Source organism: Tachypleus tridentatus, chromosome 8 (genome assembly GCF_004210375.1).
Source record: "Tachypleus tridentatus isolate NWPU-2018 chromosome 8, ASM421037v1, whole genome shotgun sequence".
Lineage (NCBI taxonomy): Eukaryota > Metazoa > Arthropoda > Merostomata > Xiphosura > Limulidae > Tachypleus > Tachypleus tridentatus.
In genome coordinates this window covers 134513352-134585440 of record NC_134832.1, presented here as the reverse complement: position 1 = coordinate 134585440, position 72089 = coordinate 134513352, and the positions used below count along the sequence as shown (strand labels likewise).

Here is a 72089-nt window from a genome sequence, read left to right as displayed (position 1 = left end):
AAAGTGACAGAAACAAAACGGTCTAACGCAAAGTCGACTCTTAAAGCGTGCTGAAACGTCTGTGCGTTCTGCTTCCAACAAACACAAAGATGGAGCTCCTAAATTTGGGGTCGTAAAGTAAGGTATACGCTAAAAATACTAGACTGAAAGCTCCTTATAATAGAACAACATACATCTTCTAACCCTTTTACGTGTTTATTTGTGGAGGTAAGAGCGTCATTCTTCACTCCGGATTTGTCTGGTACACAGAGATTATTGTTTAAAAAAAATACTTTTTTTTTCTTCTCAAGACAGATAATGCACGCGCCATTTAGATGCAACGATGTATAACATCGAAAACGTAACATGATATCTAAGTTCTGCTATCGATAGTGTATGTTTACAAGAGATCGATATTACAGCAAACAGATCCTGACCTGTTTATCTTTTATTTTCCTTGGCACAAAAGCAGACGGCTTCTGTTAACCATAAATAGAATTATAATGATGACAATGCATGTATACAAGGCCACCTGAAACATGAAACATTATCTCGTGCTGACGATAAGCCCGCTTGAAATAAATATGTATCTCAGGACTGCTGGTATGAATATGTATCTCAGGACTGCTGGTATGAATATGTATCTCAGGACTGCTGGTATGGGCTTTAAAACTTTTATTAAAATAAAGTAGAGAAGAACGTTTCTACTTTCTTAGGTCATCGTCAGGTTAACAAAGAGAATTTGTAACTGAATAAAAATCAGAAATGATAAATACAGTTTCTTAATTTATCTGAAATAAAATATCCCATTACAGGCTGACTAAAACCTGCTAAAGTATGGGAGGTACATTTTGACAAGCAGTATCCTGTCAAGCACTTTCACTCTGATAGCAGTGTTCTTAGAGTAAATAGTGGTCCTGTTAAACACTAATTCTGACTGAAGTACTCTTACAGTACAGATACTTGTCATGCCAAGCACTTTAATTCGTATAACATCGTTTCTAATGTAGATAGGTGTCCTGTCAAACGTTTTCATTCTGATAAGAATTCTTGTAGTAGCTCTGTCAGACACTATTATTCTGATGTCAGTGTTCCTACTGTGGTTAATAGTCACGTGAATCACTATTGTTCTGGTTACAGTTCTTCAGACAATACTCTGCAGTCTTATCGATGACTTCTGATACGTTAGCAATCTTTCATATTGTACATAAAGAAAAGCATACTAGCTTCTCATTAGCCAGAGAAAGATTTCTTTGAAATATTTCTTATGTTGTATTCCATGAGTCAGTATGTATAAAATATTAAAAGAAACATATGGAACATGAGTCAAAGTTCATTGTTTAAATTTTGGGAAGGTTAACCCTTGAACTTATTTGCATTGCTTTCAACCTTTATTTTTACCATTATTCTTGCGGTATAGAGTTAAATAACGATATTTTTTTTGCTATTTCTAGCTTTATCTTACCACATTATGGTATATATATATTTTTTTTAGACAAACAATCCGCTGATTAAAGTCAACGGTACCTCAGAAGTCCTTTTATAAGCCTCGTTACAGCATCCTCTGTCAACAGTGTGTTTGGTTTCAGCTCTAACATAACACTAGTTAATTTGCAAGTTCAGCACAAGAAGACACGTGCCACTGGTATATCCGAAAAAAAAGTTTTAAAGTGTTTTATCCCAAAATACTCACTTCGTGTTTTATGTGTACCATTTCACACCAGTCGAACGAAGAAGTTGAAGCAGGGCTGCACAGTTTCTTTCTAAAAATAGTTCTGTTGGTTCGTAGTACCTAATTACTGGAGAACGAATATTTCGAAGTATTAACGGAGCTGGATTTTCAGTTGAAGCTAACTTGTCTAATGTCTTGACTCGATACGACTCTAAAATTCTGGTTTTATCTCACAGATTCAGTAACTTATGATAATTCGTACAGTGTATTCCCTCTAGTATGCCTCTGTAATTGGGAAGATAAACGTTTTCGCCAGATTTAATTGATAAATCTGCTCTTTCATTGGATTGTTGTTTATTGGCATTTGTGTTTGGTTGTTTGTTTGAAATTAAGTACGAAGCTACGCAATGGCTATCTGTGCCTTGCTCACCACGAGTATCGAAACCTGGTTTCTGACACTGTAAGTCGGGAGACATGCCTCTGTGCCACTGGAGACAACACTTTTGTATAACATTCAAATAATAAATAACACCCAATATTAAAATAGAAACAATTAAACACATTTTAATTAAACTATGAACGCTAAAGAGTTGAGTCTACATGTTATGACGTCATCATTAGAAGTGGTTCCAAGACATACTTGTGCCTTATTTATACTTTTGTTTTCTGTTAAACAGGTTTACAGAACTCGCGAGAACTTTAAACGTAAGGTCACATGCTGGGTGACCTTCTCTAAAACGTTAGCGTGGGAATTGTAAACCTCTAGATTGGTCAAATGACCTATATATCAACAACAACAAAAGAGGTATAAATAAGGGACGACTATGTCTTGGAACTCACTTCTAAAGATGATGTTGCAAAGTCGTAATATGTAGAGTCAACTCTTTTGTGGCCATAGACTGGCCCTTATTAAAATGGTTTAATTGTACCTATTTTTACGTTGTATGTTGTTTATTATTTTATTCCATCTAATGTATGTCTGCCTTGGACAATATTTGATGTTTCAACTAGTGTACTGTTGTACTAAGAATGTCGCCGTTTCATCTGCTGACAGAATTGGGTGATGTACACATATAGTGTAGAGTATTTACTATTCCATCCGGTTTAACCGTTGTTACACAGCTTCAAATGACAGTATCTACAGTGTTATTGTTGACGCTACTCTATCATACAAAATCTTTTTTTGAAACAGCATGGTAAAACACCATCTCTAAGCTACGTCATAACACATAATTTCCGAAACATCATGATAAGTCATCATCCATAAAACATCATGATAAAACACCTCTCCTGAATCAACATGTTTAACTTCTCATTCTAAAATTTTAAAAATTTCAAGCAAGTCACTTGTTGGAACTGATGAATATAAATTACATTAATATTTTCATTTAGAACGAATTTTGTCTCTGATTCAGATCATCAACAGGAGCCCCCAAGTTATTATGTTATGTACTAATATTTCAAACAGCCAGTTTATTTGTTTGTAATTAAGCACAAAGCTACACAAAGGGCTATCTGTGCTCTGCTCACCACGAGTATCGAAACCCTGTTTTTAGCAGTGTGAGTTCGCAGACATACCGTTATACCACTGGGGGGGGGCTCAGATACCCAGAAATTTTTAATTTAGAAGCTCATTGAATGTTGGCATGTATCAAAGTTATGATGTGTGTGTGTGTTTTCTTATAGCAAACCCACATAGGGCTATCTGCTGAGTCCACCGAGGGGAATCGAACCCCTGATTTTAGCGTTGTAAATCCGTAGACTTACCGCTGTATTAGCGGGGGGCCAAATTTATGACATTTTCCAAGATTAATACACAGTTTTTTCTTAATATAAATATATTTTAATATACAAACAACATTACAACCTATAATAATGGTTATTACAAATAAGGATTTATATACCTAAGTCTTACCAACTTATATACAATATTAAGTTCTTTTATCCGATTTGGAATTGAACACTTTATCGACGGTCCACGAGACGCAAATTACTTTTATGTTGATACACAGACACACTTCATTTGACGGGAATGCTAACTAGCTCTATTCTTCACACGTGAGTTTTTTACCGCTAGTACTTTCATAAAACATATATTGTTAATTCTTACATTCGAGAGTCTTCTACAAATTTAGAGAACAGGCAGGACTTGTGCAATAAAAATTTAATAATATACGTTACATGCATTAAGCTGAAACATACGTATATATTAAAATAAATGTATAACAGCAAATCCCTTACATAATACACCACTATTCCGGAATCTGCATGATAAAGTACCATCATTGGAGTAACATGATAGCACACATGGATCATCATGTTAAAGCACATCATCCACGAAACAACATCGATACGAAGAATATCTTTCCAAATGATGAAACAACACGACGTGCTCTTATATTCATTCTTTTTATCAGTGGAGTGAGATAAGAACAAACATTTATCTTTGTTTCTTGTTTTTTATTAATTGTTTATGCTTAAAAAACAAAAATACGTAGCAAGTCTTCCAGCCACATCACTTGAATGACACCTTGCAGCTGTGTTGTACGCCAATTCTCTTCTGTTTTTTAATTCTTCGAAGAAAATTATGGCTGAGGAACTTAGTGTAGAAGAAACTTATGTTGGAACTTAATGTGGCAGAAAAGTTTGTTTGCTTGTTTTATTGAATTTCGCGCAATGCTACACAGGATAGCCGCCCTCTAATTTAAAAATGATAGACTAGAAGGAAGCCAGATTGCGAAATGAGTGCCCCACAAGACCATACCTAGGCTAACGGCATGGGTATAAAAGGAAGCAGAAATTCAATCCGCTGGAACTCAGAACTGTTCCTCAACTGACTGCTTGTTCTGTTTCATCTTTCTGATATGCTGCACCTGTTCCCCAACGCCAGTCCTATCACTTCTCTCCAAACTGAAGCGCAGACAACCTGATATAGCTGAGGAGTTTTTAAACAGCACACATATAAAACCATATAGTCGTGATAATGATAGCATACTAAAGAGATGAGTAGTTTTTGTTTTTCTCTCTTTGGGTATGTGCACGTGCACACTATAACACGTTCTGTTAACCTACTCATTAAATATTTTTATTTAAATTGTTTAACGAAATACTTATTTTTCAAAAGTCACAGAATAACTGAATAAAAATAACTGAATATTTTAACTTTTCACAATACAAAGAGCTGATTTGTCTTATGTTTTCTTAACTGTGCCCAAAAGTCCTAAAGTACCCAAGAAAGCATTCTGCTCTTTTAATTTCTATCCTACACATTAGATACCTACGTTATGCATTAACCTTTCATAAACTAGTTTCCCCCGTACTGTCGCTTTTCCGCATTAGTTTTCGTTATTCCAGTTCATGAGGTTATTTTTATTGTTTCATAATTAGTACAGGTATGTTTTTACAATTACGTTTTAAATGTTTTCGTTGTTGTTTTTCTAGTTATAAAACTCTAAAGATCTAATGTACGTCTTATTTTTAATTAGATCATTCCATTTCACAGATTATAAACGATATACAAAACAATATAATGAAAACAATTTATTTCTTAATATACAATTAGATGGATAACAATTACAGTTCTTTGTCTCATGGTTAGAACTTACTTAATCTATAACAAATATTACTTAACGTTTGTAGCACCGTCATGAACAAACACTGACACTACATAAACTATAACGAACATTATTTAATATTTGTAGCACTCACTTGTGAGCACGCCAGCAGGCACTAAATAATGAATAACAAATGTTACTCAACATTTACAGCACACTTACATATAAACATATTCACAAGCAAACGCTGATAACAAGTAGTTTGGTTTTTTTTAATAATGGATTTTCTATTTATTCATCTACGCATATTTTGAGAATAAAATTCATTATTTCTATCACGTAAGGATTTTTTAAAATCGGGAAGAAAGAAAAGAACTCTTCCCTAGATCAGATTATTATTTTATTTACCACAGTGAACATTTTTTATTATGTTTTGGTTCTAGAACGACCGATTAGGCTCTCACATCGCGATTGGTCTATAAAAATATATATACAGTGGTTGTCAACATTTTAAGCACCACAAAATGTAACCCTATGAAATTTATTCACTAATGTAAAAGTATGCGTGATGTTTTATGAAAACTCTATACATGACGGGAAGCAATGGATTTATTGTATACGAATTCCCGTAGAACATGTGAAAATTTCCAAACTAAAACTATCGCAGGCCTGTGATAATCCATAACAGACATTATTTAACGTTTATAGTATGCTTATTTTGTAGCATTCCCGAACAAATACTGACAGCACATAATCTATAACAAATGTTATCTGAAATCTAGAACCTCAAAAGACGAAACAATAAGGAACTATGCATGTTTTTCCTTAGCATATTTAATTGAATTACAATATTTCTATCAACGTTTCACGTGACAAAAATACTACCTTTGAAACAATTGCCTTTTAAATTTTGCTCCAATTACAAGTGTCGATATACAGTTCATTTTCCTTCTCCCTAGGACCTGTCCTATAAGGACAAACATTGGCACGAAGCATGCTTTCTGTGTAACAAGTGCAGAGTGTCACTTGTGGACAAACCCTTCGGTTCGAAAGCAGAGAAAGTCTACTGTTCAAGCTGCTACGATGCTGCCTTCGCTACAAGATGCGACGGGTGTGGCGATGTCTTCCGGGCAGGTAAATAAAGAAAGTCATCCATTACTTCTATCAACTTACATGTCAATCAACTCGTTTAAAACGTTTGAGCATGATTTTTCTGTTCCTCAACTATTGGTGACTAAAGTGATAGAGAAAAATATAACACTAAAGAGAGATTTCAATCTTTCAAACAGTTATCTCTTCACATATGAGGAATGAGCCTATAATTGTACTAATAGTGAAGGATAGACTTGCGAACAGAATATAGTTCTAATTACAAAAATATTAAAGTATAAGTTTGCATCGCTAGGCCTACACAGTATGAACCCATAACTATAGATATGCTGATGTATAAATTTACGAACAGAAAATTCTTCGTTGGTTCTTAGTTAAGTATAAAACTACACGATGGGCTATCTGTGCTGTGTCCACTACGAATATAGAAACCCGATTTACAGCGTTATAAGTTTGTAGACACGTGGCTGTGACAATGGGAAGCTCGCAGAATATACTTCTAACTATGAAAATTAATAAACAAACCTACATTGGTAGAAGTACACAATATAAACGTCTGATTATCGAAGTAGTGATGAATAAACGTAACTCTAACTGTGTAAACATTCAGTTATAAACCTCTAGTTCTAGAAATATAATAATTATATCTTTAGCTGTTAAAATACTGGAATATTCGATTACATTTCCAACAACACACGATATAAATCTATAACTGTGATAATACTTCAGCATGATTTATAGCTCTTTATACAGTGTTACTAATTGCGTGGGATTATCTGTTTGACAGGAACGAAAAAAATGGAATACAAGGGGCGTCAGTGGCACGAGAAGTGTTTCTGTTGTTTGATGTGTCAAAATCCCATTGGAACCAAAAGTTTCATTCCTCGGGACAACGATATTTACTGCACTATTTGCTATGAGGAGAAGTATGCCACTCGTTGTATCAAGTGTGATCAGGTATGTCTTAGATGTGGATAAAATAAAAACCTCTGGAGTGTTTATCTATTGTAAAATGTGATGAAGAAAAAGAATGTCGTATCAACCTGTGGTTATCCATGATAACATATGGGATTTATCTCTGGTTATCCATGATAAAATATGCTATAAAATGTGAGATTTATCTCTGGTTATCCATGATCAAATGTATTATCAAATATGGGATTTATCTATGGTTATCTATGACAAAATGTATTATCAAATATGGGATTTATCTATGGTTATCTATGATAAAATATATTATCAAATATGGGATTTATCTATGGTTATCTATGATGAAATATATTATAACATGTGGGATTTATCTATGGTTATAAATAATAAAACGTATTATAAAATGTGTGATTTGTGTATGATTATCCAAAGCGAAGTAAATTGTAGAAATAATATCTATCTATAATTATCCATGTTTAAATGTGGTATAGAATATTTCTTAGTTATCTACATTGAAGTAGTGTAGAATTTCACATGTATCTTTGATCATCCACAGTGAACTATATTGCAGAATATCGTATCGTAATCAGCTCCCATTCGTAGAGTTATAAATTATCTACCATTTATTACTCAATGTTTAGTGTAATACCGAATGTACACTTAATTTGCATATTTTAAACATCATTGGATATCTACTCTTAAAGTATACCGTATAGAATAATACCATTTGTCGGTTCCTCTCGGTAAATATACGCGGTACAGCACCTGTCGTCTATATTAAATACGTTGTAATACGCTACATACAACCACCTACATCTGATCAGTAGCTGTTGTACAGTACTTGTCTTTAACAGTAAAATACGTTGTACCTCACCAGTTACAAACAACTCCGTGATTTTCTGCCTGCTACCCTAATAAATACACAAAAAAATACATTGACCTTAAAGTTGAAAGTAAAATGTTCGTTATATGTTATCCAGCGTAAGATACATTGTTTAAGAATCCGTGATGAACGTTTCGGTGAGTGTAAAATATTATGTAGGGTAAAATATACTGCTGTGGATACACTATTTAACACCTGTAATCCGTGATGAATTTACACTGGTTGTAAAACATTATATAGGGTAAAATATACTGTTGAATGAACCATTTAACATCGGTAACCCATGTCGAGGAAGCTTTAAGTATAACATGTTGCATAGAATAAAATGCTCAGTTGAATATTCTATTTATCACCAGTTATCCACGGTGAAGACACATTGAGCAGAATTCAATACAGAGGCTGAGGACCGAAGTTATATGATCATCAGCTAATTTCCACTGGTCAATGGAAGTTTCAGCCCTTTAACACTCCTTCGGACTGCAGGTCAGTAGGTTGCTCTTGCCATCTCCCGATGGGGGGTTTGCTATATTTCCAGAGGACATGTTCTTCTCTTCATCAGTGGTCTACCTACCCTTCTGAACATACATTATCCATGATAAGTTCGATTCAGCTACATCCTTTCACCACACTATTCCTGAATCCAAATTTTCGCAACCACTCATGAAGCAAAATTGCAACGAAACCTCTGCGGCCAACTTTAAACGGATAGCATGTTCCTTTTCTCTCTCCTCTCTCTGTCCTTACAAATAGAACTCATTTTAACATATTTGGTGAACTTCCGTTCATGAGTTTCCTGCGCGTTATCCTCCAATGACACATCAAATCACTTAATGTCGAATAGCAGACCAGAAAATATCCAGCCTAAGGTTTGTGACTGCAATTTCAGGTGAAAACTTTTCATCCCCCTCAAGATCTTCTATCATCTTCCACCCATTTGCACAGGAGTGTCTTCTGCTTCTTAAACTGTTGCTGGCACTACCTGACCCAAGACCCAAGATGGCAAAGATGATATACTGTCTGGAGCCAGTTGCTATCTCTTCTTTATTAGCCTTCTGCATTCTCTCTTTGACTACTTTATCTACAACCATTCGGAGTACATTTTAATGACATCAAGTGCATATGCCACCAGATAGGTTTGATGAACATACGCTCAAAGATATGCTGTACGTTTCCTCCTATCATGAGCATTACGCAAACTTGACTTATAATTATACCAAACACTTAATTTGGAGAATGTGTGAGCGTATCAAATGCAGAACGCCAGAGGAATGAAATCCTAAGAGGCTCCATCCTCCATAGCACATTCCCTGATAAAGTTTGCTGGTAAACATATTCCCTTGTTTAGTCTGATGTGGTTATGTAAATGCACTTATCAGTGGGAGTTCTGCTTCTGGACCAGACTTTCTTTCTTCCTCAGTTTCTTGAAGCTTCTGAGAATCTAACTTAAGTCGCTCCTGGTTATCAGAAAGTGACCAACATTTTTGACTTGATCATCCCTGACCATGGCACCGTACATGAATAACTTCAACCATATTCTTGTAATCGAATCTGGACCCTGCCTTATTAACACCTTTCTGCCGGATCTGACATCAGTTTGGATGTCTTTGACTACAAGATCTTTCGAGGCTCTTAGAGTCATAAATGATCTTATTTTGGATACTCTAAACTCCTCTACAAGAGTCTTCACTGGCAACAACAGCTTTATACAGCAGTTGTGAAACACAACATCGTTGAAATAACCAGGAAGCCCCAACCACATTTTTATATATACATTCATCTGTTGCTCTATCCCTTCTATATGGCTAATGACAACTTCTTATAGAGAGAATGGTCATATAATCTTTGGGATAAAGCCGTACTGCAGACAACAAAGATTTCACTTTCCTGATAGACCATACTTATCAACTACTTTCAAACTGTCAACCATCTGCTCTTAAGCTCTTCTGATGTCTTTCAATTCCTAAGTATACCACTGTCTAAGGTTTTTGCCACTTGCTTTTGGGCTGATGAAATTTTCTCGCTGCACATCAACAAATGGATGTTAATCAGCTTCCTTTTAACCAAACTGTGTGACTTCTTGATTTTAAACTTTATCCTTCCCCAGTCCATAAGATTTTAAAGGGTAGACAAAATTATTGTTGCTGCTTGAGTTCAGTATGGTCAAGTCATACATAAATACGTGTATTAGTGGAAGCTCTCCTCTTGAACCAGCATCCTCAGCAGCTCTGACGATGACTTTCACTGCAGAGACAAACAGGATAAAAGATACCGTACATCTTCTTGGGATACCCACTTCAAGTTTCACCCAGCTGGTCGTATATTCTCAGGTTAAAACATCACATCTCTAATATCCCATAATGGAATTATTCACTTTGCCACGAATCGATAAGACGTTTACAGCATATTCAATGAATACATGGAGACAGATCCATATACATTGGTAAGATCAAGCCATACCACATTCGGATGTGTTCCCTGCTTTTTTGCTTCCTGAATAATATACCATATTATACTTGTATCTTCCAAAAACTTATGAAAGCCTGGCATCCCTTCCTTCTGAACAGAAATGTTAATTAAGCCATTCTCCAGAAGAAATGGAGTCATTCTTTTTGCTATTATCCCAAACATGATCTTGCCTTCACATTTATCAGTGATATTGGTCGAGATTGCTCAATGTTGCTTCTTTCTTAGGAATGTACACTCCTTCAGCTTTATTCCTCCAAACAACTTTCAGCAGTCTCCAGAGAAATTTTAAAACTCCAGTATACCACTTATACTTTTTATATGGTACACAATCTGGGCCTGAAGCAAAAGATGTTCTTGCTCTGATAATGAATATCTTAACTTCCACCAGTTTTGGTTCAGCTATATCAAATTTTATGCCAGATATTGTATGATTCACCAGTCTAGTTATCTCAAGCATCGGTGTCTTCTGATTAATATCAGAGTAAGTGTATTTGAAGGGTTCCTCCAACTGTTCTTGGAATACATCGAGTGTACCACTTTTACTCAGACTTCTTCATGAGCTTCTTTAACCTCTGCTTGCCTTTAATTCCTTTCTGCTTCCTAGTTGGTGTACGCTCGGTCTACTGCTTCTGACATTCTAAAATGATTAATCTCATTCTGCTAAAGTCATAGATCATGCCACTCATTACTTCCAATTTTATTCTGAAAATTCTTTTCAAGGTATTCTTAAGCCCCATGGTGATGTCCCTGTTAAGTTCACAAAATGTCTATCCCGCATTCATTGCAGGTCATTTCACCTATGTCTTCCTCTCAACCACCTCTTCGCTACACCTTTGTGCTGATTTTACCTGAGAACTGTGCTGAAATACCTGATCTAAGCTATCTTTAGTCTTGCCTGGAGGCTGATGGTTTCCTACAGAGCAATGTGATTTGGCTGGCTAATGAGTACCTGATGATGGTGGCTGGTTATTTTTTATTGTGAATATTGCATAGCATTTCAGTCTCGTGAATTGAAATACCGTTGATACTGCTGAACATCTTGTCGCACCAGATACTCAATGGTGATAATACTTTGTCGTGAACGTCATCTATTATTCATGGTAGTTTACCTGATGAATGGTTTGTATAATATCAATTGTCCACGGCAGATACAGAATATTTATTGCATGTTATACAGACTAAAATACACTGTTGAACACTGTGTATAGTGATGATTCTACAAGGTAAACAGAGAATATGTACTATATATATATTACACAGAATGCACTGTAGAACGTGCTACTTATCAAATTAATTAAGCCCTGAATCCCATTGTACTTTACATAATGTGAAATCCAATCGATTATTAAAACTTAATAGGACTTTTTATATATATTGTTGTGCTGTAACTTGTTTTGCGTGCTTTAAGGCAACAGTGTAGTTTAATAGCAGGTCTGTTTTTGTTAGATAATCACCAGCGGTGGAGTGACCTATAGGAATGATCCGTGGCACAGGGAGTGCTTCTGCTGTACAAACTGCAACTTATGCTTGGCCGGACAACGGTTCACCTCGCGTGACGATAAACCCTATTGCGCTGATTGTTTCGGAGAGTTGTTTGCTAAGAGATGTATCTCTTGCAACAAACCTATTACAGGTAAGACGAGAAAACTGGTTTTTTTTTTCTTATCAAGGTTTCTCAGAAATGTCAAATTTCTATGAATCAAATGTATCAGGTAATTAAAATATTTTGATAAAAGAGCAAAACTCAGGGATATATATATAGTTAAACAATTTTATTTTTAAATTATATGTATTGTGTCGCTTAGCTTAAGGAAAGAAAATGTTTTAAAAACTCTAAATGAACTCCATTTTACACGATCTTTCATATTACCTGTTTCATTCTTGTGGACGTTTTGCATAATTACACATTCATGTATGCTATGTCTAAGGTTTATACATATACAATACTATGTCTAAGGTTTATACATATACAATACTATGTCTAAGGTTTATAGATATACAATACTATGTCTAAGGTTTATACATATACAATACTATGTCTAAGGTTTATACATATACAATACTATGTCTAAGGTTTATACATATACAATACTATGCAAAAGTGTTGGAACAAAGTAAACTTATATTTCAGGTTACTTTCAAAGAACATTTGAAGGTAAATCACAGATAAAACAACAACATTTTACTAATCTTCATATTTAGTACAACAGAAACTCAGTGGAAGTGTTTGAGCTCAGCAAACAGTTAATGTATTTTGAGTTCCCCTTTTGCTTTAATAACTACAGACAGTCTTTTAGGCAATGTGGCAACATATCTAATCAAAGTAACCTTGGGTATTTTTCTCAGTATGTGTCTAACACACTTCCATAAAGCTTCTTTTGAAGTAACGTTTCATTTGTCAAGTTCTTTATCTATCAAATCCCAGATCTGCTCAATTGGGTTGATATTGGGGCTCTGTGGGGGTCATTGTATCGTTTGAATGACTCCAGCAGCTTCTTTTGTAGCTAAGTAATTTCTGCATAAGTTGGATGAGTGTTTGTGATCATTATATTCTTGAAAGCAGAACCCTTTGCCAGTAGTAAGCAAACCATAGGATATACCAAGACGGATCAATATCTGATGGTTCTTGTGGTGGTCCATTATTGCATCTACTTTACAAATATCTCCTGTTTCCTCAGCAGAAAAAATACCCCCAATCCATCACACTGTTTCTCTCATGCTTCATGGTAAGTGCTATGCATTGAGTTAAGTTATCTTTTAACTTTCTTTCGCATGACGTACAACTTACGTCACAAAATATATATTTCAAACTTTAACTGATCAGTCCATAACATCCTTTTCAGATCATCAACAATCCAGTTTTTGTACTTTTTATTACGACATTTTCGTCTCTTTGAAATATTCGGAGATCAAGGTAAAGTTTCATCTTTCTGATACACAACCAAATATTCCATTCTAGTTAAGTCTTCTTGATACTGTAGATCTGGACACTTTTCTGTCATTTGGTACATGGTTGTTTATCTCATGCTTGAAGTCAGTGTCAGTCTTTCTTCTGTCATGAAGGCTGCACAAACGAAGATACTTAACATCAGTATCATTGAGTTCAGGTGTTCTGTCTCTTCTTTTCCTATTTTCAAATATACATGTCTTGATCATACGATCTAGGGTGTGCTTGACATTGTTTGGAGAGCATTTCATGTCTGCAGTAATTTGTCAGAGCATCCAACCAGCATCACATGAAGCTTTTATGTAAACTCTCTGCTGTACAGGGGATTCTCTACGCTTTTTGGACCCTGGCATGACAACAACATTTAATATATAATGTTAAACACTATTTTTTATCAAAGTTTATTTGTGGAGCGCAATAAATTGATTTCTTTTAGCAAAAACCAGCGCTGTATGGTAGCTCCTTGCAAGTTTCTTTATTCATAGTTCAGACACTGCATGAGGTTACATTGACAATTATTTCAAACTATAAATTTGATAGGTATGTTCATTCAAACAAAACCCTTATGGCGTGTCCTTAGTGAAAGCATGTGAGAATTCTAATCCCGCCCCAGTCGGTTGTCAACACAGATAATGAAGATATACCGCAGTATTGAAATATAGATTCTGTAACGGCATGGAAGAATTATCTCCATAAAATGGAAAGAACAATAAATCAGACTCCTGGTGCATGTATTCAGATTATAATAATGATATATCTGACTAATAATATACATGTTCAGATTATTATCACGATAGATCTTACTTATAATATACGTGTTCAGGTTATTATAACAATAGATCTGACTAATAATATACGTGTTCAGATTATTATAACAATAGATCTTACTTGTGATATACGTGTTCAGGTTATTATAACGATAGATCTGGCTTGTGGTATACGTGTTCAGATTATTACAAAGATAGATATGGCCAATGGTACACATGTTCATATGAGTAGAACAATAGATGATACCCATGGTACATCTTCCATGTGATTACAACAATAGATCATACTCATGGTACACATCTTCATACAATTACAACAATAGATCTTGAGCTGAATTTGATTTACGTTTGTAAAATGTTTTACATTTTTTATCTATAGGTATTGGTGGAACCCGATTTATTTCTTTTGAAGATCGCAACTGGCACAATGAGTGTTTCATCTGCGCCATGTGTAACTCTTCCATGGTAGGCAAAGGTTTCATCACTGACGGTCCAGATATATTGTGCCCAGAATGTGCTAAGCAGAAATTGATGTGAGTAGAGACATCTAGCGATGAAACGACAAACGATGCATCAGTTTTTTTTTAGGAATGTAGAAAACAACGCTTAACTCTTGTCGTTATACAAACAACCACAACCAATCTCAATTCGCAAGGCTCTAAACAGCTGTTTATCACCCTGCCACCTACACAATAATCCATAGCTTTCACGTTTTTTTTCACTAATTTCTTTCTGTTTTATTATAAAACGTTCAGTACAGAGCGTCAAAGCGTTAATCCTAAACTTTTAAATTCAAAGAAAATTATTGTTCGATGACTTCCTATATTTTTGAGTGAAAGGAAAACATTTTGTGGATGGGTTTTCTGCTTATTTCTAAATAGTGAACATTAATCCACTCGTTATTAAGTATAAATGTTACCCTTCGTGGCAGTTCTTAGATAAATTCATTGGAGTTAATCAAACTATAATTACAATGCTTTATAGACCATATTCTATGAGCTTTTATAGGAATTTACCCACCACCCAGCATTCCATAGTCTCGAATTAGAGTATTTTCGTATGGCGTGCTGGGTGGTGAAGAATGTCCTTTGATATTGTGTAATTATTTTATTCAGGCTGTTACGTCCGGGCTTCTATACTTTGTGTGTTATTTGTGTTGAAGAAATACTAAAGTGCTGAATCTTTTAGGTTTTTTTTTATTTTAACAAACAAATTCTGTTGCTTGCTTTTAAATATTGAAGTTACGACACCTGTTCCACTTGAAACAGTGTTGAATAAAACAAGGTGTCTATGTTATGTCATTGGTTCGTTTTCTGTTTTCATATACTACTACTTGAAGGTAAAAAAAAAAATATTATACACGTAACTGATTCTTGTTATATGAGGTTCTGATATCAAACACAGTCACTTCATCAGTGGGGAAAAGATGAATAGAGCAATCTTTTGATGGCTTGAAGTCCACATTCTGACCAGTTATTTTGATAGTTCTACAAATATGCACATTTATGTGTATTATGCTTACGTGTACTTTATTGTTAATTCAACTGCCGATGTAAAATTTCACTTTTTAATTACAAAGTTTTTGTACAGAATTACTGACGAAAAGCATGACTAATCATTAACTAACAGCTGTACAGATAGCGTTAATTAACATATTACTGTGGTCTAAATTTTTAACTTTTACCTGTATAAATATTTATTGTGTGTGTTTTTCATTGCTAATTAGGATTTTTGTTCCGTTTTATTGATATGGTAACGACTCCAGTAGTGTAACTTAGAGTTAATCACACTTTGCAAGATGGTAGAAGGCTCATAAAGAAAAATAATGGATGTTTTGAAAGTGCTTGTCCATGGAAAACTGAATTTCAGGGGCATATTGTGGGTAACATGTTGTTTTTTCAGAAGAGCTTGGACACGGTACATAATTGCCACAGAAGATGTTAAATATGTTTCCCATCATTCTTAGCGAACGTGTCAAGCCTCTCCCTAAATAAAACTAATACAAGCATCGTCTGTTCTTCGAAGTATTAAACTGACCATGGTAGCTTTCTGTCCATTGATACGTCATGAATTTTGTGTTGCTATTCAAGTCACGAATTTTGTGTTGTTTAAAGATGGAAAAAGAAGAGAAACAAAAACAACAGCAGTTTGCAATTGGAGATATTTAGAGATGAAAAAATATATGATTTTAAATGCTCTGTACATGACTCAGTTGTCCTGAATATTACTCGTGATTTTCAAACTGCTACCGGTGAAATTTTGTTCTCTTAGAAAAAACGATCTTAGAATATACACTTATTTTGAACAAGTTTTTTCATTACCCTTTACTTATTGCATCATCGACCATATTTAATCTGGTAATAGTAACTACCTATTATTGCTCGATACACACATTTAAGAAAGTTAAAGTAAATTGGAGCTACATCATGGGACTTTACGAGTATGTAATCAGAATGATTACTGTAAGCCTAGTTTATTTGTTTATGATTGTTGTTTTTTGTCATCGTTTCTTAAGCACAGCAGCTGTTTATTTCAAGGTGTAGCTGGAAGCTTGTGAGCATTCATCTACTTCAAACCAATGTTTATTATCATGTTAACGGAGATGTGGCCAGGTTCACTGGAATGATTGTTAGAGTATAATTACTCCCTTCCTTCTGCAACTATATTCTTCTCTTTGCGGACAAGATCGCTGTTCCAGGTTGTCGTGGGATGAGGTTTCGGATCATGTTTGCTCTGTTGCTAGAGTTTTACTTTTACTGCATCTGTGCAAGACATTGGTGTCATCTTTTTTCGAAATGTTGTTTCCTTCGGCTTTTCATAATTTAATCATCTCGTCGCTTGAGTACACCTCTTCAGAAAATGAAGTCACGTAGTCCTCTAACCACCAGTGAATCCTGGTGGAAATTCATTGTGGAATGATCGAAAATTCGAAATGAAACAAATACATATATTTACTGAACTCGTCTTGCATCTAAGGTGACGTGTTATTTCATTAAAATATGCAAATGATTCTTATAAAGCACAATTAAATTCGTACAGGAGTAAGAGCAGTTATAGTCACGGTCGAATCTCCTGATACGTGTCTTTTGCTCCTATTAGTTAAATATAAAGTAGTTAATGTATATTATTACAGTAAGTAATACATTCGTCACATTTGACAGTAATGTTTAGAACTACTGAAAAGAACTCTTTGTGGAGATAAAAGGCTAAAAGATCTAGTGAAAGTAACAGATATGAACAGTCTTCCTAAACCTGCTGAGCATTGTACGTTTTTGTTGTTCTGTGTAGATATCACTTATTGAACTGTGACTTTCATTGAATATTTGTACAAGATTCACAAGATAGGGTCATTTCTTACTGATAGTAATTTATATGTTTGGCCCTGGCGGTCATATTATCGTTTACAGAGTTACTTTTTTTCTTTGAAGTTTGCTATTTTGCTTACAAATATATGTTGAAGTTTGTTTAAATAAAATGTTACATAACTATAAGACAAGAATGTGGTCCGTTGTTGTACTAACACTGTAAACATGGATTGCATGTGCTAAAAGGTACTTTTTTTTTTTGCATTTGAAACTGTTCAGTTATTTTTAGCAAAAGAAAGCAAACACCACCTGGAATCTCAAACCAAAGTTTAACAACAATTTAAATATGTATTTAAGGTTTATGACTAACTGCTAATTTCTAACAAAACTAAACAATATTTTTTTGTCATTAAAAGCTCTTACTAATTAGTTATTGAATACGTATGTAGGATTCCTTTAAATAAATATCTCCATGCTTAAACGATAAGCTCGAAAGCTTAGAACTGTAAACATTGGGATTCGATACCCGCTGTGCACATAGCGAAGATAGTCCATTGAGTGGCTTTACTCTTAAATACAACTAAGCAAATTCTAAATAAACAAGATAGATGTGTGACGGATGGCAGAACAATTTGCGGTTGAAAATACAATACTAAAAAAATAGTCTAAAGGCGATGAAACTCCAGCTAAAAGCGTCTCTAATTAGAAAACTTGAATTAAATTAATAAATTAATTTTCTAACTCAACAAAACAACTTTTTTAACAGAAGAAAAAATGTTTATTTTTAAATGCTAGAATAAAATTAGAATATTTTTATAAATAACGCATCACTTCGATGCTCAAGTTGAATATTATCTAAAAAATACAAAGAAATGAAATATAATACTAAATTATTGTTAAACAAGAGCTCTTATCCTATTGGCCTTAACTTTATCAAAGAGAAGTAAGCCTAATCAAACAATATATTTCTCAAATTTTGAAGAGAAACATAACCGTGCTACATCGAGAATTTTCTTTAACAGAATTTAATGTTTTTATTTACGTTTATAAATTATTCATTTAAAGAGAAAGAAAAAAAGAATAATATTTATATTTATTTAGAATCTTTCATTGTTCTCTCCTGAGACAAGATCTGGCAAGATCATACAGTGAAATATTATTTTTTGCCCACAAGATCTCGCGAAATAAGGATATTTACCTTTTTTTTAATATAACCGAAAAATTGAATATAAATAAACATCCAAAAGACATGGGTGAAAAAAAAGAAATGAAATCATGATAATTTACTGATCAATCAAGTGGTACAAATGATTGACGTTTTTGCATCTGAAAAAAAAAAAAAAGAGAAGCTCGATAGATAGCGCCACATGTGGTTATATCGAAAAATATGCAAATAAACTTCAAATATCCCAAAACTTAACATTTAAACACATTGAGATAATAAAGTTTCAACACGATAATTTTTACCGTTTTAAAGCCACTAGTACATTCTTTCAAAACATTCTACCGAGACTTGGAATGTTCGGATTTTACCAAAGTGACAGGTTTGTTTCTTTGTTTTGAATTTCGCGCAAAGTTACACGAGGGCTATCTGTGCTAGCCGTCCCTAATATAGGAGGGTAAAGTGCTTGATTTTTACCATAATATTCAATGGTTTGATTATTTTAAAGACATGACTGTTAGACAGACAAATAAATTAAAAAATTACATAAGTGTAATAAAGGAAAAGCAGCTAATCATCATCATCCACCGCCAACTCTTGGGCTACTTTTTTACTAACAAATAGTGGTATTGACCGTCATATTATAACGCACCCACGACTGAAAGGGCGAGCATGTTTAGTGTGACGGGGATTTGAACCCGCGACTCTCGGATTACAAGTCGTGTGCTTTAACCACCTGGCCATGCCAGGCCGGGAAACAGGACTTTCAAATATATGCATTTCTTAATTGGCCCTGCATGGGGTTTCGGGCTCGAATCCTCGCCAAACCAACCTTACCCTTTCAGCTGAGGGGGTCACATTATAACGCCCAATTGCACTATTCATTGGTTAAAAACAGTAGTTCAAGAGTTGGCGGTGGGTGGTGATGACTATCTGCCTTCCCCCTAGTCTTACACTGCTAAATTAGAGACGGCTAATGTAGCTTTGTACGGAATTACAAACATTTATTAATTTAATTTATTAATTAATTATTTACTTTGAGTACAAAGCGACACATTAGGGTATTGAAATACAGTTTCTGAAGTTGTAAGTTCGAAGACATAACGTTGTGCAACTGGGTGTAAATAGGTGTAACGATGAATATTTAAAGTTCATTTTGTATTAAATTAATGAATCTGAGGAATGACATCCAATGGAACAAGACTTACAAAATTGAAAAAAACACGCACTAAACGTTTTCAGTGTTTTTTTTATATTGAAATATTTTCTATGATGGACTTCTATACAAAACATTAATTAAATATTTGGTTTTTTTCTTATAATTATATAGAATATTAATATTTGATGTTTCACACTGAAATGTCATGGCACGTGTTCTTCGTTTATAATTTTCGTCTAACTTACGAATAAACATTGAACAGCTTTTCGTACGGTCATTATAACTGGCACTAATTCATGTGTACAAATATATTCATAAAAAGACCTTAAGAAACAACCTCAGAAACACTTAAAAGTAAATTATCTATCGTTTCAAACTTTATCAACAGAATGTTGTTGAACTAGCAACAAATACCGACATACGGCGAAAAGCAAAACACAATATTATTTCATTTCATATTGTCTGTGTTCTAAAGATATAGTTGCACCAATACCTGGGCTGGTGCCCACTGTTTAAAACGCGATACCTCAGAAAACACTTCATATTTTACATTTGGGAGCATTGTAAATGGAACGGTTAGTTTACAGATTCAAAAGCACAGCCTCCACAGACGTACAAGTATACAGAAAAGAAAAAGACAGTAATATACAATAGTCTATCTGCGTTCTGTCCACGACTCGGAATCGAACTACGGATTTTAACAATGCAACTTCTTAGACTGTTCACTGATTCACTGGAGACATACAAGAGACACCATGTGTTTGAAAAGATGAAATAAGACATGGGATGGAAACAGAAGAGCAGTAAACAGTAAAACATAACAAAGAAACACGTAATTTACAATATCGTTTGCTCCCTAGTGACACGTGTCTGCGAACTCACAATGATAGAAACCGTGTTTTGATACCCGTTGTGGGCAGAGCACAATAAACTTGTGCAGCCTTGTACTTAACCGCAAACGAACAATATTATTAATTCCAAATGAATAATTGTTTAAAATCAAGGTTAATTATATATTTTTCAAACTAATCACACATAAATTACTTTGCACACAGATGAAAGTTGCAAAAGTAAACAAGTAAAATTAGAAACCAAACTCACTTGAAATTATTTAAATTTTCGTCATATGTGAAAATTAATCTGCTTTCTTTGAGCTGAAAATATAAAAGAAGTTGGTTTTAAATATATAAACGCGGCAGTTTGTCATAAGTCATAAACTTAGTTGATTTAACAATTCTTAAAATGTTGTTTTTGACTGGTCATCAAATGAGTTTCACTCAGTTCCACCTCATGCCTTTTATATTAAGACGTATTTTCTTACAACAAGAAATTAGCATAACGAAAAGCCTACCAGTTTAATATAAGTTTACTATCTTAACGAACCCAAAGAGAGTATGCTTTCTTTCTAAATAGACCAGGTGTCACAAACTGGTTGGCATACTGGATCGTAACTTCAAGATTATAGCGTTCGTGTCCCTCTGTCATAAAAAAACATTTTGGGACAATGAGTGCAGTAAATATTGACGGGAAAATTCCATTATTTGATCAGAATATCTTAAGAATCTGGAGACTTTTGATTAGTTAATTCACTCTTCTAGTCTGCCAGTTACAAAATTAGGGATGGATGAAGTAGAAAACTCTTATTTATCTTAATGGAAAAACCTGAAAAAAAGTAACAAATCCTTCAAGAGTTGACCTCTGACCAAAGATCAACATTAGGGTATTGAAATCCGGTTTCTAGAATTGTAAGTTCGTAGACATAACGTTGTGTCACTGGGTATAAATAGATATTTGAAAATCTAAAATGGGAATCCGCCTGTTAAACTAAGCGTGATTGGCTTGCTCATGAAATTGTGATAAATTAATAATAAATGTTTATACTTATACGTGTATGTCTTCCGACTTTCCATGTATTATTTGCAATTTTGAAAGGCCCAGAAAAGAGGTAAAGTCACATTACTGGTACATTACTTGTTAACTTTTAATAACCTTTTTTTGTCAACTGGATGGATTCAAAGATGACATTGATATTTCGACTAAGTTAATGAGGTTAAATAAAAAACTGAGTATGATATTTATATAAACATGAAAAATATCATAGCGCTTCCGTAGATCAGTAGTTACAGAAAACACTTAAGCCTTATTCATTGATGTTATGCTTGCAATGTCTGATAAATTTTAAAGCTTTAAAATCTATCCCTGTTAAAACAAACAATTTGTAAGTTTCAAAGAATCAGAAGACTTAAGATTGTAATTTTTATGCCTCTAAAAAATGGTTTTTGTTAGTTTGTTACTAAACACAAAACTACTCTCTAGAAAGGTGATATACACATAAATATTTACGTTTTGTGGTATATAATCCTTCGTGTTAGAGAAATGTGGTAGTTGTATGAATAAACAACATCTGCACAGGCTGCTTGAAGACGTCTACAGTGCGATAAAGAAATCTAATTAAAGAATATGATTTATGGGTGTCAGAAAATCAATATCCTAACCGACAAATACGGTTATGAATCTGAAACTTTAATTGTTGACATCTTTTGATTTATCGATCATCTTCGCAACAATATTTTCTGTGACAAAGACACAACACGGACATATCCGATATTATACTCCAAACTGATTGTTCAACGCTGACATAATTAATAAGTCACTAGGAACATTCTAATGTTAAAGATTCGCTATACCATATTATAATGAATGGAGTCCTATAGCTTCTATGGTATTTTCAAACTGATCCTCCAGGTAGCATGACCGTAGACATCAGGAGTGTCATGACAACTAACCTGAAGTGAGACAGCTATGACCACAGAAATAGATTGGATATTAATAATCAGGTTAAATGATCCAGAGAAAATCATACAATGATGATACTTTTGCTTATATGATACTAGAAAAACTTTTTATTTCGTGATGTGCAAACATCCAACTTCACGAAATTTGTATCCTGTGTGTAGGTAGACTTGCAATAGAGTCACGATTTTCCCGTTTAGCTTCCGTTTCTCGTTGCGGAGAGCTTTATTTTTTCCATTGGAATGTACAGCCAAAAAGTCGGGCAGCTGAATTTGTTGCACGTAGTGAAGCAAATCGAAAGTGAAGAGATAACGCACAGTTTCAATATTTACGGAGTTATAAAGCGATGAATGGCGTCAAAAACAGTTATGTATATCAGTTTTTCAAGTATCTACCGAGTATCCAAACGAAAAACTATCAATTGTTGCCAGAAATTGAGAAAACTTGAAAGAATGTTCATGAAGCGATGCTATTTGTATACAAACACGTAGAGTGCAAATGTGACGTTATTCACATGTCACACGCGGATCTAAATGTTTTTCACGAATTACAGAGCTACAAAGCGATGAATAACGTCAGAAACAGTTTTGTATTATCAGTTTTTAAGTATCAACCCATTTTTCACGAGAAAAATTGTCATTTCTGATATTCTTTATTTATTTATTGAGTTTATATTGTTTTTATTTTTATATTGTTTATTATACCTTTGCAACTTATATCCTTTATTTAAAAATCGTATTTTTAAAAATAGTGTTTCTCAATACTTCAAAAAAGAAAACAAAAAATGAACAGTACCAAATGATTGGTGTATGACAATGTGAGGAGTAAGCTCTTGAGGTTCAAGGTACGTATTACCATTAATTAGCACGTTGCCTATGTACGTTGCTCATCAATAGCTGAGTAAATGTCTTTTGTCTTTAGCATGTTTTTTTTATGGTTGGACAAGAAAAAAAAAGACTTCAACAGAGATTACTATGCAAGGCTGCAAGTCGTTCATAGACATAGTGCACTGTCACACCTACCAGTTGCTGGCATCCCAACTAAGCACTGGCGCTACTAGTAGTCCACTAGTTATATTAATATTGTAATAAGAATTATAGTATTCGATTTGCTACCAAGTTTATGTTACTTATGAAAAAACGATCATCTTAGTACACGCTAATAAACGTTACCACTATGGATGATTCAATTACATCATTGAGGTAGTTATCGCGGTTAGTAGCCTATACTACCACCATGATCTAATTACTAATCAGCAGCTTATGTATGTAGGTATATATATAGTTGTCCTAATTTTAAATTTATAGATAACTTTTGGAATATTCTTGTCTGACCGAAGAGTGGAATTAAGACTCTATCACAACTACAAAATGTGAAGCGCTATTTCATTTTCCAGTCACAGGACGCAACAATTGGAACTTAAACCAATTGTTCGACATCCTTATCGCGTGTCATACAAATGGTACCTTAGGCCTAATTCTAAATGTACCATACTTTACAAAAATGTACACTCAATAAAGGTTCATTAACGAATTGATGTCAGTTATAGAGTACCAATGAAATTTAATTTTGATCAAGAATTCATTTTTACGTGAGCGGTGTTTGCTGAAATACATAATTTTTGAAACAAGTAAATTATGACAAGAGACATTAGTCGTTTTTCATAAGGCACTGTATGATAGTACAGCCATTCAAGTTTGCGTGAGTCAGTCAAGCTTATATTACTTACTCATTATAAAACTGTTGGGAAGCACCAACACCACCTATGTTTGATAAAAAACAGAAGACAGCACTGAACTTCTTGAACACTTCATCTGAGGAAGATCGATTTAGAGAAGCTTCACAGTTAATACCCTTCACCTAAATAATAATGCCATTGAGATGTTTTATCGAATTTACTTAACATTTTAGAGTCCAGCATAACCAGATGGTTAAGGTAATCCGAGTGTCACGGGATCGAATCCCCGTCACATCAAACATGTTCGCCCTTTCAGCCGTGGAGGCGTTATAATGTGACGGTTAATCCCACTATTTGTTGATAAAAGATTAGCCCAAGAGTTGGCGGTGGGTGGTGATGACTAGCTGCCTTCCCTCTAGTCTTATACTGCTAAATTAGGGACGGCTAGTGCAGATAGCCCTCTTGTAGCTTTGCACGAAATAAAAAAAAATTAAATAATTATCTACCGATTTAAACGCATAAAATTAAGTGTTTTTTCCATTTACAAAAAACTAAATTAAATTAAGTTTTACTCTAAAAAATTAGAAAGTATTCATTTCAAATGCTTTCACTCTTTAAAACAAAATTTTTATGATGTGGTTTCATTATGAACTTAAGTTGTTTAAACACAAATTGTCGATAACAAACATTCACTTATGTCCAAAATTATAAATTAAACACATCTATTAATGTTGATTCCTTGAGCAAAAATCAAGATACTAACCAAAAATTAACATTTATATTACATAAGTATTTAAGCTATATTCCAATTGGAGAAAAAATATGTTCGGATAAGATGTGATTATAAAGGCTTAAAGTGGATTACAATTTGTAGAAATACAATGGAAAATATTGTAAACTGCTTATGATATTTTATATCATTACTTCATTAAGGCGTCATAATTCTGAAGATGGTAACTACTAATCCGATGTTCAGTATTATTTTAAACAGAGTTTTATCTTATGTGGTAATTAATTATTCGTAAAATATTATAGATAATCTTATATATTTCTTAACAACTCCTATATATGTCAATTCATGTAATGATCTGTCATTATAGTGGTTACGTTTTCATATACGACAAAATGTGCAGGCGGATTTATCTGTGTTTCCTGTGAAATGCATGACATCAGATCGAAACAAACCCTATTTTCTTGTAATCTGCTATGAACTTCAATCAAGCTACTATTACATCGTCATTTATTACACTGACATCCAGTCCTAACTAGTTGGCATCAAGAGTATGCTATACATAGTGTTGAAAGGGCAGAAGCATTTGTAATATTCTGAAGTAACTGGAAGAATAAGTGTCAGAATTGAACTCTGCTTTGGAAGTGACCAAATTGATAGAGACTAAAACCACTACAAAATAGAGTGAAAAGCAAGTTTTATGTATCTTATGATAAGAATGCATAATTCGAAGGGGTCGAATTCACATAGACAACGGGTGGGCTTATCTAAGGTTAACAGAAGACTTATACCAGATTTTAAACTGAGAGAACTAACCTGTAAATACTTATAAACAAATAGGGTCAACTCTCCTATTCTGCGTGTATTATCGATGTTACTTGTTCATAACACTAGTAAATATGGAAGACATGTCACTGTCAAATTTCTAAATCTGTACACAACCGATACAACTTAACAACACAAGATTAGTAAAGTTTGTTAATTTAAAAAGTTGATTTTAAAACCTGATAAACATCGTCAAAAAAGTACAGAAACTGGTTAAATCCAAATACAAACATTATATTTTCAAGCCGACAACTAGGAACTTCAAAAAGTAAACAAACAAACCTGAAAATGCTGTCTACGTTATATTCTCAAGCTATAAATCCACATTTTAACTCCATGTCTACCTAACTTACTAATTTAATTGGTTGTGGCTTGAGAAAATAAAATAGACACCATTTCCAACTTTATCTGTTTAACGTTTATAGAGTCTCTATTTGTTGGCTCGAAAATATAATCTTTCTATCTTGATTCAACATATATATATTTTTCTTATGATTCCTATTCCCTCTTTACAAGTTAAAAGATTTTACTAATTTTGTTTATTAAGTTTTATGTGCATTTATGGAGACTAAAGTTCAATCCACATACGCGTCTGTGCGTTCAGTTGAATGTCACGTTTCTCAACAATTTACTGCTGTATTGGTTTCTTTCTTCATCCAACCACAAAACTGAACTTATTCATAGTAAATTCCAAATGTACAACAAAGAATAAATACATGTACCGATATGAAATTACAACAAACAAAATCTGAAGTTATTCCTAAAGGATCATCTTGAAGACAAAAGTTGTATTATCACTAATCTAACGACACTTTCTTCAATATCACAGTATAATGTCACAAAAGAAGAACAGAAACAAAGTAATTTCTTGAGAACAGTGCTATTGTTTGTTTGTTCTTGAATTTCTCGCAATGCTATACAAGAACTACCTGCGATAGCCGTTCCTAATATAACAATGTAAGACTAGAGAGAAGACGGCTAGTCATCACCCACCACCAACTCTTGGGCTACTCTTTTATCAACGAATAGTGAGAATGACCATCACATTTTAACGCCCCCACGGCTGAAAAGGCGAGCATGTTTGGTGTGGCGGGGATGCGAATCCGCGACCCTTAGAGTACGAGTCAAGCCCTAATCCCCTGATCATGCCGGACCGAAAGGTGTAATATATATTCTGAGATATACAACACGGGTTAATGTAATCTAAATAGCCGCAGTAACACTCTTACCTTGTTAGATCGACATGCCATATATCTATGGTCGTAAACAGTCTGATGTGTACAACTGTTTGATAGAATTAAGTGACACAAATATGCGTGAAAAATATACCACAACAAAGGACTTTACTCAAGCCACCAGTTATCAACAACAGTTACAACCACTCCCTTAACCTGTTGAGTGCCAAGTATTTCAGCTGCTACGGCATCTCCTAACCAAGTTCAAAATACAACTCTAATGCTTCTTCATTTTGCAACTTTTTGTGACGCCATTTTGGATCGAAAGTGAAACAACTTGTAAGTAGGTCAAATGCATGTATGGTGCTGCCATCTAGCGTTGACGTTAGGTATTATTGAGGGCGTATTAACTCGTCCGTGGCACTGTGTTATCGATCGGCTTAGACGAGTTATTTCGTCTACGGCACTGAACAGGTTAAACCAACTATTTAAAACTAGCACGATCTGTACGAAATAATGACGTATGCAGTGGTAATAAATACTGAATGGACGCTCATGATTCCATCTGAATATAAGAAACTGTAAAAAAAAAATCACTACCACTGTTTGAGTAGAAGACTCTGCTATGATACTTTTCCAGTGTTAAAAACAAGCTTAACAACATGGTTGCAGAAATCCATGAGTAACAATGAATAATAGCGACTCGAGTAACGCTATATAACAGGATATTCGGTAGCCTTTCATATAGTAATTTCGAATTAATGCACTAGAAAATGCACGAGTTGTAGTTCCAACCAACATACAGTTGGTTTTAACGGGATTTTTTAACGACGGAAAGTGAAGGACTTAAAAATTTCGAAGTGTTACGAAATTAAAGAAAGTCGAATTGAGCTTTAAGCTACTTGTTCAATTTTCTAAAGGCCCGGCATGGCCAGGTGGTTAAGGCACTCGATTCGTAACCTGAGGGTCGTGGATTCGAATCCCTGTCACACCAAACATGCTCGCCCTTTCAGCCTGGGGGCGTTATAATGTAACAGTCAATCTCACTATTCGTTGGAAAAAAAGTAGCCCAAGAGTTGATGGTGAGTGATGATGACTAGTTGACTTCTCTCTAGTCTTACACTGCAAAATCAGGGACGGCTAGCGCAGATAGCTCTCATGTAGCTTTGCGCGAAATTCAAAATAAACCAAACCACTTTTCTTGTGCCTCCTCAGTGGCATAGCACTATGTTTACGGACTTACAACACTATAAATCAGGTTTCGATACCCGTGGTGGGCAAAACACAAACAGTCCTTTGTGAAGCTTTGTTCATAATTTTAAAACAAACAAACAAAATAGTTTCTTGCAAAATTCCTGTGCGATCCCACACTATAATATATACATCACTTGCAATAATTTTATAATGGAGTGATAACATGGATTTGCAGTTGGAGCAAACGGTCAGTAGTAGATCTTCAGCCTTGTTTGTTTACTGTTTTTGCAATTCCTATTTGTAGATTTCAAATTTTCGAAGGGCAAATATATGCAAACTCCAAACTAAGCGCGTATAAAATTTTACCAATAAAAGGCAGCTTTTTTAAATAAAACAAATGCGTCTGAAATATCACTTGAAATAGAGCTTCTTTTATTTTAAAGTAGTTATTTACGGAGTCAGGTGGAGTGGTGCCTGAGGTTTCAGGTAAACACGAATCCAGTACATAAGCAGCTGCTCAGAACCAGGAAGTTGTTGAACACTGGAGATTAGTAATCGAATAATACTCCCAATACATATATTTATGAATACGAAATAGAATACAAGAAAAGTGCTTGGTATCCGAATGCAAATACAAGTGTACAAGAATGTATTCACGAATACTTTGTCAAGTAATATGAAATAATGATAAAACAGCAGACGATAAGATTTCAATACTTTTATTTTATGAAACAATTTCTTGAAAAACTGAAAGAAACAAAATTTGAACGAATGATAAATTTTCCTTATTTTTATTTTTTAAAATGTTTTAACAAAGTTTTGGAACTAAAATGTATTTTTAAGGGAGACTTATAGATATCATAACTGACTTATATCATATATATCATAAGTATATATTATTGTAGATATTATAAATATCATAACTGTCTCATATTATAACCATTATTCTTTATGAACATCAGACTCTCAATTATCTTGTCAGTGAGGCGACAACAATCAGGTACAAGGTTTTTTGTCTCTGATGCTAAACAAGTGTTAATTGAGACAGAGGAACACTTGTGTAGCATTTCGCTAATAAAGAAAGAGCAAGAAGTGTGATTTTTTCATAGATCTTCCAATAATCTAAGGGGCTAAATTTTTTAGAAATACAAGGGTCATCTATATTTGGGTTGATCTCTGTATCGTCTGAAGATGGGGAGGCTAGTTTCTTGGAGGCAGCAAAAAACTAAAGAGCTTGCTTGTTTGGAGAGGAGAAGATTTACAGTGCTTGTTTAGTTCCATCATTATTCGATTGTTTATTGATCGAACTTTCTTAACTTTTAGCTACAGGAAAATTTGATAGAATTAGTAGGGCATTGGTCAAGTGAAACAACAGTTTAGATTAAATCTGGGATCTAATACCACAGCCAGGCAAAAGACATTTTATTGTTCAACTGAGTCAACCGGGCATGAACAGATTTCTTCAGTAAAGACAAAAGATTGAAATTATATCTGGACAATATGCTGTCGGTCTCAGTCATCATCCAACAAATATAACACTGCGTAACTGGATGTAACAATGTTCTAACCCTGGATGAAATAAAGTATCAGTGTTATTATGGAATCTGCAAACACAGTTTAATCACGAAAAATAAACTTCGACGTACCAGTATAAAAAAATAACCAACTTTTCCTGGAAAATCTTCAATAAAAACTTTTTCATCTTAATTTCTGAGTTTCATTGTGTTGGTGTTGTCAACTGAACTTTGACCTCTACCTCAAGTGGATCAGCTGCTTGTGTTGATTTTTGAATGTAGGACACGATGGTTGATGTTTTGGAAATTATTTTCAGCAGTGGTCTACCTTCTTTCATGCAATCCTTTACTGTAAGATGCAGCATGTGGGAAAAGCAGGATTCATGTTCAAGAAGAAATTTGAATAAACTGTCTACTGGTTGAATTCACCTACCAGTTCATCTTCTGAGTCACTACCTGTAGACAAATTGTCATCATCTCTCACCCTAGGTGGAGTTTGCGATTCAAACCCAAGCAGTCAGAAAGTCTTAATCACGTTGGATGCGTTATCCAATGTCAAATATGACACATTGCTGTTGATGTTTAATAGATTTATTATTTTACCATATTGAATTGTAATATTATCAAATCAAATATGTAACGTCTCTTTAAATGCTGACATATTAACAAAACTATTTTCATTTTCGATTCAACTATAAAATGACCAGTGACTCCAAGAAAGCTGCGCATTTGTTTGCTACTTCAAATATCTACACTAACACTGATGTTGGGTACAAGTTCAGTTGAAAGATAACTTTTTTCCTGAACTTTATCAAATCTGTTCTCCATCAACATCATATTAAATAAAACAAAATGATAAAAAATATGGTTTAATGCGCATGAGAAATTTAAGTTTCCTATATTATATTGTATAACTAGATGGAATACCCGTCCTCTGGAGAAAATATATACAAAATCATGATGAATGAAAGGTTATCTCACAACACCAAAAGTTGCTTCCCTTATATGCAATTGTAAAAGGCAATCAACAAGCTCATAAATATTGCAAAACGCAAAATGCAAAATCGCCAATTTACTTGCATCCCCATATGGACCCAACAAATCTTCAGACCAAATTTAGTAAAAATCCATCAAGAGTGAAGTAGTAATAAATAATGCAAAAATACCCATAAAAAAGTAGTTACATGAAAATACAACAGACATCGGACAGTTCCACTATATTTATGTAGATTTACATAAAATATAGCTAATGCTAACAAATATAATAAAAAGTCTTACCTTCAAATATGTCAGCAGACTAGAAGTTTGTTTATCAGGAATTAGAAATAGTAAGGACAAAATCTATCAGTATAAAGTAAGAAACGTTCATGTACCACCAAAGGCAGTTTAGCAGCAATCTCAATTTCTTTATTGGATTAATTTCCATGTAATACAATAACTTTTACTATAGTTGGAAAGTATTGACCAAACTTAATGTGCTGTGGATGTAATAATGAAAGTCTAAAAATTGGATGAGTACAAAAACTAACATTTACTCTTGTAATATTGAGTGTTCACTAAATAATTAATCAAATACGAATACTATATCATTATATTCTAATGCGAATACTTTAATTTTCTCTGTCAAAGTACTCGAATGCAAGCACGAATACTTCCAAAGTTATATTCAAAGACATTTGAATCGAATACCCATGTCTGCTTAAACCAACATTATGTATTTATAATCATGTAAATAAACTTTTAATGAAGGAAAAATATTTTTTTAAATGGATCGTGGAAATTCGCAGCCCTTCATTTAGTATATTTGTCCTAGTTTTTGTGTAAAATATCCAGTAAAATTTGCTACTGTGACCCGGCATGGCTAGGTGGGTTAAGGGGTTCGACTCGTAATTCGAGGGTCGTGGGATCGAATCCCCGCTGCATCAAACATACTCGCCCTTTCAGCCGTGGTGGCGTTACAATGTGACGGTCAATCACACTATTCGTTGGTAAAAGAGTAGTCCAAGAGTCAAAACGTGTATACAAATATACATTATTTTACTTATTTCTATACTAAAGGTCATTCGAAGCACCAATCCTTTGCTTTCTCTTTATCCCATCTAGAGACTGAAATTTCGCTAATATTAGTTCAGTAGTTTTCCTTAAAAAAACGATGATTTGAAAATTTAATAACAGAAATCGCAATTTTCTAATAAAATTAATTTGTATGATGGGATACAATTTGATTATGATACTGTTTCACGATGGCGTTGGTATTGCAATGAGTCATGTGCTGTTGTGAAAGTTACATTTGACGTTGTTGATTCAGCGTTATATCTGCGCAATAGAGATATAATATTAATAAAAATTGTCACAGGAACAAAGTAAAGGTATTAATGTTGGTTCATTTCGGGCGAACTAAGCAATTGTTAACTCTACGGAAGTGGCATTTAATGGTTTAAATTTTATTAGAGGTGTTAATCTGTTATAATGTTTTCAACAGGCCCAAATTACTCAAAATTGAAAACAAATCTACGTCTTGCAATAAATCGTTTAAAGTTACTTGAGAAGAAGAAGACGGAACTAGCTCAAAAAGCACGAAAAGAGATTGCTGACTATATAACTAGTGGAAAGTATGAAAGGGCAAAAATTCGTGTCGAACATATTATTCGAGAAGACTATCTAGTTGAAGCCATGGAAGTGGTAGAAATGTATTGCGACTTGCTTTTGGCTAGATTTGGACTAATACAACAGATGAAGTAAGATAATCTCATAAAGTATTGGTATTAGAAGTATTGTAATACTAATAGTACTTAAGTAATGCTTAGATGTTACGTTTGAAAACGATGAAATAAAACAATGTTTAATTTAATTAAGTCTAATAATATTTTTATTAACAGATATTAAGTTACCTTTGTAAGTTTACCCTCCTGTTTTCTGTAAAACATTGCCAAACTACCGTGATATAAATTGCTTATCAAATATATATGACGTTTATTATTAGTTTATAATAGTACCACTTCTGGTATTTGTTGTTAACCTAGGTCTTAAAATGACAATTATTTTACTTAAATAGTGTCTAAACATAACTACCAAATTTGTCAACTTTATTTTTTTGTGGAGGCTTTTATTTACTTTTCATTCATAGTATTATTACTAATTGCTAACTTCCTAACAAAATCAAAGCAAACTGCATGATATACCTACTTTTATCAAAACTAAAACCCAACCTGGTATTAGTAATGAATGGTTAATTAAACATACTATTCTTACGTTATTTCCTGTAAGTTAAAATTTAGAATGCATTAGGCCTGATATTCCTAATAGAAACCTCATAACCTGATGATGTTATTGTTGTTTATTTTAATTTGCATTTTAAGCTCAAAGTTAGAGGTATGTAAAAGTGCATTTCAGACTTATGCAAAAGGGTTTTTGTTCAATACCAGAAGTTATAATGTAGGTCAAGAAAACCATTCACTGAGTTGCTAATTTTTCATTTCAATTTTACATATATACTATATATTTTCAAGTATTATGTTTACATTTTACATTTAGGACTATTGGTTTATTAATGCTTCACCAGCTTTCAGCATTTAAACTGCAATTTTTGAAATGACCACTGGTGGGACAGTGGTAAGTCTTTGGGTTTACAGTGCTAAGATCAAGTATGATTTCTCTCAGTGGACACAGGTGCTTGCCCTATGTTTCTTTGCTATAAAAAACACACGTACAGTTTTTAAACTGCATTGTTTCTTCAGTTGTTGACTCTCTGTTTGGATTATCTTTTTGGCTGTAATTTCAACATCTCTTGAACTTCAGCCAGCTTAGTATATACAGTTTAATCTTAAACTGTTATATTAAGATAACAATGCAGTATAATAATAGGTAGGCAAACAACAATTTATAAGCATAAGGAAGAATGTTATTGGTGGTGGAAATACAAGTATTACATGTTTTAACAGAACATTGGTCTGATTGTTTTTTGTTTTCAGTTATGATCAGTACTAAGAAATACAAGGTTTATATACTATTACAAAGACAAAAGATGCAGAAACTAAAGCTGATAGAAATGGTGTCAGCAAGTGAAAGGATATATGCAAAGGTGAAGTGTATTCCAGCATATGAATAATGAATATACCTTGTCTTATATGCCTGATGCTTCTTGGGCTATCATTTCTCACTAAAATGCAATAATGACCCCAGTAACATCAGCCATATTTGGTAAGTTCTATTCACTGTTCATACCAGACTTGACCTTTACCTGTATCCTGTCACCTCTAATTCCTGCTTCATTTGCTCTTACAACAATGTATAACCCTTGTATTACTTAGTTCTGGTCATACCTGAAGCAGACAGACCAATGTTGTGTTGAAACGTATAATGTTCCACTATCAATAACATTCTTCATTATGCTTATAAATCATTGTTTGTTTATCTGTTGTTATATTGGCATAATGTGCTTTCTTACTCAAGAAAAAATTCAGTATAATTCCTACAATGAAAACACAATAAGTTAATTACAATGAAAACATTAAATATTCTAACCAATACTCGTAATAAATAAAACATTAAAGAAAGAGTGGTTACAAGTTTGATATATATTCTGAAATTAATATTAACATCCAACCTTATTTATCATGCTTCTTAGCAAGGTTTTAAAATAAGCACTTGCTAGCATGTAGAGCACAGATGTGACCAAACACTATAGGAAGTATATAAAACTAACATAGTTAGCACTAAATGTCATTAATTATTTTAAGTAATACAATCCTTACATTAAGCACAGATGATAGTGTAATAAAATACAATTCATGCTTTCTTACAGTACTTTCCAGAAAAGTGAATTCCACCAAGATCAGTACATGTGGGCTGTGTAAAGATCCCATTTGTTATTATTTACTGAATGTCTTCCCACTTTTTTCTTTAATCCTTGTAATGATAGATCTAATGCTATCATCCTAAACCTGATATTCTAAACTTCTCCCAGGACCTCTTAGTCACCAATGTCATGTAAAATATTTTCGTGGCTTCAGTTTGTCTCAATCCACATTATCATTGTTGATTTTAACATGCTCAACATCCATCTGTAACTATGATAATTTAAATGTGTTGCACAAGGAATTCTTCATCATATTTTGTGATGATATTTGAGAAAATCCTATATGCTACACAAAGAAAATTCCAGGAAAACGTTTACCTTCATTCTCTGTGATATATGTCACTAGGCATACATGCTTCCTTGATCAGTTCATATATGTACTTAATCAGTGTTGACAGTTTCTTATGCATTAAATAATATGTGGGAACACCATACTTGAGGGTAAAGCTAGATGAAACCACAATTAACCACCTTGAAGAACCCTTATCAGGGTGTTGTTGCTACTAGTATAACAAAAGGGATTTGAAGTTGTATCTACAGAAATGTTGAATATAAACTGTAATTTTCTTATATAGGTAACTGTTTAGGCCTCAGTTACAGTGTTGTATTCAGTGTTGACTCCTTACCTTGAGAAGGATACTGAATTATTGGAACTAGCTCAAAGGAGGGCTCCTGTAGTGTTACTTGGGATGGAATGTGAGGAAAGTTCTTTTTTTTTTCCCCTGAAGGAACAGGAATAAGAGAGGATCTGATTGAAATGTTTAAGATTGTTAAAGGAACTTGTACTGTATTTTTGTATTTAATGGTGAGAAAGATAGGACTGTGAAACACAAATTTATTAGTCATTGTCAACTAGAAAAAATCTTTGGTTTTGTAACAAGATGGTTGCCTTCATAAATGGTAGTTGAGAAATATATTAAATGGTAAGGTTAGACTTGAGTTTTATTTTTAGTTTTAAGTGTAATGGATGAAACAGTCTGTGGATCAACAGGGCCTTTGTTGTTCATTAATATGATTATCTCGCTCACTACCACATTTATAGATAAACTACTTTTCAGTTCAAGTGCCAGGTTTATTTGTAGAATTGTGCATGTGCGTGCTTGTGCACACACACACACACACACACGCATGCACACACAGTCATTTTTATTATTTCATTACTTATTTAAAACTTTTAATTGGTAAACGTAAGGAAGTTTGAAGTGAAAATACTCTTCCTTTATAACGGTACAATTTCAAACTTGCATGATTAATATCACATTTTGAGAGACTGAAACAATGATTATATATTGTAAATGTGTCCCGTACATGTGCTCTTAGCAGTGATCTAGAGGTAGATATATGCCCATTACAGTGAAACAGTTGAAAAATAGTGTGATGGTAGTAGTGCTATAAATCTTCAATGATGAATTAATAATTAATTGAACATGGTAGTTAAGGTTAAGGTGTGATTAATATAATTGTGATTTTTATTTAAACCTTGTTTCACGTCCTGGTTGACCTTTTTCTTATTTTTGATTCAGAACAATAATATATTGCTCTTGTTATGGCTTATAATTATAATAGATTGTATTTGTAACAGAAGATAAGAGTTACAGATTTTGATTATGCATACATAGCATATGTATTGCAGTAGTGGTTAAGGCAATGTCTACTTTGTTCCTGAATATTATAGGTCACTTGATGAAGGATTGGCTGAGGCAATCTCTAGCCTTCTGTGGGTGACACCTCGACTCCAAACTGATGTAGCTGAGTTGAAGGTTATCTCAGACCAGTTGACATCAAAATATGGAAAACCTTATACTCAGGCTGCATGTGAAAATTCATTAAACTCGGTGAATGAGAAACTTGTCCACAAACTCAGCGTTCAAGCCCCTTCCAGATTACTTGTGGAAAAGTATTTAATAGGTTTGTTACAAATTCATGTGACCTATAACAAAAACAACTGTGTATCCACTGCATTAACTTCCTTATGGATCTAGGGCCATGGATTATGTGGCTTCAGAGAAGAAAATACAAACTTACATAGTTACATGGCCTCATAAAACATTGATCAATGTTAGTTGTTACTGTTGAAGTCCTCTACGTATTTTATATAAAAATTAGAAATTTTAAATTTTAATTATTAAGATTGAGTAATGTCATAATAGGCAAAAAGCAGTAATAAAGTATTTAGTGTAGTACAATGTGTCCCCCATTGTCAGTAGGAACTAACTTGGTAAACTGTATGGAAATTACATAGTAATTTGAGAGAGTAATTGTGTGTACTTTATATTTTGTTATATATGAATGGTGTAGTATAAATACTGTGTATCATCATCATATATGGCTTGTAAGTGAGAATACAAATAATATTTATTAAGGATTGAGGGAAATTTTTCTGTTTATATTAATTGAACTTGTATACAGTTTATGTACAGTGCACTTCTGTTATTAGAAGAATCTGATATATTTCACTCTATAAACAACTGTACATTAAGTGAGAACACAGTTTAATATATACATAATTAATTTAATATTTTATAACAGACTAATATTGGAAAAGTTACTTCAGTGTTTTGGATGCCAATGAGATTGAACACAGTTTCAGTTACACTGTTTGTAACTGTGTGTGGGTATGTCTATTAAGCTTTGTTTTAGATCTTTAGTCTGTTTAAAGACAGGAACAGGTGTGGAAACCACATTCACTGCTGGTGTGACATGAGTAAACAGTCTTTGAGTGAATTCAGAATGGATTGCAACTGCTAAAACCTGAAGTACAAAAAGCAGCAACAGTGGAACATTGGTATGTATGTGGTCAATACACTGAAGATGATGATCTAGAATCAAACTATTGATGACCTCAGAAATTGCACATTTCTACATACTGTGGCTCAGTGACAGCAAATTTATGACTAATAAAATGGCAGATGATGTGGCAATCAAAGTTTGTTTTTTCAGTGAATGAATGTGTACATGTGTCTGGAGTTAGCAGGGAAAGTGTATAACAAACATGCTCAGCCCCAACTGAAAAGAATGTAGGCAGTTCTATTTTTGATGAGAGTAGCTGTATTTCATTATTTGAGACTTGATCTAGTCATTCAGTTAAATACAGTATAAAAGGTGATGACTTAAAGAGTTAGGAGAGCAGCTTTACCCTACATTTGTGACATAGAGCTCACTGGAAAATTAAATAACACTTCTGTTGAAACCTTTCAGCCCTTTACTGTTTCCACTATATGTACAGTGGCACTAAATTAACCCTATTATGACCTCAAACAAATTTTTACATGTCCAGAATAAGTTGACCCCATGTCTTGCCAGGTGATTGTCATTGTTACAAATAAAAAAGCATCATTTCAGTGGTGATAAGTTTCCAACTCTGGACTATGAATAATTGAAAAGTGCAATGTGATCTGATGAGTTGTATTACACTGTATTTTATCTACTTGTAGAAAAAGCCACACAATGCTTGATCATCATTTTGCTCTTTTAAGAAACTGCTGGAGGTGGCATAATAGTGTCAGGATAATTTTGATTGGATGGTTTCTCTGCAGTTGATTTTTTAAAGGTAAGTAACATCCAGAGTGTACCAAAACATTGTTGATCATTTTTATTCTACGACGTGAATGTAAAGTCACTCTTTCTTGACATTAATGCAATAATCTACCTTGCTTATATAATAACAAATTGGTTCAAAGAGCAAGATGGGAACATTTTTTAGTTTCCTTAGTGAATGTATTTAGCAAATAACAATATAATTGGGCATTTTAGAGATGAAATACAATATTGCATTCACACCATAATTCTTTGCTGACATCTTTGAACAAAACATCTCTCTATCCAACATCATGGTAATAGTCTGATATTAGGTGGGTGGGTTATAATAAAATAGCTAAGTAGAACTACACGAGGTCTGGTCAAAAAGTTCTAAGACCTCTTTTGTTACTGGTGCCAGTACAGAGGCAGTGAGCTTCATTGAGGTATGTATGTACAAAGTACAAATAGTGATCTACCCCATGAACAAGCCATTTCTCCAGACCTTATACCCATGTTGGAAAAAACATGGACAGAAAAGAAGAGCAATGTGATTGCATCAAGTTTCATGTGAAAAGTGGTAAAGGAGGAATAGAAATCCTCAAAATGTTAAGAACTGCCTTTGGTGATGACTGCTCAAGTAAGACCGTCATTTGTCAGTGGATAAAACATTTTCAAGATGGTTGGGAATTGGTCAAAGATGATCCACATTCTGGGCAACTGTCAAAATCATCCACTGATGAAAAATTTAAATGATTGAAGATTAACTATCTGCAAAATTGCTGATGAACTGGACATTTCCTTTAGATTGGGTCAGGCAATTTTAACTGAAATACTGGATGTGTATTCATCATGACGACACACCTTCACAAACTGCTGTGTCTGTTCAAGAATTTTTGGCAGAGAAAAGCATTCCTGTGATACCACACCCCATATTCTCCCAATCTTGCCCTGTGTGATTTTTGCTGTTTCCAAAAATCAAAATTAAATTGAAGGGATGGATATTTGATGACATTCCAACCATCCATAATAATATGAAGGTAGAACTTAATCTCATAACAGTTGAAGACTTCCAGCATTGCTTCCGAAAATGGCAGGATTGTTGAAACGAATGTGTAACAGCTGGGAGAGATTATTTTCAAGGGGATAACATATAATACTGATGTATGTACATTATTCTTGGGAATGAAAGTGAAGTCTTAGAATTTTTTTTATCACAACTTGTATATGCTAGTTATAACTATTTAAAATGTATGAATAATAAGTAAACACATTCTACTGTAGACCTTAAAATTTATCATTGTTATAAATTTATTAAGAATGTTGTTTCAGAAATTGCCAAGAGTCATGATGTACCGTATGAACCTGATCTTGATGTCATGAAGGAAGAGGAAGCAATGGCTGAAGAAGCAAACCAGAGCAACTTGATCCATTTTGATAGTGATAGCAGTGGTCCTAATTATCCTTCAGGTGGAGGAATGAACTATCCACCCATGCAGTACCCAGCCAACCAGCCAGCCCCTCCACCTTTCCAGTACCCATCAGCAGTAAGTAATAAGCTATATTTCATACAATGCATATTATACAAAATTAAATCAATAACAATTAATTTCATTAAATCTATTGACCAGATATCACAACAAGAAAAATCTGTTTTTGATGGATGAATATACACTGATTACACTAACCCCACAAATATACTTTACAGCAGAAAAGTTTTTAACTTCATATCAACAAATAGCTGTTTTATTGTCATGCAATAAATACATTTTTTTATGTGAAGGTGATGGTTACATTAATGTATTTTATTTGTCTCATGATGTAAATAAACGAATATTACATTTTACCATTTCAGCAAATTAAAAATCCTAATGCAGCCCCACCACTGCCAAATGTCCCTCCAAGTAGACCGTATCCTTCTTTAAATACACCAATTGGTTTCAACATGCCCCCTAACATTGACTTCACACCTGCTCCGCCATACGACAGTGTTGTCAGCAGTAAGCCTGAAAAAGTGAATGAGCAAAAGGATATTGATGAAAAGGTTAAGCCTGAGCCTACACCAAGAACAAAGTTTCCTATAGACACATTACCTGAACTTCCTTCAGTCCCAACAGATAGTCTTCCAAACATGGATACTTCACTTAATGCCAAGGCTGGGAATGATTCTGTAGATTTTGATGATCTCGCCAAGCGCTTTGATGAACTTAAAAAGCGGAAGTAATAAATAATTTAAAGTTAATCAATGTATTGCTCTTGTTGGTGTTACTTTTATATTTTTCTTCAGTATTCTAAGAAACTTCTACACACTTATTACGTGATTATATAGAGACTGGGAAAGTGATAGATAAGAACTTTGCTTTCAGTTAATTTTATCATTGCTGAAAATTCTAGTTTTTTAGTAAGTTTTACTGCTAAGATGTTTAAAGTTCATGCTTAATTGTACCTATTGTTGTTTGCAAAAGAGTAGTTGAAATTATTATATCAGATTACATATTGCTAGCTTTGATTTAAATTTTGTATTGTTTTACATTGTTTGTGACCTGAATATTTAGAATATCTGTAAATGTAGTTATTTAATTGATAAAGTTTATCATTAGCAAAGAAAAAAACTGTCTTAAATGTGAATTGTTATTCCACTTAATAACCATAAAGGTAAAGATTGGATTTTTGTCAAGATAAGATTATTGTGTAACAATGAGGAAGGTTGATACAAGTTTCTCTTCATTGTGCAGGTAAATCTGTGATTTTATATAAAATTGTTTGTATGTGGATGCATACTTGTATTTTCTGTAGAAATCAACATCCATGTATTAAAAGATTTCTTAATTAAAATTATTGTAAAGAGAAAAAAATAACTTTTTATGGGATCACATATTTGCTTACATACACATAGTTAATGTAGTAGTCCAATATGCAGACTAGTAGGCACTCTTTTTTACAGAATCATATCACAGTTTAGAAAATTGAGTTAAATATTGAAAGGCAACATAATACTCATATATATAACAATCTACTGGATTTCCTTTATTTTCATAATAAAAAAAAATGTTCCTGACAGTCAGAAGCAAAGGAGTCTTGGGGGTGACAAACTGTTTTTACTGTAGTAGTGTGTAACTATGTTACTAATGATTGGTTCTTTGGCTTCAGAACCAAACTGAATCAGCAGAGGAAAAATAAGGTTTAATATTTTTGGGGATGCTGCTGTACCTTCTGGTGGATTTGTATATGAAACTTTAACTCTTGCTAGATTTGACAAACCTAGTTAAATTTTCCAGAGTTAAATTTCATTAAGATCTGCATGTGACACCTGCTAGATTTGACAATCTAAGTTAGATTTGCAGAATCAAAGTTCCTTAAGACCTACATTTTGTTATTATAACAGGGCAAGAAAACCTTTATTTTCAAAACTTAAAACTAAATTATTTGTTACAAATAAACATCATTGCAATGTTCTAGAGTAATTTTCTACTAATAATCAAAGAAAAATTGTGATTAGCTATTTGTAATATTTTAGCATTTTACAATATATTGTTACTTGTAACTTCTGCTTGTTTTGAACAAACTATGCCTTAAATTTGTAGAGAACATATTAGTTTTTTGAAAACATAGAGCATCTTTGTTTCAAAGAGTATTGGAATATTTGAACTCTACATGAATATGAAATTAATTTTCAGCTACTTATTAAAGAGAACTTAGGTCACCCTATCTTGCAAAGTTATTAATTATCTCTAGTGTATATAATAAAAATGTATGTGTATTTACTTACAACTTTATATGTCCACATCCATTAACTAGTTTTGTGCATATTATGTTAGTGTACTAAGTGCTTTATAACATCTGTTTCTTATATTGAAATATTCAAGTAAATGCAATGCATGATTTTTAGCACAGTAAATAAAATCTTACACTAGAGCTATATTAAAAATTGTGTTCAACTGTAATAATTCATATGCTGGAATATTGTAGTATTTCTTTGTTTGTTTTGAATTTTGCACAAAGCTACACAAGGGCAATCTGCACTAGCCATCCCTAATTTAGCAATATAAGACTAGAGGGAAAGCAGCTAGTCATCACCACCCACCTGCAACTGCCACATGGCTGAAAGGGTGAGCATGTTTGGTGTGACAGGGATTCGAACCTGCAATCCCCAGATTACGAGTCAAGTGCCTTATTCACCAGGCCATGCTGGGCCTTCTGGAATATCAGTAATATTTATAGAAAAATGATTGTGGGTTTCATTGACATTAAAAATGTTTTTAGTGGTAAGCTAGCCACAGAAGAAAATCAACATGTTAAAAAACAAGTAACAGGTTGTCCTCCATTTTTTAAATTTTAATATAGTCAGCTACAGCTACAGTTTTTTTTCTGTAATCAAAAAGTTTCAGATGGCAAAGTCCTATTTATTCAAATTTTGTGCTTTTTTAATTTATTTCTAAATCATAAATGAACTAACAATGTTAAATATTTTTCAATTATTAGTGTATTTCATTTATAACTAGATAATTACCATTTGGTAAGTTAGATGATTTAATTTCTAATCTGTATGCATAAATTCACGGTTATATGGGCTAACTTTGAAGTGTTTTTCAGACTTATTTTAGTGGATAGGACAGCTAGATGAACCGAAAGGTCACTTGTTGTCCTTTATTATTATGTTATAATGGAGTTGCTGAAAACCCACTAAACAAAACTAAACCATGCATATGATGGAACCCAAGCATTCAGTTTCTATTATATTGTATGGGTTTTGGTTTGAGTGCTTATTTGGATCAGTGGTATGGCACCTTACACAAAATTTATAATTGACCTTTCTTCTGAAAAATTTGGACACCCTTTGTAGTAAACAGATTTTAATTTAACCTATCACAAAATAGGAAGTAGATAAGTATTTCTTCACTTGCAAAATTTAATTTTTAAATACGTTAGTAAAATGGATTTCTGCATAACTAGCTAATTAGGTACGATATTTTATACTTCTAACAAAAAATGTAAGTATAATGTTAATAACAATGACTTCTGCACATTTAGAACATGTAAGTTTGATAATTATATTGTTAACGGTAAGGATTATGCCTCTATTATAGTTAAGGCATAGAAGTTCGGTAATTATATTGTCAGTGTTTCATGTTTTTTTCCCCAGTTTTATCTAACACAGAATTATATCATTAGTTGTTGTTTGATAATGTATATATTTCCTGATTATATACAGTTTAAATAGTATTTTGGGACTTTTTCACAATATTTTTGTTAGTAAATATCATTCAAGTTCATATTTCCAAGCCCTTTCCTTTGGGTGTGGTTTAACTAGATGGTAAATAGGGCAGTGAGAGCCTCAATAATACAATCATACACATCATTAATTAGATAATATTTTCTGTGTTACTAAACATGTTTGTAATCTGGAGACTCGCTCAGACTGGTAAAACCAAATACAGATAGAAATCAAACTGACACTCCTAAATCCTGTTTGTTAGTTGTTAAGATCAAAGCTGCACAATGGATATCTGTGCTGTGTCCACTATGAGTACTAAAATACAGTTTTTAAGAGTCGTAAACCACTGGGTGGTATCTTCAGTCTTATTAAACATGTTTTGTTTTTTTAGTAACCTGGAGATTCACCCAAAATAAGTAAAATCAAGTGTGTAAAATTATATCGTAAAATTTAATACTTTAGTTTTTTATGGCACCTATAACTTCTATAATACATTTATTTTAAAAAAAGTTGAAAACCAGCAGTTTGACTAAAGAAGAGTACTTTTAGAAAAGTTAAAATATAATAAAGTTTTGTTTTTAACTTAATTGAAGAAATCCATAGCTCTATGAGTTACTTACAATTTGGCCACCATTAGCTCACTGGTAAGCCAGATAATTTGTAATGCTGAATTGGGTTTTGATACCTGTCATGTGAAGAACACAAGTACCCTGTTGAGTAGCTTAGTGCGTAAAAAACACTCAAGGTTTTAAAAAAAGTTCTTAAAGCAGTCTGTAATTTTCCATCGTTATTTTTGACATCACTACTTATAATTCTTTCCCAACAGGACAGTGGTAAGTCTGTGAACTTAAACTGTTAAAAGCATGGGTTTTAACTCCCTGCAGTGGGCATAGCAGTTAGCCCAATGTGGCTTTGCTGTAAAACAACCAAGCATTGTTAATCTGTAATCAAATCTTTGCACTCTTTTAAACAAATAAACAATTATCTAGAACACTAGGTATGTCTTTTAGACAGAATATGCTTAAAAACCTTTTTTTTTCTCTCATGGCTTTGTTTTGGTAAGTAAATGTTATGATGCTGTTACTGTTTAACACTGAAATGAAGTATAACCAAAGCTTAATTTACTAAAATATTTGTTTAATGACAAACTTTTATAACACACTTAAATTATATTTTTCACTTTCACCAAATTTCATTAACATCCAAATGGCATGACCTGAATTTATACATGTAGTCAAGTTGTTACTGATCAACTAGATGGTGCTTAAATGATTCACAAATTTTTTTATTCAGAGATTAGTGACCATAAATGAATAAAAAACAAACTGAGAAATAACATTATTTATGAGACTTAAGTATTTTTTCATCTGTCATGTTCATTAAATACAAGTTGTTGAGAATTTGATTTGTTTATTTGCTAACAACTGCATATGGTACACCAGCCACATATTACCCTCCCCCAAAACAGTGTTAATAAAAACCTGTTCAAAGTAGACTAAACACGCAGTGTTAAGCTTGTGATTACACTGACAGATTTATTTTATAACAAATTTTATAGCTTGGTTCACATAAATTGTAAAGTTTTCATGTTTGTCTGTTGAAATACATCACCCAAACCCTTATATCTGGAATATATTTGGAAACTACTACACAAATAAAGCCAATCCAGTGGAACATTAGGGGTGTGCATATAAATGATACTTTTGTAACTATCATACTGGTGTATAACTATATCTTAACACTTCTGTAATGAGGCTATTCTTTCACATCTCTGTTTGGGTATTATAAGGGGCACTTTATCCAAGCTCTTCAAATTTAAAATAGAACACTTGAATTTTTTTGGTATTTTGTGCATTATTTCTCCAAAAATGGCATGATTTTAATTTTCATTTATCTTTTACCTATCCATTACCTTTAAACTGTGTTCCTCACTTTCTAACTGTAGGTTTTTTATGAGAACAATGGTCAAATGACATTAGAGCATTCCAAGAACTGATGGTGTGTGCTATTGAGTAGCTACCTTCTATTTCATTAAAATCAAGGGTAGCTTGCTCAAAAGGCCTTTTGTAAAAGGTGACAACATTCTCATCAAAACTCAAATTATTGTTTCATCATTTATAACAAAACAAATGAATAATAGTAATTTCTCATAATCATTTCTTATTCTCACCCATCCAAGCAGTTTCGCACAGTTTTAGTTGTTTCCAATCAGGTTACCATGGTTAAATTAAACCTAATGAAAATCTAGCAAACAGCTTTGAAATGTATTCCTACAGCTAATACTGCAGATACTAGAAACAAATATACATACTTGGGTGTTAAAATCTAACCCATGCCTGTTTCTATTTATGGGGTTCACTCAGCTTTTAAAATGTTCTTTTTAAGAACATTTCTGTGTTCTTATATCAATATAGTATTGTTCTAAATTTATCAGTTATATACCTGTGTATGTGCACTTGTCAGTACAGCATCAAGACTGTCTTTAAATTCAATTCCTTCTAACTGCCTTTGTTCTTTCATCATTTTTTGAACATAACCTATTAAGTCCATCAAGGGATGTGGTTGTAATGCTGCTCATTGTGCACAGATGTTGACATCAGTTCCCTTTAATGGTAATCAGATCATGTTTTGGGATTACAACTTCCTTTATGTTTCAAATGTATTTACAAATAGTAACATAGGTGATGCACAGGTCCTAAGGTCTCCAAGAACTTATAAAGGTGTTTAGTAGTAATTATTTAACACCTTTATAAGTTCTTAGAGACCTCAGAAAGAAAACTAAACAGTAAAAATGCTGTCTTTTTTTCTGTAAACACATTATTTTGCTTGTGTTTTTTATTTTAAATAAAAATTGTTTTGATATATTTTGTAAATGTTTGTCCAGTTTCTTTTTCAAAGTCGGAAAACTCAAAATATCTATGGTGTCTGATCTTCTGTCACAAGTAGTCATCTCATCACTAATGGAAATAAGTTTCACCTGAAAATCTCATCCAACACACCTTGCTGAATAAAATATAATTAGCCCAAACAAAACCTACTGCACTTAAGAGCCTTGTAAATCTAAAGAACTGTATGCTTTATGAAATAAAGATCACTTCGAGAGCCAACTATTTACATATATTTGTGGCCACGTTGCACCCACTGGATACCTTACACATAAAGAAGTTAAATAAATATTCCAATCATTTGTAAAGACTTGGCAGACAACTGATCCCTAACTTTTTACCTTATCAAGCGTATCAGTAAGGAATAAAGAGAAGTAGTTTATTTCAAAACAATTTAAATAGCTTGTCATGCACTGGATTCGCTATACCTAGTACGTGACATTCTTCATTTTAAGGACTTAGTCTTCTTACAAGAGATATTTGCACCAGTTAAATCGTGTTTAAATAGTAAAAATAGCTGAAAAATGTCGGGCAGAAGAAACCCTACGTTTTCGTACCTTAGAGATGGGACTTTTACTCCAAACATTTTACAAACAATCTCGCAAATAAATGGAAACACATAAGCCTTTACTGTTCCTGGTGGCCAAATAATCTCGCAAATAGATGAAAACACTTAAGCCTTTACTGTTCCTGGTGGATTTCTGAAAGCGTACACACAGTTTCTCTCACTTCTTCCACAGATGAGTTCCGAGCAAAATATAAACCAAGGTATGTTTTTAACGGATTATCTATCCCTGTTATTTATCATTTTCACTAATATTGCTGAATCAACAATTTTTTTTAGTTCAGAATAGTTCACAGGAAGATGTATAGATAAAAAAATACATTTTTGATCATGTATTTATTTGTAAACAAAGCGCTATCAAGCATCAATTTCTAATATTTTCTATTATTCGTTTATTAACACTACCAAAACTTTAAAAAAATAACTATTTTATGGAATCGTTATAAAATGATTATTCTAGATTTAAAAATAAATAGATTAAAAGTTTTTTTGTGGGGTAGGGTAAAACCCAAAGGTACGAACGTTGCTGCATATCATATATCAAGAGCACTAATGTTAATGTTTATTATTATTTTAAAGTACAATTACTATTTAAGTAAAAGTTTAAGACCTGCGATTTTCCTTCAATAATAAGGTAAGAAACTCTCTTATATAAAGATCCGGCATGGCTAGGTGGTTAAGGCACGCGACTCGTAATCTGAGGGTCGTGGGTTTGAATCCTCGTCTCACTAAATATGCTCGCCGTTTCAGCCATGGGGGTGTTATAATGTTATGATCAATCCCACTATTCGTTGCTAAAAGAGTAGCCCAAGAGTTGGCGGTGGGTGGTGATGACTAGCTATCTTCCCTCTAGTCTTACACTGTTAAAGTAGGGACGGCTATCCCAGAGTAACTTCACGCGAAATTCAAGACTCTTATATAAAAATCTAGTTATGTCCTCATAAACTTAATATTTTCGTAAGTTTCATTTTGTCTTTTGTATTTTCAATACATAGCTTCTTAGCTCTTTGGTAAATGATTTGAAACAAGTTTTTAAGACGAGTTGCACAATGGAATAGAAAAGAAGAAATAAGTTTAGTAACATGATTATACGAAAGCGTTGTTGTGTTTTCTTACAGCAAAGCCACAAAGGGCTATGTGCTCAGCCCACCGAGAGGAATCGAACCCTTGATTTTAGCGTTGTAAATCCGGAGACATACCGCTGTACTAGCGGGAGGCCGTATGACCGCCGAATAAGTTTAGTAACATGATTCTGCTTTCGTATAATGGTATATGAATATACTATGCATTTTTATCTAATATATTTATTCTGAATTTTTTCTTTGTTCTGTACATGGACAGATGTCACGTCACATAAGGTCGGAAAACATTTTTTTATAGCTGCATTTATTCCTTTGTTAGTATTCAGTGTACAATACCTGCATTCCGTGAAGAAATATTTATGCAATACTACATTTTTCAAGGTCGTCAACAGCACTGTCCTTCAGTGACCATTCAAATAATATCAAAAAATTGTGGCCTCAAATGTTGTAATGAGAATGTCTAGTCACGTGAATGATGCTAGTTATTCTGCATATGTATGACGTTTCTTGTGAACTAAGTAACTTTTGATTTAGATATTCTCGAACAAGGTCTTGAGGGAGAAGTAATTGAAAGAATCCAGTAAACATGACAGCCCCTTATAAAGAAAAGTAAGTACACACTCTCTGGGTGTGTTTGGTTTTGTTATAAAGAATGTGCAAGCTGCATTTCACTTTGAGTATGGACTCGTTCTTTCATTTAATATTACAATTAGTAACGAATTTAGATTTACCTTTTCATTGATTACCAGTGACGTAACTAGGGGGGGCAAGGTGGTACATCTGTCCCCGGGCGCAGCATCGGGGGTGGGGCGCCGAACTGATGTTACATAATTACGGAATTACAGCTTACATTTTGTCACGAGTGGGCGCGAAAACTGACTTTGTACCCGGGCGCTGAAAACCCTAGCAACGCCACTGTTGATTACGAGTCAAGCGCCCTAACCGCCTGACCATGCTGGGCCTGATTCGTTTAAGAAATTGAGATAACCTCGGATACGTGTGGCGATATACAATATCGATTTAACACGTTGGCTCCTAAGCCTACTTTGCTGATACTTTCTAGGTTCCCACTAGTCATTTTACAAATACTGCTTTTTAGGTAGAGTGTATGTGTAGCCGTTGTGTCCCAGTCAGTAAGTGGCCCTTTAAAAAGAAAATAAAACTCAACTCACCAATTGGTCTTGTGGGTCCTATTGGAAGACTATCAAGAACCACCGGTGGGTGGTATGGAAGCCAACGTGTTAATTATGTTTAGTTTAGCCTTATTGAATGTTTTCCAGTAATAAGTAATTTAAAACTGTTTATTGTACTTTACTTCTAAACATGCATCAGAAATATTATTCTTTCTAACGATTTTTGATTTCATGTGTGTGTGTGTGTGTTTTCCCAAGCATATAGTACAGTGGTGACCAAACCGCGGTTCACGAGCCACATGCGGCTCTTTGACATATAATGTGCGGCTCGCAGAAATATGTTGGCTGAGCTCCTTTTTGCATCATAATTAATGTAAAAGGGAAATTGTTTGTTTGTTTGTTTTTGAATTTCGCGTAAAGCTACTCGAGGACTATCTGCGCTAGCCGTCCCTAATTTTGCAGTGTAAGACTAGAGGGAAGGCAGCTAGTCATCACCACCCACAGCCAACTCTTGGACTACTCTTTTACCAACTAATTGTGGAATGACCGTCACATTATAATGCCCCCGCGGCTGAAAGGGCGAGCATGTTTGGCGCGACGGGGATGCGATCCCGCGACCCACGGATTACGAGTCGCACGCCTTAACCCACATGGCTATGCCGGGCCTAAAAGGGAAATAAAAAATGTTTAAGCTTTATAATTATTTACTGGGTAAAACTGGAGTCTACTGGATTAAAACATAAGTTTAATGTTGATGGTGAGTAAATATATTTAAGAATTTAAATCCGAATTTTAATACTAGATTTCAACTGTGGATTAGAGAGATTTCGGATCAATAAGGATTACAGAGCTATTGTGCTGGAGAATCAGTAATCGTACAAGCCAATGCTGACAATATTAGTTTTAGTGGACGTGACTTGCGATCACACTATTGTGGCGTGTGTGGCTGTGTTGCGGGCAGTGAAATAAGCAGAGTGTTGGTGTGATGCTGGGTGCTGCAGAGTTTGATTGCGTTGCGCGTATTGGAACTTACTGTTTCTTTTAATTTTTTAGAAGTGTCTGTGAAAATTTTGTGAGAGAAGTTGGCGTCATCAAATTGTAAGAAGCGAAAGTATGACGATGAAAACATAAATTTTAAGCCAGAGTGCAAGGAAAATTTTGCATTTACTGTTAAAGGAGGTAAATCTTTGTATATTACCTGCAACTTGTTACTCAGTCATTACAAAGCCAGTAATTTGAAACGCCACTATGAAACAAATCACAAAAACTTTTCGTCTGATTATCCACCTAAATCAGAATTACGGAAAAAATAAGTTAAGTGTATTAAAATCATCCCTAAATAGCTAGCAGACACTGTTGACGCTAGTTTTGTTATATTATGGAATATTGCTCGTGCTAAACGCCCATATTCTAATGGTGAATTTGTTAAGAAGACTAAAGCTGACGTTGTTGCAGCGTTAGATCCAAACAACACAAAATTTCAGTGACTAATAGCACAAACACCAGCTTCACGCCACACTACAAAGAGATGTATCTCCCAGATCAGTGCTTATGTTGCAGGCAAAATTATTTAAATAATTTCCTTGCATTCAGCTTAGTCTTTGACAAATTTACAGACATACAAGACAACCTCAACTGGCGGTATTTGTTTCTTGTGTTTCCTCTGATGTAACTGTGTTGGAAGAGGTGTTGGACTTAGTAGCACTAAAAGAAACAACTCGTGGTGTTGACATTAAAAATGCACTAGACAGAGCCTTAACAAGTGCTGATATTCCACTGGATAAACTTGTCAGTGTTGCAACAGATGGAGTACCTGCAATGGTGGGGGAAAATGCAGGATTAATTGCATTTATAAAAAGTGACCCCATTTTCCAGAATTTCTCCTTGTTCATTGCATTATTCATCATGAACACCTGGCAGCCAGATACTTCAAGTATCAAGATGTTTTTCAATTTGTTCTTGAAATTGTCAATTTCATACGAATAAATGGGAAGACCTACCAACAGTTCAAAAATTTATTAAAGAATTGGAGCTTGAAGATAAACCCAGTGACGTCTTTTCCTATTGCATTGTGAGGTGGCTGTCAATCAGTAATGTCTTAAGCAGGTTTGTGGATATGTTGGAGCCTATTATTACTTTTCTTGAAGACAAGGAAAAAATACATTCTCAACTGGGAAATGATAAATGGATGCAAAATCTAATGCTCCTTATTGATATAATGAATCATTCACAAACTATCAACTTGGCACTCCAGGGGAAGGATAACATTGTTTTTTTATCTTACTCAGACAAATTTCAGCTTTCAGAATAAAATAAAACTTTTTCAAAGAGACATATTGTCAAGAAACTTTGGTTACTTCCCAAATCTCAAAAGGAGTGTAAATACATTACCTGATATTGAAATTAAAGATCATAAACTGGAAGGATACAATAATAAATTACAAGGACTGTTTGATAATTTTCTAGACAAGTTTGAGGACTTGCAGAAGCTAAAGCCCTGCTTCGTCTTTCTTGTAAATCCATTCATGGTTGATGTGATCAGTAATAGTTGTCCAATTCTCGAACCTCTGGTTAAAGAATCATCTGCTCTGGAAATGGAACTAATTGAACTAAAGATGATCCATAAATCCCATTCTACAACTGAGTTCTCGAAACAAGTTCCAGAAATACAATATCCTAAACTGAAGAAAACTAGTGGGCGACTCATCTCAATTTTCAGCACAACATACTGCTGTGAATCACTGTACTCTGTAATAAAGTTTGTAAAGTCAAAGCGTCGTGCAATCCTTGCAAATCAACACCTGACGGAGCTAATTCGTACAGCCTTGACAACACACCAGTCGGAATTTCAACGACTCACAACCAAGATGGAAACTCACAAGACCTCTACCAGCAGTTAAAAGTCTGATAATTGTATCAATGTCTGTTTGTGTCAGTATTATGATAAGACCAAAATCTTGTAAGGTGGTATCTCATTAAAATATCTCTAATTTTAGTGTTTCACATATTTCTTTCCATGTTTTGTGTGTGTTTTCTTATAACAAAACCACAGCGAGCTAGTTGATGTATTCACCGAGGAGAATCGAGCCCCTGATTTTAGTGTTGTAAATCCGAAGGCTTACATCTGTACCAGCGTTTTGACCAGATATTTACCAAGACAAATAAATATCATTAAAAATATCTTTTTTTACCCCTTTTATTTTTAATTTTGGTAGTCTCACTTGATGTTAATAAAGTGCAAATTTGCATATTTTTCTTAGATGTTTCCGTAGTTCATTACTGTATTAAATACGCTCAATATAGTTAAAATAATAATCAGCTAGAATTTTGAAAAAATGTGATATATATGTGCACTTTGTGGTTATTGAAATTAATACAAATTTAAAGTTTAAAAACTACATACATGAATAAATATTATTATGTACATGTATTTATTAATATTTTTATATAATTTATGTAACAAAATGTACATGTAACAATATAAACGTGTGTGTAATATTTGTACATGTCTTGTGGTTCTCAAACATCTGAAATATATCATATGTGACTCTTACGTTAAGCAAACTTCGCCTAACTTGATATAGTACAAGTATTAGTATTTCTAACAATTTTGTGTATCATTCAATAATAATTGATATTCACGAAAAATATTTTTGTCTATGCCTAAGTTAACATTTTCTAGTTTGTATGTATAATATAAATCAACTCATAGCTGTATTATACCGGGCCCGGCATGGCCAGGTGATTAAGGCTATCGACTCGTAATCCGAGGGTCGTGGTTTCGAATCCCCGTCACACCAAACATGTTCGCCCTTTCAGCCGTGGAGGCATTATAATGTGACAGTCAATCCAACTATTCGTTGGTAAAAGAGTAGCTCAAGAGTTGGCGGTGGGTGGTGATGGCTAGCTTCGTTCCCTCTAGTCTTACACTGCTAAATTTGGGACGGTTAATGCAGGTAGCCCTCGTGTACCTTTGCGCAAAATTAAAAAAAAAACAAAAAACAATTTATTATATCATCGTTAAGATTTAAAAGTGCAATTGTCAGTGATTCTCAGTGGTGAAATAAGTTCGGAGTTCGATCCCTGTGATAAGCATCTAACAGCAAATTTATCATTAGCAATTAATATTTGTGTTTCTAATTACATCTGAAATTAATAAAAGTCTTTGTTTTATCATTGTAACACAACTACAACATGAACATCGTCTTTATTAGCTTTCACTATACAAGGTATTCCAGTTTATACACAATTTTGATACAGACATACGCAACTTCAACTTGTTTTATTAGAGCCAAATTAAGACCCCTTTTGGCTGCACCTGAAAATATACGTGCAAATAGAAACAAAAGCTTGCATTAACAAAATCGAAAACTAGAGTATTATAGAATACTACTATTCTACATTAAAAAGTTCAGGTTTTAAAATCCAGGCCTGAAATTGCTTTTGATGGAGTTAAAAATTCCTTGTAAAGACGAGTGGATTGTCTGTCCGGTGAACCCTAAACGTAAGATATAAATTTTCTCTTTTTTCATTTTCTTTACAGCGTAGAAAGTTTTAATAAAATTAACTTCTTTCTGTGTTATAAAAAAATCAACATATTTTGTGTCTCTCTACGTTGTTTATGCAAAGGTTTGCAATAACTGATTTACATTAGATAATTTGCATCACCGATGTTGCAAACGAAGAAACATTTACATATGTCTAGTGTTGCCGAAATTCAGGCCACTGGCGTTAGCTCCCTTGTTCGTTCCGTACTGTAAGTTGATCATACCCTCACCAGCTCGGAGCTGCTCTTCGGTGAACTCACGCTTGTTTTCTTCGGAAGGTTTAGGACCTAAACAAGGACCTCTCCACTCAGGATGGAGATAACACTGAAATTAGTAATTAAAATGAATACGTCAGTTTTTGTTGTTTTTTTAACTTTGCTAAAATCGATTCCAGCTTTGAAATTACTAAAACCTAGTAACGACTAGAATTTCATTATTATTGAAGTCAAAATAACTTTGATCAATCTTATATCTTGCTGGAGGATTTTGAGAAATTGAAGAAATCTTTCGTTATGAAATAATAAAAAAGACTGAGCTTTATAAGAAGGTAAAATATTCACCACTGACAGAATGGCCTTCAGGGTAAGAAAAGTCAAACACTTTACAGCTAGGAATGTGGTTCTTTAAAGTGCCTGAAAATTGATATCTGAGTCGAGAACAAGGAATGAATTATAAACTACAATTCTCATGAGTTCTTTTTTTAATCCTGCGAGAACCCTTGAAATCTGCAAGATAATGAGATGTCTAAACATACTACTTGTGTAAGGACAATAAAACACTGTGTTGATGTAGCTTATATTTTTGCCAGGAATCCATAGGCATTGAAATAGACAAAACTGGTCTGTAAGTTAAAGATAATGTGACAGTCGTAAATCAGGGAAATGAAAACTGTTGTTGATTTTTTTTCAGAGAATCAGGAACTTTAGGAAACTTGAATAACATGAAGTAATTAAAATTTATAAAACATCCTTCATTAGAAATATAGTTAAGACACTAAGAACTTTGGAAGTGTTTCTTTAAAATAGACTGTCGTTAAATTATGACAAACAATATGTTACAAAACTTTCAAATACAGTTTTCAGACTAAGTGTACTAAAGATTGAGAAAACGAAACTTACTGCCCGACCGAGAGCCATTAGACACTGGGCCACCTGATTTATGTTCCTCTTCTCCCACAGGTCGACTGTCTGAAAAACATCGATCTCTGGAACTCCCCATTTCTTGGCTGCTTCCTGGAATCTGTTGATGTTCTCCATCATTTTGAATTGACCTCCAGAAGTGTTAATCTTTTGAATACAACCAGGCATCATCTTGTTCATCAAGCTACAGGATATAAACAAACCTTTTATTCACGGTCAAACATTTCTAGATAAATCAGGGTTCCACTCGTTCACAAACACTTAAATTATCACTGCATACCTGTCTCATGCTTTTAATCTTAAATGTATTAGTAATCAGTATCCGAGTTATTTATTTTCAGAACACTCATTGTGAGACCTTTTCCTTTTCTTCACTGTGCATTTAATCCACCTTAAAAGAAAAGCTCCAGAAGAACAAATGTTCAGCAGATCCATTCGTTCGTTGATATGTATAAACTAACGCTATGAGTGAAACTAAGCAAACTTCAATTGATACACCAAACCTAGACCAATACACCAAAACCTAGATGATAATCAGACCTCAGTCGTTACACCAAAATGTAAAATAATGCATTAAATCTAAAAAGATACACTATAAAGTAAAATGATACACCAAACCTCAAATTATACACCATTAACTAAATTCATACACCTAATCACTTACTTGCAGAGGATAACACCATCCCTTAGAACGTCATCAAAGCTACCGGGTGGGAGTTTCTCACCCAAGATAGCTTCTATCCACTGAAGAATCTCTCCTTCGAGACCTTGGTCACGCTTTGAGGCCATCTGGTGAGAAAAATCTATTAACATTTTCTCATTGAAGTGCCTAATCAAAAGAATTATATCTATATAACATTATAATTTGTATTTTCGAAATTCTTCTCATTAGTAAAATAAGTTTGATAAGTTAACCAAATACTTCCTTAGAAATACATTTCTGAAATTGTTTCATTTTTGCAATGAAATGAACGAAACACACTTGCAACGCCACTCAAAATGTTTAGGTGAAACTTATGAAGATTAAATTGTTGTCTGTGCTGTGAAAAAAAAAAGGAATAGTTAGTTTTTAGCTAAAGAATACTATAATAACAACAAAGAAATGCGGCATGTGTGTTTGGTTTGTATAAAATATATGTCACATTTAATAAATATTGTATTCCAACTTATTTGGAGTTCTGAGTTGTACAACGATGTTTTTCTTCAAGATTTTATTGTAAAAATAAAATATAACTCATAAAATAATTAGATCATTCATACTTACACATCCTTACAGTTACTGTTCGTTAGGCGTAAGAGGGAAAAAACTAAGTTTTCTGACTTATATTATGAGAGGCACAACAATTATGATTTTGAATGAGGTTATGTGGGGCCCGACATTGAAAACAAGGTTTAAATGTGATTGTTTGAGGAATAATGGTTAAGATTAACAACGGGGTCATGTCCAGAAAACACACAGTTTATACTGAGGAATTATTAGATGGAAACTTTTATACTCAACACCAGACAGACAAACTTCACGAACAAACAGCACAACTGTACTGAACTAGTTTTACAGGTGTTGCTATCCTGAAGTCAGAATATAAGATAAATAATTGCACCAAACTATTTATCCATAAATTAACTAGATTTTAGTAAACTTTTACATGAATAATTGACGTGATTTTTTTTAGCGCACTTTGGTTTGGGTAGACTAGTACACCAAAATTTATGTGTCAGCAGTTTACCTCGTCAGTGTTTTGAGGCTCACTTTGGCAACACCCCAAACCACAATGTACAAGAATATGAAATTTAACTTTATTAACACCATAGTTCTTTGTCAGATTTAGAGTAAAGCTAATCAACAGGCTGTTCTTTACGGGGAATTGAACCCTGGATTTCAATGCTGTGATTCCTTAAACTTACGCTGACCCACCGAAAGACCTTCAGATACTAGAATTATCAACTGTCCTAGGGTTACACCCCGATCCATCAATAAATGTTGTTATTATTGTAAAAATAAATAAATATATGAGCGGGAAGAACGTACAAAATAAACGCTGGTTTTACAGATATTAAAACTTGGCTTTGTGATTTGTTCATGTCAGTAAACTCTTAATAATTTACTACAACCAGTTGAATACAATATAGACTTATGATTGAAACCGAAGTAAAGATGCTATAATTATTTGTTTTGTTTATTGAATTTCTCCCAAACCTACACGAGAGTAATTTGCACTAGCCGTCCCTAATTTAGCAGTGTAAGACTAGAGGGAAGACAGCTAGTCATCACCATTCAGCCCCAGCTCTCGAGCTACTCTTTTACTAACGAATAGTGGGATTGCCCGTGACATTATAACGCTCCCACGGCTGAAAGGGCGAGCATGTTTGGTGCGACAAGAATTTAAACCTGCGACCCTCAGATTACGGGTCGAATATTGTACTTGTAATATAATATTAAAAGTGATGACACTAATTGAAATTCAACAATGAATAAAACCATAAAGCCATATCATTAAAATATAAGACAGTGGATTGTACAGTTATGGGACAAGAAAGATAAGGCAGTGGATTAAATGAAAAACTGCCGATCAATATGCACGAGAGAAGGGGTAAGATACAACAACATTTAACCTGTTTAGTGCCGTAGACGAGATAACTCGTCCAAGCCGATCGGTAACACAGTGCCACGGTCGAGTTAATTCGTTCTCAATAATATATAACTTCAACGCTAGATGTCAGCACCATACATGCATTTGACCTACTTACAAATTGTTTCACTTTCGATCCAAAATGGCGTCAAGAAAAAGTTACAAAATGAAGAAGCATTAGAGTTGTATTGTAGCAGCTGAAAGTCTTGGCAGTCAACAAGTTAAAGCGACAAAAGTACACAAGTGTTAGATATAACAGCAGTTAAAGTAACAAAAGCGAAAAGAGATAAAATATAACAGCAGTTAAAGTGATAAAAGTACACATAATTAAGGCACAATAACAATACAATTTTGAAGTCCGTATGAATAAGAAAAAAAGTAAATTGTAAAAATATACAGTTGTCGGATAAAATCATCAAACTTAAACCCAACTGCTAAAGAGCAGCGAAATCAAGTTGAATAGTTTTAATGTACGGATCACCGCTGGAACAGCGGTAAGTGTCTACGAACTTACAACACTAAAATCAGGGATTCAATTTCCCTTGATGGACACAGCAGATAGTCTGAAGTTGCTTTGCTATAAGAAAAATACACACACGCATACACTTATGGTACGTTTTATCAATCATGTTTGATATAACCTGTTTTTACGTTAGTATCTTCAAACTGCATAACAAGTTCCAACGATAAAATAATTATTTGATGTAAAATCCGGGTCTCTTCATCAATACTGCGGTCGTTGTTGTTTTTTTGTTTTGTTTACAAAGAAATATTCGTTACTTTAAAAGAATAAAAAGCAGCATCTACCGTTTCCTCAATCTCTAAATTATCTTTAAAGCACAAGATAATTAAAAAACAGCTTATTGTTTTAGGATGCAAAACCTGATTTCAATGTATTAAATTAGAGTGAACGTTCTAAAGAAGTTCCTATTCTGCTATTTTTCACATGTAATATCAATAAGTTTTAACCAAACCATTTCATAAGATCTTGAAAGCATGTTTATTAGATTAGCTAAACGCCACAGCCCTAAGCATATTGTAAAAAAAAAAATATTTTAAAGCTACACAATATTACGTTATGAAATATTGCACTCATTCTTTGACTTGTCCAGTCCATTAGCTTGCCTTTAAACGTTGATGTTAAGACATTCCCTTCGTGTTTTATCCTACACGTGCATATTCTACAATGCTTTTGTTTTATTTACTCTGCCATAAAAAGTAGGGTAACTATATGCATTTATGTAAAAAATCCATTTCCAGGCGAAGAAGAAAAAGTCTTTTTTTTAATGTAGCGAAATTTAATAATTAACAAAACAAAGTGGAATCACACAAGTGAAAATACAACAACAAACAAACTTGCAAATTAAAGTCTGTTGTAGAACAGCTTTTGACAAAACAATAGTTCCGACAAAAAAAAAAAAACACGAAGTTTTCAAACGTACCTTGTTGGCCACTTGAGCAGACATACCATAAGCAGGACCGCGGCTGGACATGATGGTTGAATGTGGCTAGAATAACAGCAGTAGTGTGCTGATACGAAAGAACTAGGCGAAGTTATTACGATGCGACTGCTGGCTTACCAGAAGAACACTGACGGATATTCACAGAAAGTTGGGAATGTATTTCAAATGAGAACCAAACTTTCCAAAAATACAACTCTTCCTCCTAGCTCCCACTGAACTCATGAAGTTTAAGCCGCAGTTTGAAGAATAACACGTCACCGTCGCTTCCTAAACAGGCCTGAAAAGGATCCTCTAAGAACAGTGATGGTTCAGTTTACAGTACGAATACGTAATCACTCAAACGCCCACATGACCACTTCTTTGGCTCTTGCAAACTAGCAACTATATGATATCATGCTTTAATAATTAGGATTAAGCTTAGTTCCAATTGTTTATAGTGTTTAATTCGAAACATTGAAATTGAATCCTATTGAAAGAGGTAGTTTTCACTGAAACGTTTTAGAATCCGAATAACTTGGTTAAACAAAAACTTAATGGCCAGTATCTATGGACAAATTAATTTTATGGCATTAAAACATTATCTAAAACGCTTTATGAGTTTAAGTGATTGTCGAAATTGTACAATTTTAAGCATATACTGATTGATTTGAATTATATATACAAGCTTACTAACTAATCCTTTAAACCATTACATTCTTACAATAGAATCACAGCATAGCACACTGTAAAAAAAAAAAAAAGTTAGCTTTAAGCTGTTACCAAAGTTAAGTGCTACTTATCTTCATTTCTAATTGTGTTATTAACATAACTGGGTTAATTAGAGACGAATAAACACTCCTCAAATGGACATAACATGAGCTTATTGAAATGAGAACAAGCTTTACGTGTAACTCCACCAATAACAGTAAATGTTAACAATCCAGTAATATAAATAACTTTGTTTTGGATATATAGCAGTGCAAGAACACAACTTATCATATTTTTACTTAATTAAACACGGCAAAATGTAAAGTGGCAAAAACTGTTTTATTAAAAATGCAAGTGCGAATTGTTTGTTTTTCAGTGTAAAAAAACAAAATGGACTAACTGTGCTCTATCTAATTCGTAAATAGAATCATCTAAATGTAAGAAAACTGTAGGCCGATGAAAGTTAGACATGTCTGATAAAAAACCCAGTTTCGCATTATTATGTTAACAGTTTTTATCAGTGCCATTAGTAATTCTGTAACAGGTATTACAGCTGTAATTATGAAGATCTGGCGCAGTCCTTACAATTTCAATTTTGTACTTCTGGAGTGGTTACTACGTCTGTAATTTTGTAGTTTTTGATCAGTTGTCACCCTTATAAATTTGAAGTTCTGGCGCAGTTATTACACCTATAATTTTGTAGTTATTGATCGGTTATTACACCCGTAATTTTGTAGTTCTTGATCAGTTGTCACCCCTATAAATTTGAAGTTCTGGCGCAGTTATTACACCTGTAATTTTGTAGTTATTGAGCAATTATAACAGTAATTTTGTAGTTCTTGATCGGTTATTACACCTGTAATTTTGTAGTTCTTGATCAGTTATTACATCTATAAATTTGAAGTTCTGGAGCAGTAATTACAGCTGTAATTTTGTAGTTCTGGCGCAATTATTACAACTGTAATTTTTAAGTTATGGAGCAATTATTACAACTGTAATTTTGTAGTTCTCGATCAGTTATTACAGTTGTAATTTTGTAGTTCCTGATCAGTTATTACACCTATAAATTTGAGATTCTGAAGCAGTCATTACACCTATAATTTTGTAGTTCGTGGCGCAATTATTACAATTGTAATTTTGTAATTATGGAGCAGTAATTGCATCCGTAGTTTTGTAATTCTTGATCAGTTATTATAGATGTAATTTTGTAGTTGTTGATCAGTTATTTACACTTATAATTCTGTAGTTATTTATCAGTTATTACAGCTGTAATTTTGTAGTTCTTGATCAGTTATTACACCTATAATTCTATAGTTCTTGACCAGTTATAACAGCTGTAATTTTGTAGTTCTGGCGCAATTATTACAACTGTAATTTTATAGTTATAGAGCAGTAATTGCATCCGTTATTTTGTAGTTCTTGATCAACTATTACACCTATAACTTTCTAGTTCTTGATGCTTGTTTTTGTTTGTTTTTGAATTTCGCTCAAAGCTACACGAGAGCTATCTGCGCTAGATGTCCCTAATTTAACAGTGTGAGACTAGAAGGAAGGCAGCTAGTTATCACCACCCACCACCAACTCCTGGGCTACTTTTTTACCAACGAATAGTGGGATTGACCATCACATTATAACGTCTCCACGGCTGAAAGGGCGAGCATGTTTGGTGCGACGGGAATTCGAACCCGCGACCCTCAGATTACGAGTCGAACACCTTAACCCACCTAGCCATGCCGGGCCGTAGTTCTTGATGAGTTATTACAACTGTAATTTGTAGTGTGACATATTTCCAATTTTACAATGTTATTAGAGTCGTTATTACGAAACTCTCTTTTATTATAACGATGAAACTGAAAGTGTACTATAATAATGAGAATTACCTAAGAATGTATTAGAAACTGCAATGTAAGGTTAACAACTGAAAATATGTTGGAAACTATTATAAAGAGTAACAGCTGCAAATGTATTTGAAGCTTTATTTTAAGGTTATGACTAAACTTGTCTTTTGTAATGACTTGTTTTAGATGAGCAATGGATTTTAATGTCGCTTTCTACACTTTATAAAAGTAACTAAAACAACAAAGCACAAACATTTTTTCAAGAATTTGCAATAAACGATTAAAAACCGTTATTTTATTGTTCCGTTAATCATAACTACGTCATACCTTAAATATCAAAACACCAACCAAAAACGTCGTTCAGTTAAGTAAGAAGCAGATTGAAATCAGCAAATCGACTCTTGGCTGGAAGAGTGCAGATGTTATTGTGTAGGTTGGTGCTTTACGTCAAACAGACAGAATATCGAAGTAGGATTAGAACTTTAGAAATGAAGTAAAATTAGTAACATCGGCAGATAGCTTTGAAACCTAAGTTTGGGAACTGACAGTTCAACGTGTAACTGACAATCGAGATCGTGTTGGAAATTGAACAATAAGGTTAACAAGTGATGTTATACTGGAAACTGTAGTATAAGGTATTTAACAACTGGATATATGTTGGAAAATGTATTATAAGTTTGACAACTAAGAATGTGTCTGAAGCTTTACTATAAGGTTAACAACTAGGTATACGTTAGAACTATACTATAAGATTGAAAACTGAGAGTATCTCAGAAGCTGTGCTATAAGGTTGACACATTAGAAACTGTATTATAAGTTTGACAACTGAGAAGATGTCAGAAACTGTACTAAAGGATTGACAACTGAGAATACCTCAAAAGCTGTACTACAGGATTGAGAGATTAGAAACTGTATTATAAGTTTGACAACTGAGAATGAGTGAACTTCAGAATCAGAGCCACACGGTTCACGCTTTAGGTTGTATTGGAAGCTGTAATAAGATGGTTATCTGTTAAAAACATGTTAGAAGCTGTGTTGTAAGATTGAAACCTAAAACTATTCGAAATTGTTTCGAGATTGACAACTAAGAACGTATTAAAAGCTGATCTATGAAACTGATAACTTGGAATGTTGTTAAAATTGTTCTATTTTACTGACAGCTGAAATATATTGACAGTTGTTGTACAAGATTGAGAACTTTGAACCTACTGAAAGCTGTTGCATAAAACTCATAACTGGGAATGTTCTGGAAACTGTCGTATAAGACTGACAACTAGGAACGTTTTGAAAGTTGTTGTTTCAGATTAAAATTATAAATGCATGTAAAACTATTCTATAATGTTAACATTTATGGATAGTTTGGAGACTGTTGTTGACTCCTATAAATATAACAGAAGCTAAAACCACAAACTCACAACTGACAGCTATTCGGAAAGTATACTTTGAAAACTTTTTGTAGCCAGTACAAAATCTAAAATTACTAAAGTGATTTACCTAAACAAAGCAGAAGAGAATGAGATAGCTTCTAATGTGAAAAAAAAGGGGGATGGAACCTTTTTTATGTTAAGCTTATCAAAAGAATTAAAGAAGTCCCGAAAGAAACGATTATTTAATTGGTGAATATCTCATCTGAACAACTATAGAACTGTATAAAAAAAAACATTGTGAGTTTTTATTTGTTTGTAAATTAAGACGTTTGAAACTCGTGAAAGTCACAGTTATTTTACTTTTTTTCAGGTTACAGAAGCAAATACAGTTCTCATGTTGACAGAATGGAACACTTGGAACAGGATGTTACAAATACCTGCAGATGCTTGGCATCCGTCTCAGTAAAATTACAGAAATATGAATCACGCTACGTAAATACAATGTTAAGAGTCACCTTCAAACAAATTTCTCGTCGTATTCACACATTTTTTATTGTAAGTCAAACCTAGGTAACCCAACAGCAGTTGTCAATCAAGAGTTTCTAAAAATAAAAGTCTTTTTTACTTATAAGAAAAATAAACTGATTTTTTATGTCATTCAGGAAATTAGGTTCTATTTCTGTCTTTGCATAGTGTGCGAGTTTTGAAAGTGGGAAGACAGGCTGGAGGAGATGAGGGTGTAAAGATGTTATGAAATGTTTACACTAGTAAGTCAACTCCAAGATTTCGGAAGATTTAGTTTAAGTGATTTTTGTCTTCTTAAAAATGCAGAAAGCACTTTTGTGAAGCTTTAAAAATACTTTAAATCGGTATATTATCCCCATGGTTCTGCCAGGTCTTCCTACACGCTTCCATTATGAAGTGTTAGTCAGAACTGTTGTATAAACATCCTCGTTTAGAAACTGATTCAAAGTTTGTTTTATTCGCATACATATGTACACATTTATATACACATATATAAATATATTCACAACAAAGCATGAAATTTGTACATTTATACAGCGAAAATAGGGATTAATAATAAAGAGGCTATACATGTAGAGTGATAATAGGGAACAAAACAAAATAAAGTTAATAAATGATTGAATAAACTAGAGGAAACAAGTGTAGAATCAATGATAAAATAGAAAACTAAAGTGTAGAATCAATGATAAAATAGAAAACTAAAGTGTAGAATCAATGATAAAATAGAAAAATAAAGTGTAGAATCAATGATAAAATAGAAAACTAAAGTGTAGAATCAATGATAAAATAGAAAACTAAAGTGTAGAATCAATGATAAAATAGAAAACTAAAGTGAAGAATCAATGATAAGATAGAAAACTAAAGTGTAGAATCAATGATAAAATAGAAAACTGAAATGTAGAATCAATGATAAAATAGAAAACCAAAGTGTAGAATCAATGATAAGATAGAAAACTAAAGTGTAGAATCAATGATAAAATAAAAAACTGAAGTGTAGAATCAATGATAAAATAGAAAACTAAAGTGTAGAATCAATGATGAAATAGAAAACTAAAGTGTAGAATCAATGATAAAATTGAGAAGTAAAGTAGACTTCAGTAAAAAGATGTTAAGTAGGAAGTTTCTGGTATAGTTGTTGATAATAATAGGTTATCTGTATCCTGCCCACCAAGGACATCGAAACCTGAATTTTAACGTCGTGAGCCTACAGACTTATCGCTTATCCATTGGAAGAGAAGTAGGGAGAAGGTCAAGTAGGGACAAGAACAAGTGGGTAGAGGGACAAAGTGAGATTAAATGTAAACAGAAAATTAAAAATACAAACTGATTATCTTCTCTTTTTTGTGCCAGAAACAAAAGAGTAGAAATAAATAACTAAATAACTCTCGAGAACTGGGTTGGTTAAGAGGTGGGATTACTGATAAAAGGAGAAGTGGAAACACCAAGTACCGTTATTCTATGGTTAAAAATAAAACAATAAAGACATTTTACATGAGAAAAAGGAAAGGAAGAGTGCAGGAAAAATAGATAGAAGATTCTTGCACATTGTTTAGTAAAGATGTGGATAGTGTAGAAAAGCTGCATTTTGATTACACGGTGGAACTAAAAACAATATTTTTTCCCAAACAATAACAGAGTAAATATTAAAGTATTTCTCAAACGACAACAAAGTAGAAATGATATTTTTACTCAAATAATAAAAAACTAAAACTTACGTTCTTTCTCAACTAATTACAAAGTAAAAATTACATTCTTTCTCAAACAATAATTACATTCTTTATCAGTCAATAAAGAAAATTTTTTGTTTTGGAATTTCGCACAAAGCTACTCGAGGGTTATCTGTGCTAGCCGTCCCTAATTTAGCAGTGTAAGGCTAGAGGGAAGGCAGCTAGTCATCACCACCCACCGCCAACTCTTGGGCTACTCTTTTACCAACGAGTAGTGGGATTGACTGTCACATTATACGCCCCCACGGCTGGGAGGGCGAGCATGTTTAGCGCGACGCGGGCGCGAACCCGCGGATTACGAGTCGCACGCCTTACGCGCTTGGCCATGCCAGGCCCCAATAAAGAAAATAAAAATTACTTTGTTTTTCAAACAATAACAAAATAAATATTACACATTTTCTCAAACAGTAGAAAATTATAAGTAACATATTTTGAATGTTTTGTTTTTGAAATTAACCATAAAGCTAAACAATGGGCTATCTGCTTTCTATCCACCACGGGTATTGAAGCACGGTTTCTTGAGTTGTAAGTCCGTATACATACCACTGTGCCACTGGCAGAGAACGGGAAAGGGTTTTTCTTTTTCAAACAATGACAAATTATAGATAAATTATTTCTGAAATAGTAACAAAATAAAAAATTCATTGTTTCATAACTAAGAACAAAACTAAAGCCCTACATGGCGCGATGGTTAAGACGCTCGACTTCTACTCTGAGGATCGCGAATTCGAATCTCACACGAAACATGCTCACCGTTTCAGCCATGGAGGCTTTATGATGTGACGGTCAATCCCACTACTCTTTGGTAAAAGAGTTGGCGCTGAATGATGATGACTAGCTGTCCTTCTAGTTTTACACTGCTAAATAATGGAAGGCTGGCGCAGATTGCCCTCGTGTAGCTTTGCGCGAAATTCAGAAATAAAACTTACAGTATCTGAAAGAATAACAAATATTAAAACCACCTGATTTCCCAAATAATAACAAACTAAGAATAACATTCATGTCCAATGTTTTTTTTATCAGCAGAAGTAAAGACAATCACGTATTTGCTGTGAAAAAGGTTTATTTACTCAACGTCGACGCAAGACGTAAACGCCGAAGTAAAAACGTAGTGAGCTGGTGGTACAGCGATAAGTCTAAGGACTTGCAACGCAAGAATATGGGATTCAATTCCATTGTGGTAGACGTAACAGACAGCCCCGTGCTGCTTTGCTATAATATAAATTCGCGCACAAACAATTACAATGTAAAAATTATAGTTTTTCTTAATCAAAAACAATATAGAACTTTCTTTCTAAAACAATAATAGAGTAAATATTACACTATTTCTCCCACAAAGTAAAAATTACATTCGTTCTCAAACAGTAACGAAGTAACGAGGTAAAAATAAACATTATTTCTCAAAACAAACATACTGAACACAAATGTTTCATACCTTATTTCTTCAAAACAAACAAACTAAACTCAAATTTTTCATGCCTTATTTCTTCAAAACAAACATACTGAACTCAAATGTTTCATGCCTTATTTCTTCAAAACAAACATACTGAACTCAAATGTTTCATGCCTTATTTCTTCAAAACAAACAAACTGAACTCAAATGTTTCATGCCTTATTTCTTCAAAACAAACATACTGAACTCAAATGTTTCATGCCTTATTTCTTCAAAACAAACATACTGAACTCAAATGTTTCATGCCTTATTTCTTCAAAACAAACATACTGAACTCAAATGTTTCATGCCTTATTTCTTCAAAACAAACATACCAAACTCAAATGTTTCATGCCTTATTTCTTCAAAACAAACATACTTAACTCAAATGTTTCATGCCTTATTTCTCCAAAACAAACATACTGAACTCAAATGTTTCATGCCTTATTTCTCCAAAACAAACAAACAAACTCAAATGTTTCATGCCTTATTTCTCCAAAACAAACAAACTAAACTCAAATGTTTCATGCCTTATTTCTTCAAAACAAACAAACTAAACTCAAATGTTTCATGCCTTATTTCTTCAAAACAAACATACTTAACTCAAATGTTTCATGCCTTATTTCTCCAAAACAAACATACTGAACTCAAATGTTTCATGCCTTATTTCTCCAAAACAAACAAACAAACAAACTCAAATGTTTCATGCCTTATTTCTTCAAAACAAACATACTGAACTCAAATGTTTCATGCCTTATTTCTTCAAAACAAACATATTTAACTCAAATGTTTCATGCCTTATTTCTCCAAAACAAACATACTGAACTCAAATGTTTCATGCCTTATTTCTCCAAAACAAACAAACAAACTCAAATGTTTCATGCCTTATTTCTCCAAAACAAACAAACTAAACTCAAATGTTTCATGCCTTATTTCTTCAAAACAAACATACCGAACTCAAATGTTTCATGCCTTATTTCTTCAAAACAAACATACTGAACTCAAATGTTTCATGCCTTATTTCTTCAAAACAAACATACTGAACTCAAATGTTTCATGCCTTATTTCTCCAAAACAAACAAACTAAACTCAAATGTTTCATGCCTTATTTCTTCAAAACAAACATACCAAACTCAAATGTTTCATGCCTTATTTCTTCAAAACAAACATACTTAACTCAAATGTTTCATGCCTTATTTCTCCAAAACAAACAAACTAAACTCAAATGTTTCATGCTCTCTGATCACTTTTTGTTTAATTTTTTAACTAAAAATCCAGGCCTAACTGAAAAATAACAAAAATTAATATTTTAAACACTTAATCATTAATGCGAATAATGCGATTGTTTTACAGCCACACGTCCCCCTCTGGTACAACGGTAAGTCTTCTGATTTACAACGCTAAAATCAGGGTTTCGATTCCACTCGGTGAACTCAGCAGATAGCCCAATATGGCTTTGATATAAGAAAATACACATACACATTTACAGCCACAACTGAAAAATATGTAATACCATTTACGTCAATTTTGAGCGAAAAAATTACTGTCGAACCTATGCAGGTAAAGGGTGAGTCTATAAAAGTAGAAAGTAGTATATTTATGTACGTGGATAGCTAACCCCCAGTGGTACAGCAGTGTGTCTGCGGATTTACGATTCTAAAATCTGGATTTCAAAACCCGTAATAGGCAGAACACAGATAGACCATTATGTAACTTTGTGCTTGATTCAAAATAACAACGTAGAAAACTTAGATGATTTTTATTACAAATTTAATGATTTCTATACTAACTGTTTCTTACACCAGTGACATTAGTTTCACATATCACAGTTTGGGAACCTCTGGAACAGACTGTTTCTGGAACAAGCAAACAAAGCATAAACTTCTGCAGCCAGAACACCGATGCAGTTCGAGCATCTGTACATAAAGTCAATCGCTGTGTTTTAACAACCATCTTTAGTTCAACTAGCCCACGAATACCAATAATACGGTAATTATTGGAAATACTAGAATATCGGTCCTTACTCAGTTGTATCTAGGGTGAGTATTTTTTTTCAGGCGTTTGGTACTAACTCTTGAAGAGCAGTATTTCCCCAAGATCTTGTGTGAAGGAAAAAAATAGAAACGACCGGAGAAAATACCAGAAGTACAAACATAAACCAAAAATTACTTTCACCTCACTTATATTTATACACCTTTAACACAAATGATATGTTTATAACTTTGAACAATTCAAATTTTAGGTTTTTCCTTCGTTAGCCTTTCAAACACTTTCTTCGATCTGTTACAAATATCGTTATAAACGTTTTTACAGGTTATAGTGTAAAAGAAATATGCTATTGATCTTTTAAATTCTTTAAACAACAAACTGTCAGAGTCAATCATCGGCGTCATTTGTTTACCTCTATTTTTCACTACTTATTCTTTAGGTTCTAATCGATATTCATTCTGTGGTAACAAACTTTCCACTCAGCCACGCTCTATAAATTAATATTAATTCTTAACCCGCAATGAATAAAATTCTTATATGAAGTTTATTATTTTTTAGATGAAAGCTCTTTCAATCAATAATCGTCCTGTACAACTTTAAATATATATCCACTATAGCCCCATTCAAATGATTTGGGGTTTAATGTATACCTGCTCAGTTATTTGACCCAGACATAACCAGGTGGTTAGGGCGCTTGACTCGCAACCTGAGGGTCATGTGCTCGAATTTCCGTCAGGCCAAAATATTTTTTGTCTTTTTAGCTTTTAATTTGATGGTCAATCCCACTATTCGTTAGTAAAAAGGCAGTCCAAGAGTTGGCGGTGGGTGATGATCACTAGCTGCCTTCCCTCTAGTCTTACACTGCTGAATTACGGAAAGCTAGCGCAGATAAGCCTCATGTAGCTTTGCACGAAATTCGGAACAAACAAACATAATTTTTAGGTTGAATAACGACTATTTATCCTACAGTCACGAAAACAAAACCCTGACCATATGGGAATGAATTCACATTACCTTGATATATCTTAAGTAAAAATATTGAGAATAATCTTAACAACTAGTCGTCTTCCGTTACAAAACCATCCGTAAGACACATTTATTTTATATGTGTCTCTAATCCGTAAATCATGCTGTAAAAATAAACCTTTGGTGCCAGATATAATCGTTTGTTTTTCATTGGTTACAAACTTATCGCTACTCTAACCTCTACTTGTGAAGGCAGTTTTCTATTTTTGGAAGTGATGTCTGATTTTAGAAAACTGACTAAAAGTTTAAAAATTACAAGGTGTTATTTTTATAGTTCTTAATGAAATATTCTTTAAAAAACAATAGTAATAAAAACTAGGGTATTTAAATCCATATTACCTTATTTCCCCTATGTTCGGCTCATCCACATTTCAACTGAATTCTAGCCCGACAACAGCTATTCTTTCTTTTCTATTTATACGTTGAAACACTGCTTCAAGAGTAATATTCTAAAGACATCTTATATCACCTTGATATATCTCGTCTCGTTTATAGTCGAATACAACAATGGTAACTTTCATCCGTTTCAATTTTTCAATTGCAGTAAATTAAAGAAAGTCTTGTATTTATAGTTTCATAATAAACATGATATCGGTAACTTTAACGAAATTGTTTTTGTTGTCAAACTTATCGTGTATTATTTTTAAAATATTTTATAAATAATCTACTAACTTGTGATGGCTTCACATTCAAACTTATTTCTGGCCAAGCGTGTTAAGGCGTTCGACTCGTAATTCGAGGGTCTCGGGTTCAAATCCCGGTCGCACCAAGCATGCTCGCCCTTTCAGCCGTGGGGGCGTTATAATGTACGATCAATCCCACTATTCGTTGGTAAAAGAGTAGCCCAAGAGTTGGCGGTGGGTGGTGATGACTAGCTGCCTTCCCTCTAGCCTTACACTGCTAAATTAGGGACGGCTAGCGCAGATAGCCCTCGAGTAGCTTTACGCGAAATTCAAAAAAACAAACAAACAAACTTATTTCTGTAACTTTTTTTTTGCTTTTCAGGTTAATATTTTTAGTATACTGGTTTGTTGTTTACCTCTAAATTACACTTTATAAACTTTCTGTCACTGTCCTCCAATCACTTTTTTAAAGTTTTGCCACATTTTGGCTTTCTAACACTTTTTCTCTGATAAATTATTTGTTTTATTCCTAATTCCTTCTGTGTTTATTTTCTAATATCCACCCATGTTCTCGCACCACTTTGTTTAGATTCTTCAACGCCAATATTGAGATATTTCCAAAATGTTTTCAATTTAAGTACGATTTCTTAAATCCGTAGTAATTTTTAATTAACAAACCTACTCCTATGATCAAATCGAAATAAATATGTTGGATTGTACTGGCATTGATAAAAACTTAAATACTTTGAATAATTTGAAACATTATGTTTACTTTTTATTAGTTAACAATTAAACACCTCATACAAAAGTATGAGTTATAATGATGCCCACCAAATAGCCCGATGTGGCTTTGCTCTAAGAAAACACACATACACACAAAATGATGCCTTCTCTTATCCAGTGACGCCTACTGGATAGGCGTCATATGCTGTGCAGCGATAAAACTATTCCAGTCTTATTCGTAAAGTTTACAACGCTAAAATAAGGGGTTCGATTCCCTTCGGTGGACTCAGCAGATAGCTTGATGTGACTTTGCTATAAGAAAACACATACTTCACATACATACTTATTCGTAAAGTGCATTTACACTGCTTCTCGGTGGTTCAGCGGTAAGTCTTAAAGCTTATAACGCTAAAAACTGGATATAGATACCAGTGCTGGGCACGTTGTGTTTGTTGTATTTTTTTTTATTTCACGCAAAACTACACGAGGGCTACCTGCGCTAGTCGTCCCTAATTTTTAAGTGTGAGACTAGAGGGAAGGCAACTAGTCGTCACCACCCACCGCCAACTCTTGGACTACTCTTTCACCAACGAACAGTAAGATTGACCGAAGCTTTATAACGCCCCTACGGCTAAAAGGGCGAGCATGTTTGGGTTGATAGGGATTTGAACCCGCGACCTACGGATTACGAGTCGAACTCCTTAACCCACCTGCTCATGCTGAGTCAGCCCATTATGCAGATTTGACTTTAACTACAAAAAAACATATATATAATAAAATATTACTTAATTCAATAAATCTAATTAATATTTCAAAACTAACTTCCATTTGGTGCAACCTACCAACTTAGTTAAGGGCTAAAAATCAACCACAAAACTACTTGGGGTTATCTGCAGTAACATCGCTAATTAACGTCACCTGCTGCCATGTTGTGCGAATCACAACCAACATGTTAAACATACTAATACTATAGAAGCCTGGATGCATGTCTCCCACTTCAAGAACATTTGCAAAAAAGAGGTGCTATGAAAGTAAATATGGAGCAGTTTTATTTGAAATATAGCTTAAACAACTACTTGGGTGTTCCACAAACATCCAATAAAAAGTAAAAAAATATAATCATTCTGTTGCTTCACTGCGTGGGATGCTAGACTTAAATTAGCATAAACATGTATGTTTTATTATAGTAAAATAGTATATATACATGCAAAGTATGTATTACTAATTTAAACAACTATTACTGTAATAATATATTAGCTACGTATTTCAGCCATTG

At 33.6% G+C, this 72089-nt stretch overlaps 3 protein-coding genes and 1 long non-coding RNA gene across 5 annotated transcripts in view; 3 read left to right on the top strand and 1 right to left on the bottom strand.

Moving 5' to 3' along the window:
- LOC143223561 (four and a half LIM domains protein 2-like) overlaps positions 1–15604 on the top strand; it is a 23227-nt gene extending 7623 nt beyond the window's left edge. The window contains exons 3-6 of one of the 2 annotated variants that reach the window (XR_013012959.1): positions 6165–6339; positions 7103–7272; positions 12041–12580; positions 12668–15604. Coding sequence is in view for 1 of the 2 variants with exons in the window: in XM_076451663.1 (XP_076307778.1) it covers positions 6165–6339; positions 7103–7272; positions 12041–12227; positions 14688–14845 (690 nt within the window). In the remaining variant the exon portion in view is untranslated. The remainder of the gene's footprint in view (positions 1–6164; positions 6340–7102; positions 7273–12040; positions 12581–12667) is intronic. The other variant, XM_076451663.1, reaches the window with a different exon arrangement.
- Positions 15605–32109: 16505 nt separating this feature from the next.
- LOC143223560 (IST1 homolog) lies at positions 32110–41072 on the top strand. The gene is made up of 4 exons (XM_076451662.1): positions 32110–32581; positions 36377–36609; positions 39550–39764; positions 40073–41072. The coding sequence occupies exons 1-4, from the start codon at positions 32313–32315 to the stop codon at positions 40439–40441; spliced, it is 1086 nt and encodes a 361-aa protein (XP_076307777.1). The 5' UTR covers positions 32110–32312; the 3' UTR covers positions 40442–41072.
- Positions 41073–53261: 12189 nt separating this feature from the next.
- On the bottom strand, positions 53262–69851 carry LOC143223558 (myophilin-like). Its single transcript, XM_076451660.1, has 5 exons — positions 69807–69851; positions 58856–59167; positions 55448–55572; positions 54763–54967; positions 53262–53968 (listed from the first exon to the last, which is right to left on the bottom strand). The coding sequence occupies exons 2-5, from the start codon at positions 58904–58906 to the stop codon at positions 53789–53791; spliced, it is 561 nt and encodes a 186-aa protein (XP_076307775.1). The 5' UTR covers positions 58907–59167; positions 69807–69851; the 3' UTR covers positions 53262–53788.
- On the top strand, positions 61857–63425 carry LOC143223559 (uncharacterized). Its single transcript, XR_013012958.1, has 2 exons — positions 61857–62036; positions 63139–63425. It is a non-coding gene; the product is annotated as an uncharacterized LOC143223559 (long non-coding RNA).
- Positions 69852–72089: the final 2238 nt, after the last annotated feature.

Excerpts from the sequence above, each read along its gene's own strand:
- LOC143223560 (XM_076451662.1), top strand. The coding sequence starts at position 32,313 with ATGTTTTCAACAGGCCCAAATTACTCAAAATTGAAAACAAATCTACGT. Across the intron at positions 32,582-36,376 it reads GGACTAATACAACAGATGAA|GTCACTTGATGAAGGATTGG; the intron begins GTAAGATAATCT and ends TGAATATTATAG. Across the intron at positions 36,610-39,549 it reads TGTGGAAAAGTATTTAATAG|AAATTGCCAAGAGTCATGAT; the intron begins GTTTGTTACAAA and ends ATGTTGTTTCAG.
- LOC143223558 (XM_076451660.1), bottom strand. The coding sequence starts at position 58,906 with ATGTCCAGCCGCGGTCCTGCTTATGGTATGTCTGCTCAAGTGGCCAAC. Across the intron at positions 55,573-58,855 it reads CTGCTCAAGTGGCCAACAAG|ATGGCCTCAAAGCGTGACCA; the intron begins GTACGTTTGAAA and ends TTTTCTCACCAG. Across the intron at positions 54,968-55,447 it reads GATGGTGTTATCCTCTGCAA|CTTGATGAACAAGATGATGC; the intron begins GTAAGTGATTAG and ends TATATCCTGTAG.